General features: G+C 35.4%; 2 protein-coding genes across 2 annotated transcripts; both read left to right on the top strand.

The window, feature by feature from the left end:
• The first annotated feature begins 18,891 nt into the window (after positions 1-18,891).
• LOC115980844 (loganic acid O-methyltransferase-like) lies at positions 18,892-25,276 on the top strand. The gene is made up of 3 exons (XM_031103054.1): positions 18,892-19,017; positions 22,882-23,541; positions 24,938-25,276. Exons 1-3 carry the CDS (start codon positions 18,892-18,894, stop codon positions 25,274-25,276), a joined length of 1,125 nt encoding a protein of 374 aa, XP_030958914.1.
• A 4,314-nt stretch (positions 25,277-29,590) lies between these two features.
• LOC115980843 (loganic acid O-methyltransferase-like) lies at positions 29,591-42,713 on the top strand. Its single transcript, XM_031103053.1, has 3 exons — positions 29,591-29,629; positions 29,736-30,380; positions 42,375-42,713. The coding sequence occupies exons 1-3, from the start codon at positions 29,591-29,593 to the stop codon at positions 42,711-42,713; spliced, it is 1,023 nt and encodes a 340-aa protein (XP_030958913.1).
• The last annotated feature ends 29,376 nt before the right edge of the window (positions 42,714-72,089 follow it).

Here is a 72,089-nt window from a genome sequence, read left to right as displayed (position 1 = left end):
GTACAAGAATTATATTTATTGTAGAAAGAAAAGAAAATAGATAGAACAATAAATAAAAAAATAAAAAAAAATAAAAAAAAAGATCGAAGAGGGAAAGAGTGGAGTGGAGAGAAGATTGGAGCATCGAGGCAAGAAAGAAACTTTGATAGATGTTTTTAAACAACCTCTAATTCAGCCTTAGGAACAAAATATAAGTAAAAACAGAGTCAAATAAATAGAGAGAAAAAAGCAACAAGTTAGAAACTTGATAGATGTTTCCAAACAACTTGTAATATATAATCTCACCCATCAGCTGAGAAATACACGGTTTGGTTGCTGATTTGCTGAGAAAAAGTAGTGAAACAGAAAGAAAGCATTGTATCTTTGGATTTTAAAAATTCAAATACCAAAAAAACTACACTCAAATTAACAATTTAATAACGAACAAAAAAACCCATAAGCTAGACCAAAATTCATTTTCTTCTATTTCTGATTGGTTAGGATTTATATGCTCAAGGGTCAAAGATGATTTTTTTTTTTTTTTTTTTGAGTGAAACTTATTTTATTGAAAAGTAGACATTTGAGGCTTCATAATGAACACAAATTCGATGAAATTTGGATTTGAAACAAATGAAATATAACAATTATTTGAAGTTGGCATGATTGTGTTGAATCATAGAATTTCGATAGAGAATTTCGCTGTAATTTGGAGTTCGAATTTTGATGAAAGAAGGGCTTTCACTATGTGTTTGTCAAATTTTGTGTTCCTATATAAATCATTTGTCGCATAACTTTTAGAGACAAGAAGAGAGGTTATATCAAAAATAAAAACAAACATACACACACACACATATATATATATATATATATATATATATATATATATATATATATATATATATATAGAAAATAAGGCCACAATTTGTCCCGTTCAGTGACAAAACCTTTTGACTTCTCCTTGTGCTTTATAGAAAAATTATTATTTGTTGTTGCTTATTTTATGATCTCAAAGAAAGTGTTTGATTGTGTGAAATTACAAAACTCTATTCCAATAAGTTTACTACAGAAAAAACCTTCAAGGAGGTGCCTTGGATGCTCTAGAGGTTCTGGTTCGTGTGGAGTAAATTAATCGCAATTGAAAGATTCCAAATATTTTGGAATTACTGCGGTGGAGAGACAAGCGAGTCATTTGCAGAGATTGCATATAGGGTTTAAGTTACAAAGATTTTGTGAAAGTCCAAACTATTTGTAAATATTTCTTTATAGTAGATTTTATATGGGACTATCTCATAAAGTTTCTATCGGCTAGCCAAATATTTCCTCAAGTCAAATAGAAAGTTATTTTGTATTATAAAACAGATAAAAGTTAGAATATCTATTGTAACTTGAACTCAATTTTATATATTATTAAACATATAAATTTTTGGGTTGAAAAATTCATAATTTAAAATAGTTGCAGGAAGCACAACAGGTATTTATTGTTCTCACCTACATACTCAGCAAGTAGGTTATCTGGAAACTTCGTTAACACAATGCATTTTGATGGTGCCAAAAATCGTTAGTAAGTCACACAGTCTTCACGTGCTCAAGAGAACACCTACGTAACACAAAAAAAGAAGACCTTAAGAGAGTATCGGTGTGATACCGGCCAAATACCCTCCGAAGGTCAAGTTAGAGAACTTTCACAACTCTTGAGTACCAGAGCTGGGGTCAAAGAAAAGCTGATGGGAAGGATGACTGTCCTTCTAAGAAAGAATTAGTCACCCTTGGGGAGAAATAGCCCAAGAAGTCGTTGCCACCCAAGCCGAGCCATGGAATTGGCAAAGGCTTAATCACGGCATCGGGCCCCGTTAGCCAGGGAACCCTTCATCTTCTTACGTACAATGGATAAGCCGTCAAGATGGTTGAATCAATCATTAGGAACACGGACGTGGATCCTTGTGTTGAGTAGGAGGCGGAGGACCTGGGAGCGTTGGGTTTTTTTGACCTCTCCAGGGTATGTCTTCTATACAATTTTACTTTATTGTTTATTCGTCAGCTGACGGTTGTGTTCCATTTCTAGGCATTGGTGTGTATGAAGGCGGTCCAAGATAGGTGCGTTGTTGAGGAGGATGTAATCAGTCGTCTTAGGAAGCACAATGAAACCTTCACCAATGAGCAGGATCAATACAAAGATGTCCTTCGTACTCTTAATGAGGAGGTGATAGAGTTGAATGAGAAGTTGAAGGAGGAGACCCGTCATCGGGAAAAGCAGTAAGAGGTGAAGGCAACCTTGGAGAAGAAGTTGACGGCTCTCTACGGGCAAATAGAAACAGTCAGGGCTGACTCCGTTACAGAATTCAAGGCTTCACAACCTTTCATTGACGCCTATGCCGTCTATAATGGTGACGGGTTTGAGGATTGCCTGAAGTAGGTCAAGTTTGTTTATCCACACTTGGATCTATCCAAGGTCACCATGGATGATCCCCTACCGTCAATCCCTGCTGGTGACACCATCTTTGAGGAGACCGATGACTCCACCGAGTCAAAGCGGGATCCAAAAAATTATGGTGTTGTTCTTACTCAACTTGTTGTAGAGAAGCCCATCACTTCTTTAATCCTGTCCACTGAAGCTCCTTAAAATGCTTAAAACCCTACTCAGGACGCCCAGGATCCTCCTTCCAAAGACGACGGGAACCTTCCAGTTCAGGACGTCCAGGACCCTTTAGTTTAGCTTTTTATTTTTTAATGATAATTTGTTTTGTATTTCGTCTAATTTTCAGAAAATATTAAGTGCCCTTTTGTTTTTGGGCCTTGCTTGTAAATACTTTATTTATGTTACATTGTTATTATTTTATATTCATCACTATTAGCATATTTTTTCCATATGTTCTTTATTCTGAGATATGCATATGTTTTCTGGTTTTGTGTACATGTGTTGGATGTGCTTGTCTCCCAAATGACTTTGTGGATATCTAGGGTGAACCCGTCTGCTTTTGTGGACTTGTTCACCTTTAGGCATGACAGTGAACTAGTTCTATTTGAGGACCTAATAATAAATTCGTCCACTTGTGGGCTTCATAATAACCTTGTCCACTTGTGGATTTTATAAATTCCCCCACTTGTGGACTTGATAGTTTTAAGGCATCCCTATAAGATGAACTTGTCCACTTTTTGGACTTAATAATGAACCCATCCACTTGTGGACTTAAATAATGAACTCGTCCACTTTTAGACTTAATAATGAACTCATTCACTTTGTTGACTTAATAAAAAACCCGTCCACTTATGGATTTGAATAATGAACTCGTCCACTTGTGGGCTTAAATAATTTCAAGGCATCCTTGTGGATGAACTCGTCTACTTGCGGACTTAAATAATTTCAAGGCATCTTTATGGGATGAACTCATCTACTTTGTGGGCTTTGTAATAAACTCGTCCACTTATGGACTTAATAATGAACTCGTCCACTTGTGGACTTAAATAATTTCAAGGCATCCTTATGGGATGAACTCTTCCAGTTTGTGGACTTAACAATGAACTCATCCACTTGCGGACTTAATAATGAATGTGTCCACTTGTGAACTTAGTTATAAAAGTAGTTTTGTAGAGACACAGGTCATATCTAAATAACTCCTCTTATTATGATAAATGTGTGCATAAGTAAAAAAATTGATCTTAAAAGGGATAAAAACTTGCCCTTTGGGGCTTAGAAAGTACTGTAGGTAAATTTAACTAAAAGAAAATAGACTAGAAATGAGGAATGTCATTCTTCATGCTGTCATTTATTGGTAGTATTTCTTGAGATGCTCGGCATTCGATGGGTGGTGTAACTTCTGCTTGTCTAATGTCTCCAAGTTATAGGTGCCTTTCCTCTGCCATGACATGACTCTGTAAGGTCCTTCCCAGTTAGGTCCGAGTTTTCCATGGGAGGGATCTCTTGTGGCACCCGTTACCTTCCTTAGGACGAGATCCTCAACTTAGAAGTCCCTGTGTCTGACTTTGGAGTTGTAATGTTTGGTCATGAGGTCCTGGTATCATGCTAGTCTTTGTTCAGCTGCCTCCCTGACTTCGTCCACTAAATCAAGCTGTAGACGCATGGCCTCGCCATTTTATTTTTCATCATAGTTGTCCACCCTGTAGCTTGTGAGTCTAACCTCAGCTAGGATAATTGCCTTGCTTCCGTATGCTAGTCGAAACGACATCTCTCCTATAGGTGTTTTGGCTGTTGTCCTATATGCCCATAGTATGCTTGGCAACTCTTTTGGCCATATACCCTTTTCCCCCTCGAGTCGAGTCTTGATGATTTTAAGTAAGGATGTTCATGACCTCAACTTGTCCATTGGCTTGAGGGTGGGCGGGGGAGGAGTAGCGGTTTTTGATTCCTAATTGTGAGCAAAAATCCTTGAAAGAGTTGTTATCGAATTGCTTCTCGTTATCTGAGACCAAGACTCTAGGGATCCTGTATCTACAGACGATGTTACTCTAGACAAAGCCTCGCACGTTCTTCTCTGTGATGGTGGCTAAGGCTTTAGCTTCTACCCATTTGGTGAAGTAGTCTATGCCGACTATTAGGAGCTTCAGCTGTCTTGTTACTATTGGGAATGGGTCCATGATGTCTAATCCCCATTGAGCGAAAGGCCATGGCATCGTCATTGGGGTGAGATCTTCTGTCAGCTGTCAGATAATGTTGCCGAACCTTTGACATTTGTCGCAGGCTTTGATATATGTCTGGGCATCTTTCTACATAATAGGCCAGTAGTATCCTACTCAAATCAGTTTATGTACTAACAACCGTGATCCTGAGTGGTTCTCGTAGATCCTTTCATGGACTTCTCTCATTACATATTCCGCTTCTTCGGGGCTTAAGCACCTTAGGAATGGGTGAGATAAGTCTCTTTTGTATAAGATATCCTTTATCAAAACAAATCATGCTGCTTGGACCTTCAGCTTCCTTGTGGCCTCCTTACTATCATGTAGTGTGTCGTTTTTCAAGTAAGATGTTAAAGATGTGGTCCAGTTGCTTTCAGAACTAATCTCCTGCACATCGACGAGATCTATTAATGGTGAAAACTAAATAAAGGAAAGTACCTTACCGGGGATGATCATGTGTTTTGCTGATGCGACCTTGGCAAGACGGTCGGCTTGCTCGTTCTCTTCTCTTGGAATTTGAACAATATTGGCCTGTAGGTTGTCCACCCTTTTCTTTACTTGCTCTAGGTACTTCTTCATCATCTCGCCCTTACATTCATAATCACCATTCACTTGGTTTGTGAGGACCTAGGAGTCGCAATAAATAACCACACTCATGGCCCCTATTGCTTTTGCGAGATCTAGTTCTGCTACTAGAGCTTCGTACTGAGCTTCATACTCCGCTTCATTATTGGTCGTAGGGAAGTTGAGACGCACCATGCATTCAATCTCGTCTCCTTTTGGAGAAAAAAGTACTATTCCTACTTCGCTAGCCTGTTTGTTGGATGATCCATCCATGTGGATACTCCATTGAGGATACTCTTCTACCCCCTGGCCTTCCATGTTAGTGAACTTCGCAATGAAGTTAGCGACCACCTGTCCCTTAATGGAAGTATGCGAGCATTACTGTACGGCAAATTCACTCAACTCTATTGCCTATATTGCCATTCGTTCGGCGACTTCAGGATTGCTCATTACTTGCCGTAGGGGCTTGTTAGTTAAGACGACCATTGTGTGGGCTGCTGTAACCAAAGTGAAGAAAAGCTTCTCCATCGGTGGGTACCTCTCCTCCGCACCACGGAGTGCTCGGCTGGTGTAGTACATGGGCTTTTGCACTTTGTCATCTTCTCCGATCAAGGTCGCACCAACAACAGCTTGGGATATAGCTAAGTAGAGGAACAGTTCTTCCCCTAGTTTGGAGGGACTCAACAACGGTGGGGAAGAAAGCTAGGCCTTCAGATCCTCGAATGCCTGTTGACACTCGCTCGTCCACTCAAAATATTTCTTCAGCGTGCGGAAGAAAGGTAAACACTTATCCGTTGACACGAACCTATTCAGTGCGGTTACCTTACCGTTGAGGCTTTGTACTTCTTTCACATTCTTTGGAGGTGCTATCTCTATTATGGCCCGGATCTTGTCTGGGTTGACTTCGATACCTCTCTAAGACACCATGAACCCTAGGAACTTCCTTGTTGTCACCCTGAATGCATACTTGCTCGGATTGAGTTTCATGTTGTAAAAGCGAAGGGTGTCAAAGGTCTCCCTAAGATCATCCAAATGATTTTCCTCCCATTGACTTTTTATTAGCATGTCCTCAATGTAGACTTGGACATTTCTTCCAATCTAGTGTGCGAACATCTTGTTCATGAGTCTCTGATATGTTGCGCCTGCATTTTTTAGGCCGAACGATATCACCTTGTATCAGAAGAGGCCTTTAGTGGTGACAAACGAAGTCTTCTCCTGATCCGCTTCGTCCATTTTGATCTAGTTGTAGCTAGAAAAAGTATCCATGAAACTCAGTAATTGGTGTTAAGCCGTAGAGTCTACTAAGACGTTAACCCGCGGGTGGGAGTAGCTATCCTTGGAGCATGCTTTGTTTAGGTTTGTAAAGTCCATGTATATCCTTCACTTCTCATCGGCTTTCTTGACCATCACCACGTTTGCCAGCTAGTCGGGGTAGTACACTTCTCTAATGAAGTCTGCCTCTTGTAACTTGCGGACTTCTTCTGCTATAACTTGGTCTCGTTCTTGGGTGAACACCTGCTTCTTCTAATGGATAGGTGGAAAGGTGGACGACACATTCAACCTATGCACTATGACTGAAGGGTCGATCTCGGGCATGTCTTCATGGCTTTAAGCAAATACATCCTGGTTCTTTTTGAGAAAAGTTATGAGTACTTGGCGGACCAACGGGCTGGCGACGGTGTCGACCCTAGTTGTTCGATCTGGTCTGGAGTTGTCGAGAAGTATCTCTTCAAGTCCTTCAACAGGTTCTGCCATCGTTCGCTGCTCTTCTATGTTCATTGTCTGTAGATGATCGTCCATCTTTAACATTGCTATATTCAGCCACTTGGTCTCCACGTACTTCTCCTACTTTGTACTTGGTGGGGAATTTGATCATCAGGTGGTAGGTTGAAGTTATGACCTTTCACGAATTGAAGGTAGGTCATCCTAGGATGGCATTGTATGTGGACGAGCAGTTGACAACAAGGAATATGACATCCTTAGTAATCTGTTGAGGATAATTACCAATTGTTACGGGTAACGTGACTACATAGAGAGGGAATACGTTTGTCCCTCCGAACCCAACGAGTGGGGCATTGGTTGGAACCGGCTGTTCTCTATCAATTCATGTTTGCTAGAATGCCGGTTAGTAAAGGATGTCAGCGGAGCTTTCATTGTCAACTAGGGCCCGATGTATGTTGTAGTCTCTTACCCTTATGCTAATGATGAGTGCATCATCATGCAGATGGTGGAGAAGTCAAGCATCTTCCTCTAAGAATTCAATGATGGAATTGTTGATCTGTGCCATCTTTGGTATGAAGCCCGTCAGCTGGACATTCTGGAATATCCTAAGGCAAGTCTACGGGCCTTTTTTGACGAGCTAGAAGCCGTTGTGCCTCCCACACTCGTTTTCCCGACGGGTAACCTACTCTTGTGGTGGGTCCATTCTTTCCTTGTTGACAAACCTCTGTAACTTCCCTTGTCTGATGAGAGCTTCTATTTGTTGCTTTAAGTTGTAGCAGTCAGATGTGTCATGGTCGTGATCACGGTGAAAGCGACAGTACTTGTCTCTAGACCTCTTATTGGGGTCTCCTTTCAACTTGCTGGGAAATGTCAGGGCTCCTTCATCTTTGATTTGCATCAAGACCTGGTTGATCGGGGCAGTCAGCAGGGTGAAACTTGTGAACCTCCCTATGGGGGGTTTGGAGCGCCTATCCTCCCGTCGGTCTTTGGTCCTTATTGTCTTTCGTCCCTTGTCCTGCCATGCCTTCTCCTATCTTTCCTTCCTCTTATGTTTCTCTTCTCAGGTTAGCAGCGCATCTTCCGCGTTTATGCACTTCGTTGTCCTGTAGAATACATCCGACATAGTCTTTAGGTCATTTTTGTATAAGGAAAATAGAAAGTTACCCTTCCATAACCCATTCGTGAATGTAGCCACGAGTATCTTGTTGTTAGCTTCATCAATCGAGAGGACCTCTTTGTTAAAGCAGGTTATGTAAGACCTCAGTATCTCATCCTCCTGTTGCTTAATCAGGCATGCAGTGGACTTCTTATGCCTATGTCCCCCGATAAAGTGTAAGGCAAACTGAGTGCTTAACTCCTTAAAGGTACTAATGGAGTTAGGCGTCAACTTGCTAAACCAAATCCTTGCGGGGCCTTTCAATGTAGTGGGGAAGGCTCTACATATGATCTTGTCCGCCACTCCTTGCAGGTGCATCAGGGTCTTGAAAGACTCCAGGTGATCTACAGCGACCTTGGATCCGTTGTAGGTCTCCACCTGTGGCATGCGGAACTTCGGTGGAAGGGGGAACGAAGTGATGAAGGTGGTGAATGGTGAATTGGTTCGATGGACCAACTCGTTGAGGTCGCTTGACACTCGTCCTCTAAAGGATTTCATCATGAAATCCATCCATTCCTTTATCATCTGCATCTTCGCGACCATGTGTGGTAGGGCTATTTTTGCGGCGGATGGATGGCTTGTGTCTCGTCGCTTTTGTCTGCTTGGGACGTTGTTGCCCTCTGGCCCTTCTTGGTCCCTTCTCTCAACGCTTGTATCTTCTTGGTCCTCCTCTGAGTGTTAAGCTTTGCGTTCTTTTGGCGCAGTTGCTCCTCTAGGTCATGGTTTTGCTTAGTGAGACGTTCTACGACTGTAGTGAGAGTCTGAACCTGTCTTTCGAGGGTAGTGGTACGTGGTTCGTCTACTTGATTATTGTTGGTGGTCGCCATCGAGCGAGTAAGTACTATGCAACTTTTTGTCTAGGAAGCGATTGTATGGCTTACAAATGAAAGCTTTCCCATAAACGATACCAACTGATGATGCCAAAAATCGTTAGTAAGTCACACAGTCCTCACGTGATCAAGACAACACTTGCACAATACAGAAAAAGAAGACCTTAAGAGAGTACCAATGTAGTACCAGCTGAATACCCTCTGAAGGTTAAGTTAGAGAACTTTTACAACTCTAGAGTGCTAAATCTAAGGTAAATTATGCATACTTTGGTTTGTGAGGGTTTTGGGGTTTTTATAGTAGCATAGGGTTGTCATTCGTTCCTTGGCATAAAAGGCTTTTCCTTGTAGGGAAGATCTTCATGAATGCGTATCTTGTGAGATCCTTTCCTTGTAGGATTTCTCTTGATTAGGGTTAATTGTGGGGTACAAGATGTTTCCTTATATACTCATATGTGGAGGCCAAGCAAGGCCATGTCAGACTCGTCAAAGGTTTATTTATCCCCTTCAGCTTCTTATCCTGTCAATGCATTCTGGTCGTCTCATTTAGGTGTCGTTGATCTCGAGGCGCAGTTGTTGGCCTTGAGGTGGAACCATCGGCTTTATGATATCGCCGTTTATGTCTATGAATGCATAAGTAAGGTCGACGTGTTCACTAGGGCCGTCAGCTTTGCCTTATGTGACCAAGCTTATCAAACTTTTAGAATTACCCTTATCACATTTCATCTTTAATTGCCAAACCAATGCATTTTCAGAATATGATCAAATTGAACTTAAAAATCATTTCCAAGAAATTAAATAACAAAAGAAAAGAGCTAGATATAAAGATATAAAGAAGTTCAATAAAAAACACGGGATATTTTCCAGGTGTATATGTTGAATGAGAACAACCTGATGAAAATAAGGTTACATGTTCAAAATCAAAGATGAGGGTCTTGTTTACCAAGGCTAAAATCAAATTCGGCTGGAGTCGGGGTTTTGGGTTGTGAAAGAGCTAAAACTACATAAAATATTGATTAACCACATCATTGGAGTGCAAAGAAGCTAGGTCGAAAGTCGAAACTATTATTGGTTTCTTCTCTTTATTTCTATGATTCTCAAAAGAAGAGTTGGACAAAAAGAATGAAAAATTGATATAAACAAACTATTGTTAGGGTACGATCACTAGACTTCAAGTCTTTGGACTAGTGGACTTGGCTAGCTTTAGGCTCGGTCTTCGTAGTTTTGCTATGATAAAATCTTGAAATATAATGATCGTACCAATAATTCTATCACAATATCTACTGTCCCTTTCTGTTGCTGCAAATATTCTTTTGGTTACTTCTATGATCCTACCTTAGAGTCTGCCCATTGACAGGTTGACAGGCCCAAGAGAGACTCATGTTTGGAAATGATCAGGGTGAGATAATTTTTGGATAATCTTATTCGTTTGTACGTATAACTCTTTAAAAAAAAAAAAAAAAAAAAAAAAAAAAAAAAAAAAAAACAAATAATTCCTAATACTTTGAGTGACAAAGCTTGGTCTGTGCATGTGTGAGCATTTTAGAATTTACAATTAGATAACATCTTGGAGAGAGCGAGAAAGGCCGGTGGGTGGTGACTGCTTCTTTAGTGGTCCATCATATCCTGGCTTGGTAAAGGTAGTCTCAGTCTGAAATATATAGGACAGTGGAGTTATAATGGGGCTGAACATTGGCCGGTGTGGTCGGCATAGGGAAAGATTTTTGGGCTGTGCTGACCTTGTTAGTGTTAGGATTTAGACCCCTGATCAAACAATGTTAAACTTAATTTTATGGTCAAGTGGTTAATTAAGTCAATTATGTAAGCTTTAGGTTAAACATAAATCATACATATCATGCATCGGAAAATATAAATAACATAAAATATCATGATTCAAGAAAACTAATGAAACAAATTAGTTTCAAAGTAAAAAACATGGGGGGACCAATCTCAAGAACAATCCACTATCAAATAAAATTTTATAGTCAAGAATATTAAATTATTAGTAAACTTAACGATGATTATCAAACCTAGTTCTAAAACCCTCAAACTTTTTTGATGTGAACCTGCCCCAACATGAACCTCCAATTCATGTTTTGCTCTTCAATGCAGTACTTGATATCTGAAGTTTGGGCTGCAACTTTGTTCCACTGCTACTTATGGAATAAGGATGATATCCAGTAGATACTTAAAAGAGTAGAAGGTACAAAACCTCTCAGATTTCAAAAGAGTGGCTCTTTAAGACTTGAAAAACGCATTTCAGGGTTTTCCTTATGTACCAAGTAAATCTAGACTAAAACTCTAAACGTTTAATGGTCTCTTAGGTAAGATTTAAATTTTGCAGAATCACATCTCAATTGGTTGAATCTTTCTCTCTATCGATCGAGCCAACTTGATTTTGAATTCCTGAACTTGCAGCTTATATGTTCTTGAATTCTGATTTGCATCACTTTGAACAATGTCTAATATAACTCATAGACACTAACATCTATATCTAGACAAGTTTACGTACATGGTTTGCCAACAAACAAATTATTTAGAACCTAAATATTTAGAATCTAACATTTAGTATTCTTTAAAGACAAACCACTACTGTGTCGTTGGATTGAAATTCCGGCTACGATCGTGGTAGTTTTTATTGGAATAGTCGTTGGTGCTCCAATCTCCGGTAGGAAAAGAGAAAAAAATTTACACAACCACACAAACAGAAAAACGATAGCGGATCTACAGCTGAAAAGAAGATCTCAACATTATGAACCCAAAGTTGCATATCTCATTAAGAGGAAGTAGATCTACTTCAAATCGGCTTTGATTTGGGTTGAGAAGAAGTAGATTTGGTTCAATCTACATGAGCACCGCACCGGCCCAGTGGTCCATGACAATACCTCAGAGTGAGAGATGGAATGGAACAAAATTGCTTCAATGGGTAACCCTTCAATTTTAAGTTACCTACGGTCGTTTCTATTCCTTGTTAGAATCAAAAACCTAGAAGTGCTTTTCGAATTGGCTTGCGTTGGCAAACCCTAGACTCCATCGACCATCGTTTCGCTCATCATTTGCAACCCCAACTAACGGTTTGATTGGCTTGGCATTAGTTGGCTACATTAGTGACGGGTGGTTGATGAACAACACTAAATTATATGGACATAGTGGTACAATTATAAATTCGTGCAAATGCTCGTTATTGTCTTTGTTTATTAGAAAATGTTAAAATTATTCTTAAGTTTACTAAAAAAAAATTCAATCATTAATGTGAAAACTAATGTGATTAGTATTTCTTGAACAATGTAATAAATAAATATCTTACTAAGTGTCTTGCAATGCAGTGTTAGTGTTTGGTTTCCTTTAGTAAAGTTTGAACCCTTCCTACTTGTAGCGATTGGATTATCAAAATAAATAAATAAATGATATCTTAGTTAATTTAATTTTTGGTGATGAAAAATCAGTTTGTAAGACTTATTAAATAACATTTGTCGTATCCACGGTTCTTGATCAAAGAATTCCCAAAACACTCTAGAACCTTAACATTAACAAGATCCTATTATTTTATTCGAAGAGAACATGCCATTTGTCTAATTTGATTGATTTTTTTTGGGTTGACAGATTTTACTACTTTACTTTGCTCAAAAGTTGTTGAATGATTGAAAGGCAGAAGTGAGAAGTGGAAGTCAAAAACTAATATAGTTTAGCTCGACTACAAGTTGTTGTACATTTTATTAGAGGAATTTTTTTAATTATAATTTTAGAGAAAATAGGATACTTATAGGGTAGGATATTAATTTGAATTTTTTATGGATTTTATTTACTTGTAAATCAAGTTTTATGAGACTTTAAATTGGACCCTTAATTATAAAATGAAAATCATAAACCCACTTTCAATAAAAAAAATTTAAGTCTTTTTTTTTTCTCTAAAATTTTTGGGTAAATTAAAGATATCAATCTTGCCGATTTAGGTGTTCAAGAGTTTAGTGGTGCACTAACTCTTCACTAATTCTTCTCTTTCTACTCTCTCTCTCTCTCTCTCTCTCTCTCTCTCTCTCTCTCCCCTTTTTATTTTTATTTTTTTATTTTTTATTTTTTTAATAAAAATGTTAATTCAATACTTGCAACAATAGGGAGAGATGATTTGAAATCTAGTCAATTTTATAAAGAAAAATACATAATGTCATTGAACAACAAGACTCTTAATAGTCATTTTTTATTTTTAGATATCCTAAATTATCATACAAAGGTTGTCACTCATGCAGGGTTAGGAATTTGGACCATGATTCATAATAATGCAAATGAAGGAAACAAACACATGGAAAAGAATATCCGGACACAATGCGCTCAATCACTATTTCGCGTTCACTAGGGTTGCTTTTGAGATGTATGATGAATTCACCCGAAAACATATATAAAGCAGAAAAAAACAATAGGCCACCATAGAAAAGAAAAAAAAAAAATTCCATGCCATACTTTTTGTTCATTGGGAGATTTAGAATTTAAGATCTATTTCTAGGATCACACAAGAATCACAAAAAGAATCTTTGTGATCATTTTGTAGAAATATTTAGATTTTGGTAGGACTATTCCCACTATCAAATTAACTGTATCCACCACTACTGATTGTTAGAGAAGAATTATTAGACAAAATTATTCTTTTTTATTGTTAATTGAGAGAGAAAGAAGTGAATAGTTTGTCTATTATTTTTAATGTTGTTATTATTCTTATTGTTTTTCTTTTGTCAGGCCATGGATAAAGCAAGGTCATCCGTGGAAATGAATAACCCTAACCTACACACTTCATTCTTAATTCTATTACCTTATGTTTTAGGGTACATTATGCCCAAAAAAAGAAAAAGAAAACAAAAGAGTATATTTTTCCTAAAAATTTCTTTAAAAAATCATTCGAAATTATTAAATTGACTTCCTACCAACTATTTTTATTGCAATATAAGCTATAAAAATTATTAAGTAACCATCATACTCATTATTAGAGGCTGACCTTTGATTTTGATTTTTAATTTTTGAAGTAGACCTTGAAATTTTGAATGGTTAACTTGAAAGCGATATATCACCCTCACCCAATTCCAAAAACATGATACATTAGTTCCATAAGGAGGGAAAATTTAGCAAATTCATGCCACATATAGTGTATAAATTCTACTTTAGCTTAATCTAAGTGTATATGTATGAGAAATTCTCTCATGGAGACTTGAATTTCGGTCCTTGCCCCCCATCTCAACCCACAAGAATTTCGTACTTGTGGAACAACTATCACGCTAAGGGTGCGCGATGGTTATGTAGTGTATATAATAGGTAGTTGCACTTCCAAACAAGTTTTCTATGACATGCAACACTAATATTAGAATGGAACTTATGAAACTTGGATGGTACTGACCAAAACGTTTCAAATACTTAAGTTAGAACTCAAAATGATAAGGATGCAAAGTATGGACAGGTGTAGGGATTTTTCTCATACGTTACTAAGGGTGATATTTGACATATAATTAGATGATGCATATGATTTTGTGTTTGATGGGAGATTATGGGAAATCTAGCTACAATTTATGTTTTTTTTTTCTTTAATTATTGGTTAAAGGAATTTATTTTGAACAATAATAGAACTATTATATTTTACTACATATGTCTTACAAACTGATATATTAATTTTAAAAACATAAAAACAAAAGTAATTAAGAAAGTTATTTATTATGTTGTTGATGAGGAGTCAATCATGTTCATTGCGGTGTAAGTTTGTATATATTTTAGAGTAAAATTGGTAGTAGTTTAATTTGGCATTATTTTTTTCTTATATTATTGATATAGTACAAATCTCATTGATTGCCATATCAATTTGTAAGCATTTTTAGTAAAATCAGTAACAGTTTTAGCACTTTAATTGTTGATATTTTGTTAATACTAAATAAATGATAGTTTTAACTTTTTCTTTCTATACTTTGTCCCCCCTTAACTTAAAATGCAAGTCTGTAATTTACCAAGCATGTTGGTCCATTTAGTGTTGAAACACAAAAACACAAGTGCTTACATTCACCACATTCACCTCAAAATCATATCTCAGCTTCAAGGACTTGGAAGATCTCTTTTTGGGCCTTTACCATCACTTCTTGTCAACAATATTCTTACTATTAGGTTCTAAAGATTTAGAATTAAATATTTAGAATCATTATTGTATTGTGTTGGCAAATCGAGATCAAAACATGTCTAGTCTAGGTGTTTAGACAATGCTTAAATAAGGGTGTTTCAAGTTTTGAAGTCTAGCTGTTTGCAGAAAAGAAAAGTGAGGTTGTGCCTTTCTCGACCGATTGAGAATTAGACTCGACCGATCGAAAATCACAGACATAGTTTTTCTGCAGATTTTTAAACAGGCCCAAGCCCACAAAAACATTTAGGGTTTCACTTAAATTTCTCCACATATAAAAGGGAAACCCTAGCCACGTTTTGAGAGAGTTGAAGAAGACTTGTGTGTTACTCTTTGTGAGATTTTAGAGGTTTTGTACTTTTGAACTACACAAGAATCTACCGGGGCCAAAACTACAATCAAGCGTTGGTAGAACTAGTTGCTGTATCAAGATCAACAAGTGAAGGTGATTTAAAACCTTTGAGTGGAGTCTCAAAGTCACAGGCAAGGCGGCTTGTGTTGATGTAAATCCAAGAAGAGAAGGAGTCCGTGGATTCAGAATTCGCACGTGGTCGTGTCAGTAAGTTACTATATGAAGTAGCATTTGATTTAGGGTTAAATTTTTTGTAAAAACTTTAGTTCTCTTATAGTGGATTTAGTTTACCTTAAGAATAGTTAGGTCAAATCCTCTATAGGATTTTACCTTGAAATAGTTAGTTTCATTGGTTTTCCTAGGTAATTATATCATGGTGTTATTTACTTTTCTGTATCTTTACATGATATGATTATTTTTGTGTTTAACCTAGATCTGAAAAATTAATCTAAATAATCACTTGATTAATAAATTAGGTTAAACAATCTATTAAAGGGGTCTAAACAAATTTGATCCATTTTGTCTTGATTTTTCATTTCAAAAGTAGAAAACTCATGACAATATGTATAGAAATAGAAAAAAAAAAAAAAAAAAAAAAAAAAAACCCCTCCGGTTGAGCTAATGGGAACGCAGGAATAGCCAAGGAAAGTCACGAAAACAAGGGTTTTGGGGAGCAAAGCAAGACTTCTGGGAAACTTCACGAGGAAGAGGTTAAAATATTACTAAAATTTCACAATGGATTGAGAGTGATAAACTAGCACTTATCCCAAAGGTTCACGTAAATAAACTCCGGTTTTGACATGAACAAGTTTGCTTAGCCTAATATAATTAAGTAGAATTTTAGGAATTAATTAACATGGAAAAGAACTCATTAATGTTATAAGAGAGATTAAATTGCAAACATGATCAGGACCAATCTTGTTTGCCCTTCAAAAGATCAATCTTCATTTAAAAAAGATAGTTTAATTATAAGAGTGATGTTTCATTTATTTATTTATAAAAAATTCAGTAGTTACAATAAGTGAAAAAAGAAGGAATTTGAACTCTAGTTCATTTAATAAAGGAGACCAATCAATATCACTAAAACTTCAGTAATGTAAAAATAATGTTACTATTACTAAAATTATTATATTTATCTTTAAAACACTAAAGACATTTAACTTTTAGTTGACCTCACAATATTGTACCACATAAACTTTTGAGATCTCACAATCTTGTACCTTATTATTTTAATACATATTTTTAATTGAATTTAAATTCTATTCTATATTTAAAATTTCCATTAAATCTTGGCATATGATGTTTCCTATAAATGTTAGAATATATATATATATATATATATAGATGAGTTTGTAGTGTATATTTGTATTAGAATCTCATTGTCACTCTCTTGTATGTGTGTGTTTTTATTTCTCAAAACCAAAAAAAAAAAAAAAAAGAATCATATTATGTTACTTTTCTTTGTATTATATGGTTACCGACTAGTTATAACACTTTTGCAATAAAATTAGTAGTAATTTTAGGAATTATCTTTAAATAAATAAAACTTTAATTTTATAAACTTATTAATGATAATATCAAAATTTAGTTACAAACTTGGTTGTACCTTAAAGCTCGCTTAAAATGATTGTATACAAATCATTTAAAAACAATTACACATGTTATCTTTCTATTATATATATATATATATATATATATATATATAAAACAGAAACTTTTGAAACTCCCACAATTTTTCACATCACCACTATTTTATTTTTCTTTTATTTTAGATTATTTTTATTTTAGATTTTATATCCTATATATTTATTATTTCTCTTTAACGTATAATTATCTTATCAAGTGTTACAATAGTTTAGTTTAAGTAAAACTCTATTAGATATATGTTTCAAGAGTTTGAAAATTCTACTTTAACTAAAATTCTATAACAAAAATTTCAACAAATATAAACCCATGAGGTTTTGCCTCTCTTTTTCTATAGATTAATATTCTAATTGGAGTGTGATTATAGAAAATTCATTTTACAACACCAATTAAGGTATATGCACTATTCTAAACGTATGAGGTATAATCTAATCTCTATTGTTGTGACACTTCCCAAACAAAACAATACTTTGGGAACTAAATACTCATAATTTAGTTTTATGGTTGAATTTTTGTGATAATTTCCAAATTTAGTTTGTATTCTTTGCATCACGCTTTATTAAAAATTAAATAAAAAAATTGAATTATTGGTTTCAGGATTTGGATTACTAACAACTTTAGTAAAGTTAAAGTTTAAAACAAAGTTGAATTATTAATTGGTAACTTTTAAATTATACAAATTGCTTTTCTTAATTTTAAAAAAAAAAAAAAAAACCTTGAATTGATAAGACAAATAAGCAATGGTTAGCACATTGCTTTACTATTTGAATTAGGGTGGTTTAAGAATTATATATTACGTTCTTTGTTTTATTTATTTATTTATTTTATGATATATATAATCCATTTTTCATTTTTACTCAATTAACGCTCTTTTGCATTTCAACTAGTATTTTTTTTTTTTTTTTCACATTTAGAAATTCCAAAATCTATTCTTTCCGAATTTCTCTCATTTGTGTGCATGACCAGGGTTTGTTTTATTTATTGGCTTAAAAGTGTTCAAAGGCTTTTTTCATTTATAATAATTAAGCAACCTTTACTTAATATTTAGAACATTTATTTGTCTTTACTCTCTAACAAAGTCATTTTATTCATCTGAAGGTTGAGACTATATATAACATTATTGGTGTTGGAGTTATCACTATTGGTTTTTTTTTTTTTTTTTTTCTCTTTTTTTTTTCTCCTCTTAAGTTGTAACTTTTAAGTGAAAATTTACAACTTTTGTTCGACTCTTCTGTACATCGCATGGTCAGCAACTATTTTATTCTAATTCTAAGCTATAATCAAATTTATAACTAAAATTTATTCTTAAAATAAAATACATATAAATAAAGAGCAAATAAAGGATCTAAGCTATGCAGCGAGAATCCGGTTCTCACTTGGGTCCCTAGTCTCCGTGAAGGAACAGCAAAAAGAAACAATACCTATTGGACTTCCTTCTAGTTTAATAACTAGATGGAATAAAATAATAATAATAATAATATATAATGAGAAAAAACGTATAAAGGGAAAAGAGGACAAGCAAATGTAAATATTAATTAAGCAGTTCTGGTGCGATAACTTGTGGCATAACTTGGTGGGTTCATATGGGGACCTTCCTACCAACCACAACTCGCCATATGGGCAAGTTGTGGCACAAATTATGCCACAAGATGTGGCATTAGACTTTTTTATATTAACCACAGTACGACCTCTCTCTTTAGGCTTTAGACTTGGACCCATGTCCTTTATAGATAATATTATATATATGCATGCGTCCTTTGTGGTGATACCACTATTAGTTTGCTCACTTCTGCTCTATAAAGTGCAAACCAGTCCCCTCAAAACCTTGCTACATTCAGACGCACACACATATACAATAACAAAATATCAAATGGCAGAACCAGTGCTTGATTCAGTCCATGTAAACGGGGAATATGTCACAAAAATGGTGTCTGATTCACTACCCGCTAATGGTGGTCATGGCAAATACAGCTACTCTAAAAATTCTTACTATCAGGTATGTGCAACCCTACTTTTGTATCCAATAAAGGGTAAAAATTATATATAAAAGAAACTTACCCGTATATATATGAGTACAAATCCCATGGATGGATTTTCACTCTCTTTATTCATCAAGAAGGAAAAAAAAAGAAAAAAAGAAAAAAGAAGAAGAAGAAGAAGAATTCTTGATCTCTTAAAGATGTCCAAAATGTTCTCTTTCTCTCTCGATCTTTCTTTTTTTGTTCTTCTAAGATAAAACTATGTCCATATTGTATTTATTCTCATAATCCTAGTGAGTGGTGATCTATTTATCATATGAATGTTGAGAGATTTACAAGTTTGATATAATCTTTAATCTTGTTTATTGTATTTATTTATTTGTTATTGTAATGTTTATTTTGTTGACTACATGAAGATAGCTTTAGAAAGCCTAGAAACTCTAAGATCAGGCCAAGTTCCATACAGCTTGAGTCCTGTGGGTAGTCCCATTCATGAGCCATTCATAGCAATGTCCATTTGGGTAAAGAGAATCTAGCTTGGAACAAGGGAATACCGAATATTTTCTAACAGGACAAGTGAATATCATCTTTTCCATTTTGCACTAAGGGGATCTATTTAGGGTTTTATTTGTAAACATTTTATCTAGTTTTTTTTGTTGAAAGAATGCTAAAGTATACTTGTATTTTGAAATTTTTTTTAAAAGTGAGAAAATACAGGAAAAAAAAGAGGTTTTAAAAAGCTGTACATAAAACCTAAAAGCTAAAAATTAAAGTTTAAAGATCTTACCTATAAGAGAATATATTTACTATTATATGGTCACTCTAGCTTAAAATGATTAATTTGGTCAAATTATTCATAGCCACTCTTTTTTTAAATTTATTTCAGGGAACCTCTTCTTGGCCGACCCTAACCCTATTCTATGGTAAACAAGAGCCCATTAGTCTTTATTATATTGGCATTATATATTGATTACAAGATTTGAATCTAAAGCCTATACCAACTCTACTTCACTCTTTTTGCTATTTGAAGTCATAGGCCTAATTTTTAATTTTCTAGGTTTGAAAGTGAAATTTAATATTTTTAATAATTTCTCTTTTAAAAAAGTAGAATAAGACAAATAAAAAATACAAGTGTGTAATTTAATAAAAATAAAAATAGTCCATTCAAAATATTTTTATTTTTAATTTCTAACATATTCGCTTCTAATTAATTTTAACATTTCCTTAATTGTCTTCTTCATGTGCACTGCTTTCTTTCTTGATATGATTTTAATCTTTGTGATATCCCCATTGCTTCCATGATAGCATCTTTTTCTCCTTCTACCTCTCTTTTCTTAAAAGAAATATTGCCCAAAAGAAAAATTAAAAATTAAAAAATATTGGAAAATAACTAAATGATTCAATTTGGCCAATATTAAACTATGACCAAAGAAACTCGGATTTATACATATGTAAGTATTAAACATTAGAAGCCTCAGTTTTTTTTTTGCTGAACAAAAAGTCTCAGCTAATTTGACAATCTAGTATGCGATAGACACATGCACGTCTATTGAGTTAACAGTGGGGATCCACCATGCATATGCTGAGTTATGTTGGACAAAAAGAAAGGCGAGAATACAACATTCTTCATAATGTTTTCTTCCATTTGCTAAGGCAATAGGTTATGATTGGAACGTTAGTTCTACATGGATTAATTATTGCCACCATTTTTATTATATATTAATCATAATATATCATTTCAATAATTCTGAATTTTTTTTTCTAAATTTCTAAAATCTCAATTATTATGCATCAATCATTTTTATTATATATCAACCATTTACATATTTTTTCTTTAAAGTTTAGAGGTCTCAATTATTATGCATCAATCCTTTTATTACGTATCACTTGACTAGACTTATTGATTGACAAAATTAAGTAAATGGATTCGAAGTAGAATAATATGTTTTGAGATCCAGGTTTGTGCATTCATTGCAAATCAACCCAACCAACCCAATTCAATCCAAAGGCAATAGATTGGTTTCCTACAGGTTGGTGAGTTGGTTTGGGTTCAGATTATTTTAAGAGGTTGGATTGCGTTGGTTGAAGTTTGATACTTTTTTCTAAATTGATAAACACGAACCGCCTAGCCTTTTGCACATGTATATTACAGGATAAAATACTATTTTGATTTCTAAACTAAAAAAAAAAAAAAAAATAGTCCCTAAATTTTAACAAGTTCTTTTTTCGTCCCTAAATAATAAAAAAGTTTGTCTTTCATCTATAAATTATTAAAAATGTTTCATTTTTGTCCTTAAACTTTAAAATAAAATTTTTAAAAAATTCTCATCCCTAAACAATTGAAAAAAATTTCTTTTTATTCCTATTTTTGTCTCTAAACTATTGAAAAAAAAATTATTTACAAAATTTAGGAATAAAAAAAGAACTCTTCAAAATTTAGGAATGAAAAAAAAAAAAATTGGTAAAGTTTAGAGACCAAAATAGTATTTTACCATATATTAAATATATGAAATATTAATTACATATGTATTGCTTTATTGTTGCTCTCATTATACTATATACACCACAATCCACCCAATAATTTCTTACCCACACATCCAGCCTAACCCTAATAATAAGATGTCTCATTCTCATCTCACTTTTTTCCCCCTATCAATCTTATATATATATATATATATATATATATATATATATAGATAGATAGATAGATAGATAGATAGATAGATAGATAGATGCCTTGTTTTGTTAGTTTGACATATTACATATTTGGATGACTAATTATTTATTAATGATGCTTATGTGATTTTATTTTGTAAAATAATGGTTCATATAAACAGCTTAATTTTGATATTAAAGATAAATAGGCCAAGAAGCCTGTTTAAAAAGGTCAAATAAATCACTTGTGGCTTGGTTTAGTTCGGTTAATTTTGTAATAATGTATACCTTTGGATATTGGTTTCCCAATCCAACAATGTTAGTTTAGATTGAGAATGCCCCTAAACTAAACCAACTCAATCTATATGGCCCCTATTTATATTTTTTTACAAGTTTTTATTTATTTATTTTTTATGGTCACATCAAATTCTTACAACATTTTCATAAGAAATTAAGGTGTCAGTTCACTATAAATCAAAATAAAATAAAATAAAATAAATTACAAGTGAAATTACTACTCAAAATAAGGTTGTTGTAGAAATGTTATGAAATTTTATTGTGCTCATAAACTCTTTATTTGCCTGCCATATTATATTAAGGATTTATTGGGCCTCAATGCTAATTGATCAACACCAATAATGGGACTTATTTGAACTCTGCCAATGGTTTTTTTTTTTTTTTTTTTTTTTTTGGGGGGGGGGGGGGGAAATTCTGATGTTAGTCATGTTTATAAAAATTTAAACTAAATGATTGTGACTTGTGAGTGTTCTCTCTTTATATTTCCTCTCCCCAGTACTCTTAGACAAACACACATAAATCTTGGAGTTTATTTTTACGAAAGTAAACTCTCTAAATCACACACATACCCACATAAATGGAATTCTAAATCTAACTTATGGAATTGAGGTCATAATATTATTATACAAGGTCACCATTTAATCCAAAAACCTAAGTATATGAGTTAGGGCTAGTAATATTATATTAGTTCATCAACTTTTTATTTTTCTTTTCATATTGTGCAATAATAGCATTCATTACTGAATCAAGACCAACAATTTGATTCTAGCTCAAAAAAAAAAAAAAAAAAAAAAAAAAAAAAAAAAAAAGACCAACAATTTGATTAATCTGATCCTTGGTTGTATGTTTCTACCGATTATAGATACTTGTTTGATTTGGTCAATGATGCGGGAAAAACTTAGAAATAACTTATTTTAACTATTTTGCAGAGATCATTAGCAAATACTGAAAAGAACAAAATTGATGAGGAAATTTCTCAGAAGCTTGATATATCAAAATTTAGTTCTACTTCCAACATAATTCGTATTGCAGATTTGGGATGTGCAGCTGGACCTAATACATTTGTTTCTGTGCAAAATCTAATTGAAGCTATAGTTGAGAAGTACCACTTCCTATGCCCTACTTCTCCATTGCCTGAATTCCAAGTGTTTTTTAATGACCAAGACACGAATGACTTCAACAGTCTCTTCATTACTCTCCCACCAGATAGGAAATACTTCGCTGCCGGAGTGGCAGGTTCCTTTCATGACCGATTGTTCCCCGAGTCCTCTCTTCATGTTGTGCATACCTGTTATTCACTCCATTGGCTCTCTATGCTGCCTAAAGAGTTGAATGACAAGAACTCTCCCGCATGGAACAAGGGGAGAATTCACTACACTAGTGCCCCTGAAGAAGTATATAAGGCATATTCAACTCAATTTGCTAAGGACTTTGAGAATTTTTTGAATGCTAGAGAAAAAGAGCTTGTGCCCGGAGGGATTATGGTAATATTAATGTCTGGTATTTCTAAAGGGTTTCCTTATTCTGAGATCCCAACTGGTATGATGTACGATTTGCTTGCATCTAGCCTCATGGATATGGCAAGAGAGGTTAGTTAGTGTCTGCTTGGTTTTCTTTTATCTTTTTTAGCTTATTTTATTTTATTTTTTATATATATATATATATATATATATTAAAATTCATTTTTCCTATGTGCACCTATATTTTAATTAGTTTTCAATCAATAAGTGTTTGAACATCCATGTGTGAGTAACATGGTTGGTTAAGTAGTGAAATTCCATGTTGGATACTAATGAGAAGGGATCAAATGATATCTCTATATTTTATATTAAACACTCAATTAGAGCTCCCAAGGTATTCCCTAACAATAAGTAAATAAATTTTCAGCAACAAGTTATATCCAAATATAACTTAGTCATTGTATGTTCTTACTCCTATTTGTAGAACATTCATTTTACTCAATGGTAATCAGGCAGGAAGTTATTTCTAAAGAAAATATTTGGTAATATTTTCAGAACTTTACCAACTCATATGAGAGAATTATGAATATTTATATTCTCTTACATAAATGATGCTACAATTAGTTTAGCCCTCAAAACCATCTTTTTAAAAAGATAATACTAATTATTATAAAATAAGACAGCTAACAAAAATCAATAGTTTTTCTGGCAATAAAATAATATTAGTGTAAAGAGAAATAGATGAAATCATTTGGTTGTTTCTTTAAAATCAATTGTTGTTACATTTGCATAATAAACTGTTTTGGGTACTATGGGAACTATAATTTGACTCCCTATAACTATTCTAAAAATAGACTCATGGGATGTGATGTCGAATACTATAAAAGATTTAAATGTGTCTTTTTCATTATGAATAATTGGTTTTGTGGTGGAATAAGATAGCTTCACAGTCCGACAAATGGTATTAGAATTAAGGTCATGGGTTCAAGTTGAGGGAGTGTCATTATGAGGGAGAGATTGTTGGAAGAACTACAATTTGACTCCCTACAACCACTTTAAAAACAAGCCTACAGGAAGTGATGTTAAATGTCATAAAAGATTTAAGTGTGGCTTCCTCATCACCAGTTGAATTTGAGGTGGAATGAAACAACTCACGATCCAACAAGATAGACCAAAAGCATAAAACTAAATAGGCAGTTTATTTTTGCTTCATTAGCGGAGTGTGTTTTCATATCATATGCTATTGCAACAATTAAGTTTAATTAAGCTAGAACCCTTTTAAATCAGTAGTAATATGCATATAGCTTTCGCTAAAACGTAACAGGTATATATTATATGCTTATACTATAGGTTATAGTACAAAAACCTTAAATTTCTCAACTCTTATAATATATTTTTCTTCCCTTTTTTTTCGAAAATAGCTATGAGCCTATGAGCTATCTTTGGAGTTATCTCTTATAATTCTACATGTGTGGGAAATACCAATCTTTCATCAAATTATTGGGGTGGCACAAACATTTTGCAGGGTCTTATTACTGAAGATCGCGTGGATTCTTTCAACTTGCCTTTTTATGCTGCCTCCCCGGATGAGATGGCAGAGCTGGTAGAGCAAAACGGGTATTTTGGCATAGAGAGGATGGAGTTAACGAACCCAGTTCCATCATTGGAAGGTCCGATTGATATCCGAGCATGGATTATGCATTTAAGGGCTGCGACGGAAGGAGTTTTCATCAAACACTTCGGAAGGGAGGCTATAGATGAAATATTCGAACGACTGATCAAAAAACTTTCAAACTATTCTGAGCTATTGAATTCGAGAACCAACGTCAAAGTTCAATTATTCGCTGTGTTGAAGCGTAAATGATGTAATTTGTATTAATCATGTGAGACTTATTTCATTCTGAAATAATTCAATTTGTATTAATCTTAAGACTCATTTCTTGCTGAAATGGTTATGTACTTATCTTTTGTGAGATAAGGTTTGCAAAGTTAATAAATTTGAAAATTTCATGGGTTGAAAATAATGGCCTGCAACATATCTAGCCATATTCTTTTATAGGGCTAAGTAAAACGTATGCATTGTGAAATGGGCACTACCCTGAATCTAGTGGATATTTTTCAAATGGTATGGAAAGCAAAGTGACCTTTTGTATAAAACCTGTAAGGGTTTAGGTGGTATGGACAGCAACAGAGAATTCTTACATTTATCTCGACATTTATAAAAGGGCAGCATTAAGGACAAACCTTGGTGACCCCAAGCAAGAGTTGTGTTTTATATGCTTGTACCACTACTAAAATTGCTTATATTTATCTCAAGATGGAAGATATTGCCATTTCAAAATTGGCTTCATCTTGTTAGAATGGAAGAAACTAGCATTGGATTTGGTTTTGTGCTCCATGATCTTATTGCATTAATGCATGTAAAACTATTTCATTTATATTCATCCCAAAAAAAAAAAAAAAAAAAAAAAAACACTTTCATTTTTTCTTCTGAAGAATTGTCTAATCTTCTGTCAAAGTCAAATTTGATGAATTTATTTGCCCAAAGAAAGAGGATTACCTATGTAAGATTAATTATACAAAACTTTTTCTTGATAATGAAGACAGTGGATTCATAAATTTATCAAAGTTTACAAGAATTAGTATAGACTAGAACGTTCCCTGTTTAAACTATTATTGTTCCTGTACGAAACAAGGACCACAATCAAGTATATATAAAACCTAGAGCTCTCTCAACGTCAATCGATATAATAAAGTAATAATGAACACTCTCATATGGTGTTGCTTTCCTTAAAAGTTCCAGAGTATATAAACCCTAGTTGGACGTTCATTCAGTCCATGTCTAATAATATACTATAGCATTATAGCCTTGGGTTGATTCTCTTTCTCTCTCTGTTTTTATTATTTTTCACCTTCAATTTTTGACAAAATAAACCCTCAATGTATAGTCACCACCACTGCCACCATTAGTGACAATGGTTTTTTTTTTTCTTCTAGAAAATGAGAGTGATTTATATAATCCACTTGGAGTCTTCAGCCATACATGATAAAAATAAAAATAAAAATTAAAGCCACTGTCCACTTGGATGATTTGTAGAAATGATACTTGGATCATAATTAGATCTAATTGAGTACCCAATTAAAACCCAATAAACATTAATGTTAATTGGGTTAATACCCATTTAACCCAATTAATAACTGGGTGGGTTTGGGTCTCATTTAAGTGGGTGGGTTTTGATAGGCAAATGGGTTTGGGTTGATTTTGTCATTCCTAATGGTGGCTAATGAGCTAATATCAGAAGAATAAATAAGAAAAATATAAATATTTTTTATTGGAAAAGTCTGTCATTGGATTTTGGGACATGCATTTATTTTTTTGTTTTTGTTTTTTTCTTTTTTTAGGACACATACATAGTTGAGAATGTAATGATAATCAACTACTATTTGAAGAATAATTGACAAAAAAAAAAAAAAGGATTTTCTTATTATTGTAGTTTCCTTGATTTCTCAAATAATCAAGTCGCAACTTCAAATTCTAAAACTCTTTTGTTCTAGGGTATAAAACATCATTAGTTGAGTATTCACCTTGAGACTCGTTGATTCCTTGCATTCTCCGGTCATGGTTTAACATTTTAATTAAAATTTTCTTTTAATTAATTTATTATTTAATTTGTGTATGTACAATTTTCTTAAACCTATTTTTTGAAGGTACAAATATACTTTCAATAAATCAGTAAATAAATTTTTGATGAAAAAAGCTTTCAAAGCAAGGTTGTCAAAGTTGTAATTCTACGTAGGACTGTGGAAAGTAGATGAGATCATGGATTATAAGTTCAGATCATGGATTGTAATATCCTACATATTTTGGGAGGGGGAAAAAAGAAGAAGAAGCAAAAGACACTTTAATAGTGACTTTATATGTTAAATAATCATATAAATTATACATTCATCTATATATATATATATATATATTTGCATCAATATAATGTAGTTTGTATATCATATATTACTACGTTTATACTAATAAAATAAATATACTTAAGTTTCAACATAATATATCCTAAAATATTAATAAATATTTAATTTGCATCCAAGTACAACAAGTTGTTACCAATGGTTTTTGTTAGGTTCTAAACATTTAGATTTCTAAATTTATATACGTTGGCAAACCGAGATCAAAATATGTCTAGATTAGGTGTTAAACATTGTTCATGATGGTTTAAGTCAAAATTCAAGAACATGCAAGCTGCAAAAAAAAGAGTTCAGTTTCTATGAAGCTCGAGCGATCAAAAATCCGACTTAACTGATCAAAAATCAAGCTTAACTGATCAAAAATTGTAGACAACAGATTTTAAATCAGACCCAAAGCCCACAAAAACGTTTAGGGTTTGAGTGAAATACTACTAGGTATAAAAGGAAAACCCAAACTATGTCTTACAAGTCCTTGGAAATCTTGTGAGTTACTCCTATGAAATTTGAGAGGTTTCTTTACATTCTAACTCAACAAGCATCTATCAGAATAAGAGATCTACAATCAAGAACTAGTGTAAACAAATTGCTGCATAAAGATCTATTACCAATGGTGATCTAAAACCTTTGAGTGAGATCTCAAAGTTACAAACGTGAGAGTTTGTGTTAAGCAAATTCAAGATAGAAGAGTCTGTGGAGTCGAGCTGCACGTAATCGTGTTAATAAATTCTACAAGGTAGCTTTAGATTTAGGGTTTAAACCTATTGTAAACTTTCATTCTATCGTAGTGGATTTGTTTACCTTGAGGATAGTTAGGTTGAATCTTTCCTAAATTTTTTACCTTGAAATAGTTGATTTCATTAGTTTTCTTGGGTCATTATATTACTGTCTTCTTTAATTTTTCGCACTAATAATATGTTTGCATGTGTTTAACTTAGATTTCATAATTAATATGAGTAACTACTTGGCTAATTAATTAGGTTAAACAAATATGATTTCTAAGGTTCTAAACAGAACAAACAGTTTTGATTTTGAATGACCAAATTGAAAACTTCAATATGCTTCAAAAAAGAGAAAAAAAAAAATAAAATAAAACTTCAATTAGGAAAATATCACTGTACCATTAAAAAAAATGGTTTAGTTTTCAGATGAAAAATCAAAATATTAGAAAACATTGAATAGTCAAACTTGTAATAGTACTAGGCAGATCATTAAAAAACAAAAACGAAAAACAAAAACAAACTCAAAACTTGACACTCCAATGTCCATTATCTAATTAAAAAGCTACCCAACATTCCCCATCTTCAAAATTATTTTTCAACTTTCTCTTCTATTACTTTAACTTTCTCTCTCTCTTATTCTTGTAATTTGTTTCTATTTCTTCGTCTCAACTCACAACTCCGAGTCTCATATATGCAAATCGATGAAATATAAAACATCAATGGATACACAAAATAAAGATCTGCGCAATCTCAAAACATTTGCCTTTTTGATCCTTATCTCTCTCTTGCAAACATGAAGGTATCAATGAGTATGGTGGCAATGCCACTATTTGTGAAACTGATTTGGTTTTTTAGATGGATAGTGACAGTGATTTATATGATCCACTTCGAGTCTTCGAGCATGGAGGCAGCACGTACATGATAAAAAATTAACACTACCGCCCAGTCATTTTGTTGCTTTAGAACTTTTTAGTCCACTTTTGAAGACCATTGCACTATTACTGTCACTTGGAATGGAGAAATAATTTATACTACATGCACAATTAGAAAACTTAATTCGTACAACTATACACTTCAACATGCGAAAGACTCATTTAGTCATTTTGTTGCTTTAGAACTTTGTTAGTTCACTTTTGAAACCATTGCATTATTATTGGCACTTGGAATGAAGAAACAATTTATACATATGCTACATGCATAGTATTAGAAAACTTAGATCGTACAACCATACACTTCAACATGTGAACACCCATAATCAATGCACATGCATAATGCTCTTGGACTACCAAACAAATTGTAATCCTCACTCCTCAGCGTGGGAAGTGCGTTGTTACAGCACGCCTTACATACAATAGTAATACTTTGTGGGCATGATTTGTATTATAGGTATCACCTATACATTCTTCCTTGGTTCTATATAATACCAGTCACTCAAGTATAGATACACAGAGGGAGAGAAATAGAAAGAGATACCAGATTCACATAGGATGAACGCTCGAGACTACGCCAAAAACCCCTACCTGCAGGTACTTTGGGACCCCTATTTGTGTATTTTTTTTTTTTTCATTTTGTTGGAACTTTTAGCCTTATTGGTGTTAGTGAAGATATTGATTTAGTAACCTAATTTTGCAGAGACAGTGCACAAATCTCCTAAAGGAAAAAGTTGATGAGGAGATTGTTGAGAAGTTTGACGTGAAAAGCCTTTCTTCTGCTTCAGACGCCATTTGCGTTGCGGACTTGGGATGTGCAGCTGGACCAAATACCTTCATAGCCATGAATAATGTAATAAAAGTTATGGAACAAAAATACCAAATACAATGCCCTGATTCTCAAATGCCTAGATTCCAAGTTTTCTTTAATGATCTCGCCTTGAACGATTTCAATATCCTCTTCACCTCTTTGCCACAAGATAGACAATATTTTGTAGCTGGAGTTCCAGGATCATTCTATGAGCAATTGTTCCCAGACTCTTCTATTCATTTTGTGCATACTTCTTATGCAATGCATTGGCTTTCTAAGTTGCCAAAGGAGCTACAAGCTTGGAACAAAGGGAGGATTCACTATACCAATGCCCCCCATGAAGTTGTTAATGCTTATTCTATTCAATTTGCCATGGACGTGGAAAACTTTTTAAAAGCTAGAGCTAAAGAACTTGTGGCCGCAGGGATGATGATTATAATCATGCCTGCATGTCAAAATGGGATGCCCTATTCTAGTCTCCCTGCCGGTGTCATGTTTGATGTTATGGCGTCCAGTCTCATGGAAATGGTGGAAGAGGTAAGTGATCAGCAAGCAATAACAATAAAAGGCACATTTGGTATTATTAGGTTAAATGGAACAAGATTCTTTTCTATTTCACTTGAAACGGAGATAGCTCATATATTGGTTAAGATTTTATTTCTTAGATCTAATAGCATACAAAGTGTAATCTTATTTAAAATTGTAAAAATACGTGTAGGATAAATGTTAGAAATTGGGCTGGTTTTGAACCAACTCAATAAACCATGGCCCATGGATCGTCCACATGGGTTATTTGATAAGTAAGTTTAAATTTAAACTAACTGATATTGATATGAGCTATCAATATTAGTAGGGGAGTAATTTAAACTTAACAGATGAGATCTTTTAAGGATCATATACATCTGATATTAAATAAATCTCTACTAGTATTTAAAATACTCATACATCAGTCAAATTAATAAGAGATACAGTGAGTGAACATACGTATAGTTTTTGAGTGCTTTCTCAAAATAAGCCATCTCTTTGGGACACCACAACTGTTCCCTAGAATTTGGAGCGTGGAAATTAGGAGAGACTCTAGTAGCCTCTCTTGTGACTTGGAGGTGTTCCCCAAAGGAGATCGTGAGGAGTTCGTAAAGCAAGCAAAGAACAAGATCAGACAATTTGGTGATCTGTTCCACCAAAGGTATGTGTCTATGTAACCTCTAGTAAAGTATATAACTATTCAACATCGGTATCAGAGCCATTTTATGCTGTTTTCACTCTTGAATAATACCATGATCTCTGATATAAGTAATCCTATATGCATGCTAAAATTAAAAGTTTAAGTAATTTTTAATTTTCAGATCTATAATTTTTAGAAGTATGTTATGGCATGTAGAGAGAAATAAAAAGCTGTAATTTTTTGAATGTTTATATGTAATCCAAAAAATTGTTGTGATGAATATAAAAGAAAATACGTTTTTCACTCATTTAAAATTGTCTTGTAGTAGTTTACCATGCGTGTACCACTGTGCTTAGTGCTTGACTGGTTATCCATATATTAAAGCGATGAGCCCCACATTGGTGACTTGGTTTATTAGTTACACACAAATTCTTATACTTGTTGTTTCCTTCAACAAGGAAACTGTGCAATCATCAATCAATTTGTCTATCGAGGGATCGGATAAATATTATATTGATACAGTTATCAACAAAGACCAGGAGAGTGAGTGGCACTTGACTGGTTTCTATGGAGAACCTGAGATAGCAAGAAGAAGTACGGCATGGGAAAAACTCCGGAATTTGAGTTCGAGAAGGGAGAGACCTTGGTTGTGTTGTGGTGATTTTAATGAAATTACCAGACAGGATGAGAAGTTGGGTGGTGTACCTCAACCCCATAATCAGATGCAATTGTTCAGAGATGTGATTGATGAATGTGGCTTTTCGGATTTGGGTTTTGAGGGCCCAAAATATACTTGGAGTAGGCATTTCGAAAATGGAAGTTCAATTTGGGAAAGATTAGATAGGTGCTTGGCTACAAGTAGCTGGTTTTTAAAATTCCCAGGTTCAAAGGTTTATCACTTGAGGTGTGATTCATCTAATCATATTCCTCTCCTTATTGTTTTATCGAGGTTGGATATTCCTAAGCAAAAAAAAATCTTTCGCTTTGAGGAGATGTGGTTGTTAGATAGGGGGTGTGAAGAAGTGGTCTTTTTAGCATGGAATAATGGTGATACTCTTGGGTTTGAAGGTGGTGTTTTGGAAAAAATTGATAAATGTGGGAAAGACTTGACTTGGTGGAATAAAAATGTGTTTGGTAATGTACGAAGAGAGTGGGAGCGTATGAAGAAGCTTCTAGTAGAAGCCGAATCTGTAGCCATGGTTAGTGGTAATAACTTTCGGGTTGGGCAGCTTAAAAAGGAGATTGAGGTGTTGTTGGATAGGGAGTCTACTATGTGGGCTCAACAGTCAAGATTATTATGGGCAAGGAATGGGGATAGGAATACTAAGTGTTTCCATAGCCGTGCAACAAGAAGATTTAGAAGAAATAAGGTGGAGGGAATTAGAGATGAGGAGGGCAATTGGCGGGATCAGCAACACGATATTGCTATAGTGCTGGTAGATTATTTCAAGGATCTATTTTCTTCATGTGAGGCGAATGGGTTACAGGATGTGGATGTGTTGTCATGTATTCCTACTATCATTGATGATGAGATGAATGGTATGCTAAGCCAAGAATTCAATGAGCAAGAAGTTGTTGCTGCTTTACAACAAATGGCTCCCCTCAAAGCTCCTAGACCGGATGGAATGCCACCACTTTTTTACCAGCATTTTTGGGGCACAGTTAGCCAAGATGTCATTTCTTCCATTTTGTCATGTTTGAATTTAGGTATCTTACCTACCCCTTTGAACCATACTTTTATAGCTCTCATTCCAAAAAGTCATAATCCCGAGTATGCTCACCAATTTCGCCCCAATAGCCTTTGCAATGTTCTTTACAAGATTTATTCCAAAGTCTTAGCAAACCGTTTGAAAAAATTAATCCCACACATTGTCACAGAACATCAATCGGCCTTCATAAAAGATAGATAAATTTCTAATAATATCCTTGTGGCTTTTAAGACCCTACATAGTTTACAAAATTATAAGTCTAGAACTCATGGTTTTATGGCAATTAAACTGGATATGAGTGAGGCTTATGATCGTGTAGATTGGAATTTTCTTGAACAACTCATGAGAAAATTGGGGTTTAATGAAAGGTGGATACATTTGATTATGGGGTGTGTGAAAACAGTTTCCTAGTAAATGGTGAACCATGTGGTTTGATACAACCTACCCATGGGATTAGACAGGGTGACCCACTTTCACCTTTCCTATTCTTGCTTTGTATGGAAGGTTTGAATGGGCTTATTAAGAAAGCGGAAAATAATGGTGATTTACATGGTTTTTCACTTTGTAGGAGAGGATCAAAACTAACCCATTTGCTATTCGCAGATGATAGTCTTCTCTTTTGTAGGGCAACTATGGAAGAATGTGGGAAGGTGTTGGAAATTCTGAATATGTATGAGATGGCCTCGGGGCAAAAGGTTAATAGGAGCAAGACATCCTTATTCTTTAGCAAAAGCACTCCAGCTGATTTGAAGCATGAGATTAAGGTGGCTTTGGGGGTTCCTGAAATTGTGCAATATGAGAAGTACTTAGGTCTCCTTTCCTTTGTGGGCAGAAGGAAAAAAGCGAGTTTTAACTACAATAAGGAGAGGGTGTGGAGGAAATTGCAAGGATGGGAAGGAAAATTGCTATCTCAAGCGGGGAGGGAAGTGTTGTTGAAGGCGGTTATTCAAGCTATTCCCACTTACACTATGGGATGTTTTAAATTACCCATTGGATTGTGCAATGAAATTGAAGTCTTAATCAAGAAATTTTGGTGGGGACAACAAGGTGACCAAAGAAAAGTTTATTGGCTGAAGTGGGAAGAAATGACAAAGTCTAAGATGGTGGGTGGAATGGGGTTTAGAGATCTAGCCATGTTCAATGATTCTTTGCTAGCAAAACAGGCTTGGCGACTTTTGCACAACAAAACCTCTCTTTTCTATAAGGTTTTCAAGGCCCTTTTTTTCCCCAATTCCACAATCATGGAAGCTTTGGATTCAAGAATCGGGTCTTATGCATGGAAGAGTATTTTGATAGTAAGGGATATTATCCAAAGGGGGTCAAGGTGGAGAGTTGGAAATGGAGAAAAAATAAACATATGGCAGCACCGGTGGTTACCAAGAAAACATCCACCACACCTACCCATATGCCCCATCAAGGACTTTGAACATTCCATGGTGAGCTGCCTAATTGATCCCAATACCAGACAGTGGCAGACAGATATGGTGGACGGCCTTTTTGTGGAGGAAGATGGTGAGATGATTAAGAAGATTCCACTAAGTCAATTGGCCACAGAGGATGTGCTATACTGGCCTTTCACGAGTAATGGTATCTATAGCTGTAAATCGGGCTATAGGTTCCTCAAAGAAGAAGCAGAGCAGTCAGAAACAATCCGAGTTCCTCCACTCAGAGATAAGCACCTATGGAAGGCAATTTGGTCTATGCACGTGGCTCAAAAGGTGAAGAATTTTGTTTGGCGGGCATGCCGTAATGCTTTGCCGACAAAGAAGGAGCTGGTGAAGAGAACCATTATTGCTGATCCAATCTGTGAACGATGCTGAGTTGCTGTTAAGGACCCATTGCATGCTTTGTGGTCTTGTTCAGAGGTTGACATCGTGTGGGCTGATCATACCTTGTGGGATTTTCGTTGTTCTATGGATTTTGACAACTTCAAACAGTTGGTGTTGTGGATGATTGAAGAAGGGAAGCAGCTGGAACTCTTTGCATACATGGCCTGGACAGTATGGAACCAACACAACCAAGTCAGAGTGAGAGTCCCTGCCATTGCGCCTCACCAAATTCTTGAGGTCTCACGAACCATGTTGAATGATTTCCATTCCAAGCTACTAGACTCCAAGACTCATTTACACCATCGCAATCAAGGTACGCAGAAACGTTGGGTGCCTCCTCCAGCGAATTTAGTTAAAATAAATTTCGACGATGCGGTTTTTTCAAAGGAAAATTATTCAGGACTTGGGACGGTGATCAGGGATGAGAAGGGGCTGTTTTTAGGCTCGTGTACGAAGCATTTGCCCCAGGCTTACAGTGCAGTGGAGGTCGAAGCAATGGCGGCAACAACAACTTTAGCTTTCGCAAATGATTTGGGTGTGACACAGGTTATTTTGGAGGGGGACTCACTGGCTGTTATAAAAGCTTTGAGGGAGGGAGAACAACTTTTATCCCCTACTGGTCTGTTACTTGAGGATGTGAGAATGTTGTTCCAAAGTTTTCAAAAATTGCTTTATTCTCATTCAAAAAGAGAAGGAATTCTGTAGCTCATAGTCTGGCTAGATATGCGAGTAGCATACTAGATTTTTTAGTGTGGATGGAGGATGTTCCACCACACATTCAGTCTCTTGTACAAGCTGATTTGGCTTCTTTACGTTAATAAAGTTCGTAGTATTCACTCTCCAAAAAAAAAAAAAAAGGAAACTGTGCAATGAAATAAGCCACATGTTGAGTGGCTATGTGGGTCTAATACTATTGTTTACAAATGCTATATGGATTTGTTTACAATAGTTTACAAATGATAACTTTGCAAGATGGATTTTGTAGTTATTGCTTATGTAGCAATAACTTATAAGTTATAACAATATTGAAAATTATATGAAAATCAAATGTTATAACATGCACAATGGGTTTTCTTATTATATTATAAACGTTCTTGTTTATTAGATCTCTTTTTTCTAGTATGACATATATTTAATACATGTAATTGTGATGGCAATTTTATTTTAACTAAAATGTTAAAATAAAATTGTGAAAATATGAGAAAATTGTGAAATTAGTTTTCTAATTTTCTGTATAATTATGCATGGAATTTATTTAATTTTTGAATTAATTTATGATGTCTTTTTAACATATTGTGATATGATTGAATTGATATTATATGAATGCATTGATGAATATGTGTCCAAAGGGTTTATGAGACTCTTTGACTCATCTCTATAGCCAGAGATTGTATTGGTAATTTATGCAACATGTATATTTTTATCTATTGTTATTATGGATGGATAAGACAAATTTTCAAATTATTGGGTAACATGGCATCCCCAATTTTTTTAATTACAAATAGAATCTTTGTAGTAGGGTACTTAAATATGTAATTTTTTGGGCCAATGTTTTTGGCAATTTATTTTTGGGCCATTGTTTTTGGCTATGTAATTTAATTTTGGAGGCCATGTAAGGGGATGTGTTTCACGGTTACCTATAAATTTCAAATTTTGTCTTAGCATGTTGTATGAAATTACCAATAGGGCTTATAGTGGAGCCCATGCACAATGTGTTGTGCACAAAGATGTATGGACACATGTTATATATATGATTTAATATGTGGATGGTGTGATGTTTTATTCTTCACAAAATTTTATTTAAAATCAATTAGATGTGCTATTCCAATTTACATAGTGAGAGATGATTATGAGCTTAGTGAAGTAGAAAGGAATATCATGGTCTAGTTGGATTTTTGGAAATAAAAATTAAAATTTATGTGCTAATATCAACTTGTGTAATGAATGTAGTGAACATGGCCACTAAGAATGTAGTTGATGATCTAACTAAGGGAGAGAAACTAGATGGAACCAACTATGATATGTGGCATAGAAAAATTCAATATCTGCTTAATGAACAAAAGGTCCTTGAAACCCTAACCAATGTGATGATGTGACCTGAAAATGGGAATACTACCCAACATCGCCGTGACTTAGAGGCCTATGAGTCTTGGGTTAAGAAAGATCATTGTGCACGCTTCACTATGCTAAGTAGTATGCACAATGATCTTATTGGGGAGTTTGAGGACTACCCAAATGCCCAAGAGATGTGGAACTAGCTTCAGATTGCCTATGGAGGGACTTTAGCAACTAGGTTGCATGCTCTTACTTTGAAGCTTGAGCAATATGTTGTGGATTCAAAGCATAGCATGGCTGAACATCTAAGGACAAATTCTGCATTGATCCGTGACCTAAAGGTTGCTGGCAATAATCTCTCTGATGAACAACAGGTCACAGCGGCGATACGTTCACTGCCTGAACCTACTTGGGGGCAAATGAAGCTTGTTTTGACACATAGTGAGAATATCAAGACTTTTACTGATATTTCTCGTCATCTCAAGCTTGAGGTAGAGTGCATGGGGTAGCACCAAAACACCCTCCTTATCGCCTAATCTGGGTAGCGGAAGGCATTCAGACCTAAACGCAAAGGACAAGGGAGGAATGCCAAAGGAGCTGGTAACCTTGAACCTAAAGAATGCAAGATAACAAAGCGCCAAAAGGGAAAGCATGCTAAGAAGGACAACGCAAAGATCAAGTGCTACAACTGTGGTAAGAAGGGTCACTTAGCTTGTGAGTGCATTAAGCCAAAGAAGGTATCCATTCTTAACTACTCTACTATTACTTATGTTTGTACACATGTTTTTGTTGCTCATACTATTCCTGGTCGGATTGTAGATTTAGGAGCAACCAAACATATAGCTAGAGATAGAGTTGGGTGTGTGGATTACAAAAAGATACCAACAGGCACACAGTGCGTTATTTTGGGTAATGAAGCTTAAGAAGAAGTCATAGGAGTTGGAACCTACCAGCTCAAATTGTGTCTAGGATGTACGTTACTTCTTTATGATGTGCTTCATGCACGTGGTGTCCAATGTAATCTATTTTCAGTACTTACTATGCTTAGAATTGGATTTAGTTCCCATTTCGATGGTCTTCAGTTGGATTTTTATTTAAATAAAACCTTGTATGGACATGGTTATTTATCTAATGATTTCTTTATGTTGGATTTAGATCATTCCTCTTTTTCTTTTATTGCTCATAATGATGATGTTTCTGATTTTGTAATGTGGCATGCTAGACTTGGACTCATAGGAAAAGAGAGATTGGCTGGACTAGCTAGAGAAGGCCTATTAAGGTCTATTACTAATGTAAGCCTACCTATGTGTGAATCTTGTCTAGCTGGAAAGGCCTGTAGGAAGCCTTTTGGTAAGGCTCCAAGGGTAACTCATCCTTTGGAATTAGTCCATTTAGACATATGTGGACCTATGAATGTTAAGGCACGCCATGGCGCCTCTTATTTTCTCACATTTATAGATGACTATTCACATTTCAGTTATGTCTACCTGATCTACCATCACTTTGAAGCATTAGATTGCTTTAAGCGCTTTGTGGCAGAGGTTAAGAATCAAAAAGAAAGAAACCTAAAGGTTTTTCAAACTGATAGGGGTTGGGAATATTTGTCTAAACAGTTTCAGGAACTATGTGAGGAAAAAGGGATATGCAGGCAATTGACGATTCCTAGTACTCCACAACAAAATGGTGTTGCAGAGAGAAGGAATCGTACTTTATTAGAGATGGTTAGATCAATAATGGTGCAAGCTAACCTTCCAATTTCATTTTAGGGAGATGCATTGTTGACTGTTGCCTACATCCTTAATCGTGTGCCTTCTAAGTTAGTTCCCACAAAACCATATGAGTTATGGACTGGTGCAAAACCCAATTTGGAGAACTTGCGGCCTTGGGGTTGTGCAGGTTTTGTTCACAGTACTTCCCATAAGTATGGGAAATTGGGCCCTAGAGCAAGTAAGAAAATCTTTATAAGATATTCAGAAAGCTCAAAGGGGTATGTAATGTATGGTGAACATTCTAATTGTGGAATGACTGAGATAGAGTCTTGTGATGTCAACTTCATTGAAGATGATTTTCCACGCATTAGTGAAGTAAAACAAGATCTTCAGCTTTATGAGCTGCAAGAAATCACAACTTCATCTTGAAATCGCCAAAGATAGTGGGAGTGATTTGGCTTCTAGTGGGAGTAAACCGTTAGATAGTGACACACAAGGATCCAAGGTACGTAGAAGTGAACATGGAACTATTCCCCGTCGTCATTTTGAGATTAAGGGGGAATCTTTTATATGTGATTCACTGAACCTTGATGCGCCTGTTTCCTATGAGGAAGCATTAGCTTCACCTGCTTCACATAAGTGGATAGTTGCTATGAGGGATGAGATGGATTCTATGGCAAAGAATCAAGTTTGGGAGTTGGTTGACCTTCCGCCTGGGCGCAAGACCATTGGAAACAAGTGGGTTTTAAAAATAAAGCGCAAGGCAAATGGATCAATTGACAAAAGTAGGGTTCGTCTCGTGGCAAAAGGCTACACCCAAAGAGAAGGGATATACTATGAAGAGACTTTCTCCCCAGTAGTGATATCTGTCTCTATTCGCCTTATTCTAGCTATTGTTGCACATTTGGATTTGGAATTCTTCCAAATGGATGTAGAGACTGCATTTCTCAATGGAGAAATAAATGAGGACATCTATATGGATCAACCTATTGGCTTTGAGGTCTAGGAATAAGGGCGCAAAGTGTGCCACCTTAAGCGTTCCATTTATGGCCTAAAGCAAGCGTCTAGACAATAGTATTTCAAATTTCATAAGGCTATTATTTTGATTGGTTTCAAAATGATGAAAGAAGACCATTGTGTGTATGTCAAACGATCAGGAAAGAGTTTACTTATCTTGTCTTTGTATGTGGACAACATTTTGTTGGCTGGAAATGATATGGAGATGATTGTCACCACCAAAAGGTGTTTGTCCTCTATTTTTGAAATGAAGGACATGGGAGAGGCTAATTATGTGCTTGGAGTTAAGATTTTCAAGGATTGCTTAAAGAAGCTTCTTGGTTTGTCTCAAGAAACTTATATAAAGATGATCTTAGAGCTATACCGCATGCATAATTCCAAACCCATAGACACTCCAATTGAGTTAGGACATACATTAAGCCTTGAAGATTGCCCTAAATTAGAAAAGGAAAAGAGAGAAATGGCAAGAGTTCCCTACACAAGTGCAGTTGGAAGTCTGATGTATGCTATGTTGTGTACTCAACCAAACATCTGTTTTGCAATTGGTATGGTTAGTCATTATCAAAGTAATCCAAGATCTGTTCATTGGCAAGCAATTAAGAGGATTTTTCAATACCTTCGTGGGACATCGGATCTCATTCTTTGCTATTAGGGTGAAGATTTGATATTGAGAGGTTATTTTGATGCTGACTAGGCCAGTGATAGAGATAAGTGCAAGTCCACTACAGGTTATGCATTTCTACCTAGTGGTGCAGCTATCTATTGGTGCAGTAAGAAACAGTCTTGCATTTCTTTATCCACAATGGAGTCTGAGTATGTTGTTTGTTCAGAAACAGCACAAGAAGCTGTTTGGTTAAAGAGATTTTTCCAAAACCTAAGGGTGACATCTCTTGCAGATAAAGCTGTAAAGATTTATTGTGATAGTATGACAGCCTTGGCTCATGCTAAAGTTCCTAAGTATCATAGCAAAAGCAAACATATACAGACTCGTTATAACTACATTCGTCTTGCTATTACACAAGGAGAGGTGATCCTCCAACATATCTCCACTAGCAGGATGGTGGCTGATCCACTTACTAAAGCCATTGCTAGAGATGCCTTTTAGGCTCATGTTAAGAGTTTGGGACTTTGTAGGATTTGATATGTTTTTGGATACCTTATGGACATTTATGTTTATTCATACTTTATGCAATAATGATGTTATTCATTTTGATTCATCTTGTGATGTAATTGATATTACATATTGAGCACACATTATTTGAGAATATGTCACCAGGCTTAGATCTGTCTACTCACATAGACGATCACCCTAGCGCTTAAGTAGCGAGCATGATGAGACATAGTGATCACTTTGTTTTTCTGTAAATCAAGTAAGTGATCATCTTGACACTTAGAGAGGCATGCAAGATAATATAATGAATGTCACCTTAGCTAGGCTAAGATGAGACTTATGGGAGTTGCACTTGAAGTGTATCCACAACTTCATGAAGCCTAAATAAAGCCAAATGTGAGATCTTGGATAGGAACTTGATGTGTAGCTATGCTAAGAAACTTAGGTCGGTTGCCTTTGTGGCAATTGGACTAAGATTTGTAAGGTGTTTGAGTGTGACAAGCCCAGTTGAGTGGGAGCTCCACCGTAGCATACAAATTATATTGTATGTGCTATAGCCAACATATTAAGGGAGTGATTGGATAGATCCCTACTCCGTCACTATGTGAGCCCTAGTCTACCATTATATGGTCCATTCTGTGCCCTTTTTTCGACCTAGAACTATGTCATGAAGTGAATGTTTGAGGTCGCTACCTTAGCATGTCATCTCAAGGCCATGATATATACGGTCTCGCGAAGCATGTCTAGGAAAGTGATCAAGTGTGAATGAATTGACATGAGTGTCTAGGGAAAATTATTTAGAACACACCATTTATTTTATGGCTCATAGCTCGGGCGATTATGAGGATTTTCATTTTCAACATAATCATGAGCATATTATATGGTACAGGATCAAGTGTTGCTTTAAGTTTTGAGCTCGTGAGGGATTAAAGAAACTTGATTGGGTGTGATCAAATAATCTAGGGCATAGACAAGATAATATGAGTGATGTACTATGTTAGTTTAGATAGTGACTTAATATAGTACTCCTACCTTACACCTTCTCGTCAGGTCACACACTCCATTTTTCTGTATAAAGAGAGCATTGGACAAGAGATTGAGAGGAGCCAGTTCTGACTGTAGTACCCAGTGTGGACGAGTGGGAGATGTTAGAAATTGGGCTAGTTTTGACCCAACCCATAAACCATGGCCCATGGATCTCCACATTGGTTATCTAATAAGTAAATTTAAATTTAAACTTAACAGATGAGATCTTTTAGGGATCACATATATCTGATAGTAAGTGAATCTCTACTAGTATTTAAAATACTCCTACATCAATCAAATTAATAAGAGATACAATGAGTGAACATACGTATAGTTTTTTAGTGCTCTCTCAAAATAAGCCATCTCTCTGGGACACCATCTACTGTTCCCTAGAAGTTGGAGTGTGGAAATTAGGAGAGACTCTAGTAGCCTCTCCTGTGACTTGGAGATTTTCCACAAAGGAGATCGTGAGGAGTTCATAAAGTAAGCAAAGAACAAGATTTGGTAATTTGATAATCTGTTCCACCAAAGGTATGTGTCTATATGACCTCTAGTAAAGTATATAACTATTCAACAGATTATATACGCCTTGCATAGAGGCCTGCTACTAACAAATTGATAAATGAGATCATCCAAACTAGTAATAATATGATCATACCCTATCCGTAGGGAAAGGATGCCTAAAGGGTTCTCTTAAAAATCAATGCAATTTAGGAGGACACGATGAAAGGACGTCAATATCAAATCCTGGATTTTTTTTTTCATTTAGAGCAAGTATGTCTCTTTGCATAGCTTGGTATTCAAAATAGAATAAGCTCACTCTATCCTAATACAATAACTACATTTCATAAATATAAGAACACATTATATTGGTGGGGCAAAGAATAGTGACAATCTTTAACCATTTTAGGGATTGATTAGCGAAACTCAAGTGGACTCCTTGAACTACCCTTGGTATGCTGCTTCCTCTAAGGAGATGGTAGAGCTGATAGAAGGAAATGGGAGTTTTAGCATTGAGAGAATGGAACTAACAGTTGCATCAACATTCATTAGAGGCCGAATCAACATAAAAGAATGGACAACACACTCAAAAGTCACAATGGAGGGACATCTCTTGGAACACCTTGAAATTGAGGTTATTGATGAAATGTTTAATCGTGTAATTATCAAACTTTTAAAGTGTTACAAGCATCTAGAATCAACACTTAAGAATGCACTTCAACTACTTCTTGTTCTAAAGTGTAAGTAATGTAATTCAAAGTCAAATTTAGATTTCTAGCCCAAAATAATATATAGTAAGGGTTTGTTTGGATAGAACTTATTTTGCTGAAACCAAAAACTGAAAACTGAAAACTGAAAACACTGTAGCAAAATAATTTTTAAATGTGTAAATAGTGCCGTGAGACCCATTTTTAATGAAAAAATTGATAAAAAAATGAAATTTGTGAGTCCGTGAACAGTAGACGGATGCACTGTTCACGGAAGACTGGTCAAAAATTGCGGCTACTGTTCATGTACAGTACATGAACAGTAGCCGCTTGTTGGGGGAAAATGAGTGCAAAAAAAAAAAAAAAAAAAAAAAAAAAAAAAAAGGGAAAACGCAGAAACTAAACGCAGCAAACGCAACGTCGTATCCAAACTTAGCCTAAATCTCCATTCTTCCTAATTAATGTTGAAATTGCACACTAGCTCAAGGTCCTACAATGGTGGAATGAGAATCACATAGAGAAGAGAGAAAGTAGGAGATGAGATATTGTGAATGATTGTATTGTATTGATAAATATCAGGCTCTGCCCTTTATATAGTGAGAGTAGAGTAGCAAGAAACCAAAACATCAATCTAACCTGATAATTTTTAGACCCCTTAAACAATTGATTAAACCTAGGTAATTAGCCAAGTTGTTACTTAGTCCAATTAAACAAGTCTAGGTTATCACAATATAAAAGATCAAATCATGCAAAGTAGCGGAAAATAAATAAGACAATGATATGATCACCCAGGAAACCAAACCGGTAAAAACCTATGGAGGATTTGACCTAGCTATCCTCAAGGTAAACTTGAATCCACTATCTTGAAAGAATCGAAGTTCATACAATAAGACTTACAAGCCCCCACGCTCGACTTCTTATTGCTACCAATCAGTAGAACTTACTGACACGACCACATGCAAGCTCCGAATCCACGGACTTCTTCTTTCTTGGATTCACCACCAACTACAAGCACACCCGCTTGTGTTTTCTTTAAACTTCAATGGCAACAACTGAATTGATCATCAAGGCGTACATAAATCTTCTCCTTGAAAACCCTAAGTTTGTGTAAAGAAAAGCTCCTCTAGATCTCACAAGAGATTTACACAAACTGCAAATATGAGCAACACTAAAACGTGGCTAGGGTTTGCCTTTTATACTTAGGACAAATAAGAAACTCTAAAAACGTTTTAAAACAACTAGGGCTGAGTTGGACAAATCTGCAGAAAAGCATTCTGTCCGAGCTTCGATCGGTTGAGCCTGTCGTTCGACCAATCGAGCCAGGTCGAAAGGCACAATGCATCCTGCTTTAACTCGATTCCAACTTTACATTGACACACAACTTTGAGCTAGCTTTAAACACTTCTAAACACATTGTTTTGATCATGGTTTGCCAACAATACACATTAGAGTTCTAAATACATAAAATCTTAAACTTTAGAACCTAACAAACTCGCCCTTTGGCAATTCGTGACAAAACACAACTTAGAAGCTCAAAGCTTACAAAACAAAAAACCCTTTACAAAATAATGCTCATAAACCAAATTCAATCCTAACTACTATCCATCAGTTACAAGTGTAGACAGCAGCTCAATTGAATCAACCTGTATATTTCTTGAAACACTAAACAAAATGCATAACCGCATGTGTGGAAACAATACAAGTAAACAAAATAAATTCTTGATTTCAAACAACACACAAATAAAGACATATATCAATGAATAACTCATAAATAAAAATCAGCAAGTAGTTTGAAACAAGAAACAAATAAAGTACCAAAACAAATAAAGTACCAACAAAACATAAAAACTCCCCTTAACAAGAATATCCCATCAAAAAACAAGGTAAGAGCTAAAAATACAAAAGTACAAAGTGAAGCACCTAGATACAATCTAAAACTACACAAGCTCCAACCAAAAACAAATAAACTCCCCCTGAAAACAAAAACCCTACAAAGTACTCCCCCTTTTTGTGACAGAATGCCAAAGGGCAAACAAGCTATCCATCATCAAAAGGGAGGTGGTCTAAACTGCGCCAACTCCGCATGCAATGCACGGATCTTATCAAGCACGTCCACCAAAATCTGTGCTTCAGCCGCCTGAACGGTCAAGACATGATCCAACGTGCGACGGATGTTTGAATCATCCGAAGCAGTTGGTGGAGGAACATCAGTATCAGCAGCAACACCTGAAGTCTTAGCAGCAGCAGTACCTGTAGAAGAGGGAGGAGGAGGAACACCACTAGATGACGTACCTCTAGGACGAGAAGGAGCAATTCTCAACTGAGCAGCCCTCTAACGAAGAAAGGTGACACCTATGGGAGCAATCACATGAACAAGCGCACCAGATGGAAAACCATCTAAACCTAAGTAGAGCAAAATCCTATGAATGAAAATAGGATGAATCAGTGCATGTCCTATGACAGAACTCCTATGAACCTCGTTCAAAGAACGAAGAAACAAGTGAGGAAAACTGATAGAGGCTTCAGAAACAAAGGCATACAAAAACACACATCGCTCTAAAGGGATGGTGTGAAAGTGAGAGATAGGCCACAGGGAATGACACGCAATCCGAAAGAAGAGATAGGCCGTCTCGGTAAGCTCAGCGGACGTGATCCGAGGATCAGAACCCCACTAGATAGATGACCCAGTGATGTAAGACATGACAACGTCTAATGAGGGTGATTCATCATAGGGATAGTCAGCATCCCGAACAACCGGCACCCCAAGAGTATCAGCCACTACCCGAGAGGTAATGGTGAACTCTACACCTCGTATCCAACTCCTAACTAGGGTGTTGGAATCATAGATGTGGCAAGAGAGGTTCGAGTAGAACTCTCTAATCAGGACGGTCGGGGGTGGATGACCTATCTCTAAGAGAGGAAACCAACTTCTAGACTCAAAATTGGCCCTAATGTCAAGATCAAGCGCATCTAACACAACAGCTCGCTCAGACCATATCTTACGCTTACAGTTCAAAGTGTCATAGGCTTCTCTACACTTATCATTCTTAAACAGCACAACCCTAGTGGGAGACCCAGAGGAAGTGGAAGTGGTCCTATGGGCTCTAGTTTTCCTAGGCATGGTGCTAAGATAAGGACCAAAACATAGAGCGAAAGAATAAAAACACAAAACCAAAACCAAGGGCAGACTGCAAGTTAGCACAAAAATAGAATATAGAATAAAAATCTTTATGATGCATGAACAAGTTTAAATGTCATGATGCATGTTCTAATGCAGTGAATTAAGTCCAAAAGGTTCAAATTACAAAATTGGCTTGAACATTAAGAGTTTTAACACAAAAACCCCAATATTTGGAAAACCACATGATCAATTTGAAAAATATTGACGAATTGATCATTACACATGATATAATAACAAAAATAATGACCAAATACATCAATTTGATAAGCCAATTTGACAAAAACCCCAATTCGGATCAAATTCAAAACCCTAGAATTTTCAATTTTTCAAAAACCACAAAATTGATCAAATTAAACTATAGGGAACATCATTATAGCATCATAGCAAAAAACCCCATTGATCAATTTCACAAGAATAGGTTCGAATCGTCAAAAACGCCAATATGTTGAAAGTGTCGAAAATACCCATGATAATGCATGAAAAATGCATAAAATCAAGAATAAACTTGAAAAAGAAGGGCAAAAGGGACTTACCGGCCTCCAAGGACAAAAACCTTGCAAAAATCTTGAAGGAAAACGAAAAAAAATGGATGGTGGAGCCTAGAGCCAACACGGAGAGAGAGAAAAGAAAAGAACTATTTGAAAAGTAACTTTGAAAAAGTCCAAATCTGTCTTTTAAAAAACCTGATTCACGAGTTTCGATCGGTCGAAAATCAGCCTCGATCGATCGAAACAGACAGAGACTCCCTCTCTCAAATTTTAAAAAATTTCGATCGGTCAAAAAACAGATTGGACAGATCGAATTAGGCAGAGGCTCACCATATTTTTGAGGAAAAATACAATTTTTGAAAAACAAGATGATTTAACTCAAAGCATTGAAATTTAAGAACAAAAAATGCATGAGTATGAGATGATATGATTTTCAAATCAAGGATATTAAGCCCAAAATTCCCAAAAACAAAATTTCTTGCATTCTCCACAAATTTTCAAGCAACAAATTAAGTTTGCACATAATTCAAAGTATTTGCAATAACTTGGTTGGTCAGACCATAAACACACACAATAACATGTACAATGTTTAGGCAAGAGTAACTCGTGTAGTGTGTGCAACTAGCAAAAACTTGAGATACATGTGAGGTGATATGTGAATAGCAATCAATCACAAAGTCTACAAAATTCATCACAAAGAATTTAAAAGAGACTATCACCTAAAGAGTTACATCATATAACTCCCACATCTCCTAGATCATAAGCTTGCAATCATGTAAATTTCTTGTATTTATGCCTCATAATATACATTCCAATTTTAAGTTATGTGAGTTTGGCATCAAGCCTAATAGTACACACCAATTTTGATTTTAAGAATTAAGCAATTTAACCTGAGACTTCACCTTATGTTCTTTTTGTACATGTGCTATACTTTCTCGAGCACAAAATCTTATGATATGCACTAAGGTATTCATGATTGGCTAGTGAACAGTGGTGAGATGGTTATTTATGCCTTTCTCTAAAAGTTCAAGTCCAACATTTAAAAACATGTGACTTCAAGATTAAGACATAGTAATAAAAACCCGTAAACATTTTTCTCACACAACATGCACTACAAATCTTCAACTAGTAGAGTGCAATAAATAAGCTCATCAAAGCTAAACAAGGTACAAAAGACATGTTATGTGAAAATAAATTGACCAACTTTGTTTTCAAAAACCAAGAAGAATAGTGCAAAACAAAATGTGCTTCCTTTTTCTTCCTTTTTTTTTATTTTTTTTATTTTTTTATTTTAATAAAAATAAAAAACACCTAGAATGAAGTGCATGAATGTTATGTTATGCAAATCCTAGAAACAAAAAAAAAAAAACAAAAAAAAAAAAAACAAAACAAAACCAAAGAACAATGGTCACAAAGGGTAGAGTAAATAAAGCACAAGGACCATGTCAGAAAGACTCAGTTAGGTCGAGTCTTTTGCATCCAAAACCTTTTAGATGCACCACAAGCACTGGAGTTCTTATTCTCTTGAGAATGATTACCAACTCCAGGATTGGAATAAAGGTTTAAAGCCTTTACCAAATCACCAATAAGTACCATAGGATTAAGTGCTTGAGGCACAAGTACTTTTGGTTTGTTTGCTCTCTTAGCAACTTGCAGTTTGTAGCAATTTGAACGGATGTGTCTAGACTTTCCACAAAAGTGACAAACCCATGCAGGTTTATCATGTGTCTTGTCCTTAGATAGGGTTGGCTTCTTAAACTTAGATTCTTTCAGATCAACCCTAATCTTCCTAGATGATGAACCTTCTAAGGGTTTAGCAACCTCACTCACAGAGGGTTTGACAGTTTCATTCACTATCTCACTCACTAAAGGTTCAGAAGAAGAAGATGAAGGAACAAACTTAATGGAATGGGGAGTGGACACAGAGATGCTATCAACATAACCTAATCCAGTTTTGTCAGAAGACGACTTTTGAACACTCAACATTTGATCAAGTTTAGAACTAGTAGATCTAGCAACAGATAAATCAAGTTCCAAAGATTTAACTTTATCAAGCAAAAGCATGTTTTCAGTTTTCACATTGTTCAAAAGATCATTAGCATCAAACAATTTAACAAGCAAATTTTTTCTTTTCAAGCTCAAGAGATTCAATTTTCTTCAGGCTAAGTTCAACATTCATAGCATCCTTTGAAGCAACTTTGCAAAGTTTTTTATAGGCCTCTTGAAGATCTGCATCTTCAGAGAGTTCCCCATCAGAAGGTTTCTCTTCAACAGATATGCTCTCATCGACTACAGCAGTAGCAGTGAAAGTAATGAAGTTATTCTCATCACAATCAAACTCATGATCAGAAACTTCACCATCACTAAGGGTTACAGCCATAGTCTTACCCTTAGACTTCAAATAGGTTGGACATTCAGATTTCATGTGTCCATACCCTTGACATTCAAAACACTGAGAGCCCAAGGAATTATTGGAAGATTGACCTACTCTTTCTCTAGGCTTATCATTATTGTTAACCTTAGTGGGATTATGCTTCCTAAAATTTCTGGGTTCAACAGTGTATGTGCCTCTTACCTTTCTATTGCTATTCCTGAGAAAGTTTCTAAAGTTCTTGGCAAGATAGGCAATCTCTGTAGCAGAGAGCTCATCATCAAATCCACCACCTTCAACATCATCAACTGACTTAAGAGTCATTGATTTGGATTTGGTAGTTTTGGGTAGATCCAACTCATAGGATTGAAGAGATCCTACAAATTCATCAACAGGGATGGAGTCCACATCCTTACTTTCAGTAATGGCAATCACCTTGGGTCTAAAGTCTTCAGTCAAAGATCTAAGAATCTTCCTAACAATTTTAGGTTGATTATAGATTTCACCCAAGTTAAAAGCAGAATTAACAATATCATTCAATTTAGCATAGAATTCATCAAAAGATTCATCATCAGACATCTTAATGCTTTCAATTTTAGAAGTCAATTGCTGCAATTTGTTTATTTTGACAGCCTTTGTGCCTTCATGCACAGTCTAGAGGATATTCCAAGCAATATGAGTGATCTCAACATTCGAGATTCTCTTAAATTCCTCCATAGAAACAGCATTAAAAATCACATTCATAGCCTTACTATTAAACGAAGCTGCTTCTTTTTGAGAAGTTTCCCACTCACTAACAGGAGTAGTGGGCTTCTCCCATCCGTATTCAACGGAGTTCCACACCCTCTCATCAATGGATTTCAGGAATGCTTTCATCCTTACTTTCCAGTAAACATAATTATTCCCATCAAAGTGAGGAGGAATAACTAGAGAGTGTCTGTGTTCCATGACAACAGGTGTCAAGGATCAGCTCAGTGATCAAAGGATCAACAACAAAAGAGCTACCCGCTCTGATACTACTTGATGGTTTTTAGACCCCTTAAACAATTGATTAAACCTAGATAATTAGCCAAGTTGTTACTTAGTCCAATTAAACAAGTCTAGATTATCACAATATAAAAGATCAAATCATGCAAAGCAGCGGAAAATAAATAAGAAAATGATATGATCACCTAGGAAACCAAACCGGTAAAAACCTGGGGAGGATTTGACCTAACTATCCTCAAGGTAAACTTGAATCCACTATCTTGAAAGAATCGAAGTTCATACAATAAGACTTACAAGCCCCCACGCTCGACTTCTTATTGCTACCAACCAGTAGAACTTATTGACACGACCACGTGCAAGTTCCGAATCCACGGACTCCTTCTTTCTTGGATTCACCACCAGCTACAAGCACACCCGCTTGTGTTTTCTTTAAGCTTCAATGGCAGCAACTGAATTGATCATCAAGGCGTAGATAAATCTTCTCCTTGAAAACCCTAAATTTGTGTAAAGGAAAGCTCCTCTAGATCTCATAAGAGATTTACAACAAACCACAAATATGAGCAACACTAAAACGTGGCTAGGGTTTGCCTTTTATACTTAGGACAAATAAGAAATCCTAAAAACGTTTTAAAACAACTAGGGCTAAGTTGGACGAATCTGCAGAAAAGCATTCTGCTCGAGCTTTGATCGGTCGAGCCTGTTGTTCAATCGATCGAGCCAGGCCGAAAGGCACAATGCTTCTTGTTTTAACTCGATTCCAACTTTACATTGACACACAACTTTGAGCTAGCTTTAAATACTTCTAAACACATTGTTTTGATCATGGTTTACCATCAATACACATTAGAGTTCTATATACATAAAATCCTAAACTTTAGAGCCTAACATAACCAATACAGAAAGGACAAGTGTCAAAACAGAAAAACAGACTAACTAATCATCTCTACTGCATAAACGACAAGTCTTTTTTATGCACTACTACTCTATGCTACACGTAGCTTAATAGTCTATATACAAACTACAATGTACAAGAACAAGACACTGTATATGTTTACTAAGTTCATCTTGGACAAAAGGTAATAAAATTGTTTATGTCCAAGAGCCTTAGTGAAGAAATTAGCTATCTGGTGTCTAGTGGGAACATGAAATGTCTTAATCACTCCATCTTGGATTTTCTCTCGGATGAATTGACAATCAATCTCAATATGCTTTGTCCTTTCGTGAAACATTGGATTTGCAGCAATAGATAAAGCTACCTTGCTATCACAGTAAAGAGAAATAGCTTGTTTGTGTTCTAACCTAAAGGTCTTAAGCAAAGCTAGGAGCTAAACAATCTCAATTGTCACTGTGGCCATAGCTCTATACTCAGACTCTGCAGAGTATCTTGATACTACTTGTTGCTTCTTACACTTCCAGGAAATTAAGGAATCACCAAGGAAGACACAAAAGCCTGATATGGTTCTTCTGGTGTCTAGATATGCTGTCCAATCAGCATCACAATAAGACTTGAGTCTCAATTTTGAATTTGCAGAAAGAAATAGCCCTTGCCCTAGTGTTTTCTTTAGATATTTGAGAACTCTATAAGTTGCTTGTAAGTGAGGCACTTTAGGTGAACTCATGAATTGAATTAGCTTGTGTATTAAGTAACATATATCTAGTCTGGTGAGGGTCAAATAGAGCAACTTGCCTATCAATCTTCTGTACAAAGAAGGCTCTAGAACATCCTCACCCATTGTGCTACAAAACTTTGTAGATTGTTTCATAGGAATATTAGCAGGTTTACTAGCTAACAGGCCTATATCAGAAAGGAGCTCCAAAGTAAACTTCCTTTGACACAAGGAAATACCCTTTTCAGTCCTAGCAACCTCAAGACCTAGGAAATATTTCAAAGTACCAAGGTCCTTGAGTTTGAACTTATTGTCTAGGAACTATTTGAAAGTGTTCACAGCATCCACATCATTGCTAGCAATTAGGATATCATCCACATACACTAGCAAAATGATGATTGATCCTTTGTTAACTCTGGTGAAAACAGAATAGTCTGATTTGGACTGGATGAAGCCATGAGCAATAATTGTGGAAGATAACTTGGCAAACCATTGCCTACTGGCTTGCTTTAGGCCATAGAAAGATTTTGTGAGTCTACACACCTCCCCCTTGTTGCCAAATCCAGGAGGAGGAACCATATACACCTCCTCATCCAAATCCCCATTGAGAAAGACATTGTTGACATCCAATTGAGAGAGATGCTAACCATAAATAGTAGCAAGAGCCAACAAGGTCCTAACAGTCACAAACTTCACCACAGGAGAAAAAGTTTCATAAAAATCAATGCCCTCAATCTAAGCAAAGCCCTTAGCCACCATTCTGGCCTCATATCTCTCAACATACCCATCTACCTTGAGTTTAACCTTGTACACCCATTTAAACCCAATTAGAACTTTACCAGGAGGAAGTTTGGTCATAACCCAAGCGTGACTGGCTTGAAGAGCATCAATTTCAACTTTCATAGCAGCTTGCCACAAAGGATCAATCAAGGCTTGAGCATAGGAAGTAGGCACTTGGACTTTCAGAGGGATTGGAATCATGTGACTAAGTGAGAGAAGTTGAGGCCAACACATGAGCAGATGCAAGGTTGCAATGATAATCATGAAGGTATGTAGGCGGTTTATGAGACCTAATAGACCTCTAACAATTGGAACCTCAAGTAAGGAAGCAGGTTTAGGAGGTGGATCAGGTATAGGATCAATAGGTGCCATATCGATATGCACAAGGTCTAGAAACTCATCAGGTGGTACAGCAGTGTCAACAAAAGTGAAAGAAGGTGAAAATTCTGTAGAAATATAAGGAATATAAAATTTGACTGTATCAGGAACTAAAGGTTGACATGAAAACATGGAAGAGAAGTGGAGACAGATTTGGACAACCAATGTTTGAAAGGAAAAATAGATTCCTTAAAGATGACATCTCTAGATAAAAGAAGAGTTTTAGTAGCCAAATCATACAGCTTATATCCTTTGGTGCCAAAAGGATAACCCAGGAAGATACAAGCTTTGGCCCTAGGATCAAATTTGGTTCTATTTCTACTTAAAGTGGAAGCATAGCATAAGCAACCAAGGGATTTAAGATGAATATAAGAAGGAGGGTGTCCTAAGAGCTTCTCATAAGGAGTAAGATTATGTAAAAGAGGACTATGAAGCCTATTGATGAGATAAGTGGCAGTAAGCACACAATCTCCCCAAAATTTCAAAGGCAAATATGCTTGGAACCTTAAAGCTCTAGCAACATTCAAAAGGTGCTGGTGTTTCCTTTCAACTACATCATTTTCTTGTGGGGTTTCAACACAAGACAATTGTTGAATAATACATTTTGAAGCATAAAAGGAGGGAATGGCAAATTCAAGTCCATTATCAATTCTAAAAAACTTGATAGGAACTTTGAACTGAGTAAGAACCATATTAAAGAAAGATTGAATCAATGAAGAAGCATCAGATTTATGTTTCATTAAAAAAAAAAAAAAAAAAAAAAAAAACCCAAGTGCATCTGCTATAGTCATCAACCAAGGTAAGAAAGTATTTTGAACCATTCAAAGAAGGTATAGAGTATGGTCCCCAAATATTAGCATGAACTAAATCAAAACAAGATAAAGAAATGCTTGTAGAATGTGGAAAAGGTAATTTTTGTTGCTTAGCTAGAGGACAAACATTACAGTCAAAAGGCTTATTAATATTGCAAGAATTGATCTCGAGTACAATGCTTTTCAACAAAGTTAATCTTTGTGAAGAGGGGTGGCCTAATCTGTAATGCCATAGACTAAAAGTACTGTGTAAAGAAGCAGTATTACAAGAATTGACACTTTTGTCATGATATAAGATGACAACTTGGATAAAACCACAGAAACGGACTTTGGTAAGGTGACTTGAGAAGTACACTACAATGTGTAAAGGCCTCCTTGCTTTTTACCCAAGTCAATCATCTTCCAAAGTTGTAAGTCCTAGATAAAACAATAATGGGAAAGAAAAATACAGCAATAGGTAGGATTTTGGGTTAGTTTGCTTATAGAAATAAGATTGAAAGAGAAGGTAGGAATACAAAGTACATTAACTAAGATTAAAGTGGCAGAAATATGTACAATGCCTATATGAGTCACCTTAGCCATATCACCATTAGGTAATCTAATAAAAATCTGAACAGAAGAAGTAATGGACTTAAAGAAATGAAAGGAATGGCCCATATGGTCATTAGCTCCATTGTCAAGAATCCAATCAATGGAGCTAATGTGTGAAGTGTTGACAGTTGAAGAAAAAACAAAATATTCTAGAGATGGATAGGACCATATACCTCATAGCTCTTGACCTTGAAAACCAAGTGACGGCTGAGTAATGATATTGGCAACTTAATGAGTGTCTATAGTTACTTCTGGTGGGCCTGAGTACTAAAGTGGCATTGGGAATTTAGCAAACCAACCAACTATTGATATTTAGCTTCTGTGAGTGTGACAGGCTCACTTGAACCATTCTCAGCAGCAATAACATTATTTGTAAAGGATTGACCTTTGTTTTTGAACTTGTAGCCAAGGGAGTAACCATGTAGCTTATAGAACTTGGCAACTACATGTCCCATAGCACCACAATGAGTGCATTGAGGCCTTCTAGACTTTGGCTTGGTGAAATTCTTGGCATTGTCATTCTTAGCCTCCATTGCTACCAATGCTACTACTGTGTCAGTCAAGACCTTCTTCCTAGCACCAACCTTCCTTTGCTTCTCATCTTGAAGTAAAAGAGAGAAGACCTTACTCAAATAGGGTATAGGATCCATAAGCAAAATCTAACCTGTGACTACTACATAAGTATCAATTAGTCCCACCAAGAAAGACAGGGTACAATCCTCCACTTGGTGACCACAAGTACAGGTTCTATAGTTAGAAAATTCATCCCAAAGTCCCTTAAATTTGGTGTAGTATACATTAATACTCAAATCCTCCTGAGTCAAAGAACTAACTTCCTTCCTTAACTCAAAAAATCTAGGCCTATTGCCCTGTGAATACCTATATTATAAGTCAAGCCAAACCTCCCTTGCTATCTTGAAGTACACCACACTAGGTTGTAGATCCTTAGAGATAGAGTTGAACAACTAAGCCAAAACTATGCTATTACTTGCACCAAGTTGTGTAATAAGGATGGTCAACTGACTAAGGTTTTGGAATTGACCTATCAATGAAGCCTAACTTGGTTTTCACATCCAAAGAAATAAGGACTGCTCTACTGCAAGTACTATAATTCTCCTTAGTTAGATGTTGAACAACAAGGGACATGCCAAGATTATCACTATTAGACAAGAAATAAGGACTAGATGCATTTTCCCAAGGCTGGACAGTTGGGACAGAAGCACTAGAAGCACTATCAACCATACTTAGTGCAATTATCCAACAGAAGAAATAGTTGATCAAGATTCACAATCCCAAAAATAGGAATGAATAGAGAAGTAAACAAGAATTGATTTTCTAGAAATCAAGATTCTTCAAAACAAGAAATCAACTCTGAAACTTGTTGATTAATCAAATCAAGATTCAATTCAAGATCTTGATGAACGAGAAAGCAACTACAGAAACCACAAATTGGTAATTGAAAAACCCTAAATCAAGAATTTCAATTTACCAATGTACAAAAGGAAATCAAGATTTCAATATGCTATTGTGTACAGAAAGAAATCAAGACTTAGAAAGAGAACTTAGTGCAAGAATCGAGAGAAATACAATCAAGAAAATTTCTACTTGATTCAAAGAAAAAGGCACTAAGAAGAACGAGATGAAATTGAACTAGAAAGCTTAGAGAATACCATATTTGAAGAAACTCTGAATTAGTTCAACTCTGATGCCATGTTGAAATTACACACTAGCTCAATGCCCTACAATGGTGGAACGAGAATCACACAGAGAAGAGAGAAAGTAGGAGCTGAGATATTGTGAATGATTGTATTGTATTGATAAATATCAAGCTCTTCCCTTTATATAGTGAGAGCAGAGTAGTGGGCAACCATAATAGAACTAACAAACTATCAATCTAACCAATACAGAAAGGACAAGTGTCAAAATAGAAAAACAGAATAACTAATCATCTCTACTGCATAAACGACAAGTCGTTTTTATGCACTGCTACTCTATGCTACACATAGCTTAACAGTCTATATACAAACTACAATGTACAAGATACAAAACTACTATGTACAAGATCAAGACATTGCTTAACAATTAATATGTCTATATGCATTCATTGTAGGACTAGTGGAAGTGAGGCATGGGACAATGGGGATTAAAGATAATTTTTTTTTTAATAATTGTATTGTTGTATTGAATTCTTAATAGTCATGTAAAAGACACAACAAAAACTATTCTTAAAGAATTACAAAGATCAATAAGTTGTCAAAGTTGAGTTGAATTGCAAATAATAAATTTAAGTATTCTAAGCAATAATAATTAAATTTCACTGAACAACAATAACTAATAACTTTATTATACTAAGGAGTAATTCATAGGTATTCTCGAAACACGGAGAATTGTGCTCCTTCCTCTCACATTCATGGTGAGGTCTACTCATTAAATTCATTGTGAGGTCTACCATGAATGTTGGGGGGAGCACCATTTCTTTGTGCTATAAGAGTACCTAAAACTTTTCCTATACTGAGAGACAATAGATGATTTTCCAAATTTTATTTTAGTAACAATAATTAATATCTTCTTTATACTAAGAAACAATATATCCAATGAATTTATAGTTTATCATTTTTTCTCTTCATAGTACTATGGATAAATTTTTTATAAGAAAATCACGTATCGTAAGATTCATCTTCTACCTAATATTCATCTTCTAAGACAATTCATGTTGACTTGAAAAATCTTCCTATAGATCATGGACTGCAAGAAAATGTCCCATCTTATCATTCTAATGTTTATGATGATTATTTACAAAAAGGTTTTTATCAACCTTTTCAATACAAATTTGAATGAGCTCCTTAAAAAATATTCTTGGAGCTGTCATTGTTACGATTATTTAGAAAGTAAGGTCTCCTTATTGCAAACTCAATTATGACTAACATGTTATGTATAACCTGTTTTGGATATGCATACAAGTTTTTTTGCCACATTGTATCCAGGGGCTTGATAAAAATTTTATATTTAAAATTTTGTTTTTTTGTTTTTTTTTGTTTTAACAACCCTAAAATGAAATTTTGAATACTTTAAAAAAAAAAAGCTCATCAACAAACCAATTCAACACCAACCTTTATTTTGACATTGAAAAAAAAAAAAAAAAAAAAAAAAAACCAATTTCATCTAAAATCTAGAAAAAAAGAGCAAACCCAACAATTACAATTATTAATTTGTTATCTTCAATCTTGGAAAAGGAAAAATTATTTGGATAGTGAAGTGTAAAGATTAAAAAACAATTAAGTGTGAGGTAGTAGAAGTGGGGCATGGTGTTGGGAAATTGCCTTAAATTCCAATTGTGACTTAGAAAGTCAGTTAGGTTTCCTAGTTGAAGAAGAAAAAATTAATTTGGATTTCCTTGGTGTGGAATGAAAGACTATTCCTTAGTATGGAAGGAAAGTCTATTTTTTATTAAAGAAGTAATATATTCTTTGTTCTAAAGGGAATAGGAAAAGAGTCTTATAAATAGACAATGCTACCAAGAATTTGATGGTTTTAGCCCAAGAGTACTCCCTATAGTGAGAAGGAAAATAGAGCATGAAACCAAGAGAGAGAGAGAGAGAGAAAACAAAAAAAAAAAAAAAAAAAAAAAGGATTTTCGCTTGGGAGGTAACGCAAGGAGAGAGATAACAAGATTTAGGTTTGGTCAACAAAGTTTTTGTAAAGCACACAAATCAAGGAGAATTTGTAAAGTTTTGTTTGAAGTTGCAAAGTACCAAAGAAAGAGGTGCCGCATAGATAAATATAGCCAAGGAGGGCTACGTGGAGAAGAAAAAGAATAAGAGAAGAAAGCTAGAGAATAGAGCAAAGTGTTGCCACATTCGAGAAAATAGCTAAGAAGAGTTACATGGAAAAGAGAAAGAAAAAGAGAAGAAAGGTAGAGAGGAGAGAGTAAAGTGTTGCCGTCTTTGAGATAAATAATTAGTGTGTAAGAGAGCAAAGAAAAACAAGAAGGGTTTCCTTTAGCTGTGAGACACAAAGAGAGTGTGTCTGAAAACAAAGAAAAATAATAAGATTTTTCTTTAGCTATGAGACATACACAAGAAGATTTATTATCATATTTGGTGAATCTCAAGTTAGGCATAAACTTGAGAATTATTGTAATGAATTTGATAATAGTGAAATTATTTGAAATTTGTCTCGTGATTTTTCCTTCAAAGGAAAAAGGGTTTCCACGTAAATATTTGTGTTATTGTGTGTGATTATTATTTTGGATTACTAATTTTGGTCATAATATTATTTAGGGCCCAACCGTGGAACAATAGGAAGTGAAGAGAAATTTTTTTATTATTGATTGCATTATTGTGTCGAAAAAGCTGAGGTAAGTCCCTAATATATTGAAGACAATTTATTTCTCGATTTGGTCCCCAAATTGATTTTGCTCCTAAGTCAGTCCCTAACTTTTTAAAATCAATTTTAAAATGATCTCTACCGTCAACCCAGTTACAGAAAAAGCTGAGGTGGCAAACGGCGTGTCCTACTTGCTAACATGGCACTAACGTGGATATTAAAATATTATTAAAAAAACTTATTTAGCATTTTTGAAATGCCACGTCAGATTTAAATTAATAAAAAATTAAAACAAATATCTAGGTAATAAATTTTAAAATAAATAAATAAATAAACATTAATTTAATTTAATTAAGGGAAAAAAAAAGCTTTTTCAATTTAAAAAATTGAGTTCCTATCCAAAAATAAATAAATAAATAAATCTAATTTTTTTTTTTTTATAATCTTAAATCTAATTTTTGGGATAATTGGGAAAAGTAACAACCACAAATTCACCGAAAACTGCCATAAATCCAAATCACCCACCACAAATCCAAAATAACAAACCCATTCTTACCCACACAAACCCATCGGAGAAAACAATAAACTCATCCCTACCCACACAAACACATTGAAGCAAACCACCTCCACCCAAATCCTCTCCCACAACCGCTAATCACTGCTACTCTATGCTACAATGACCTACCATCACGCCACAACCATCGGGCCACCAACACGCCACAACCTAGTAGAAACCTCAACCACAAAACCCATAACACACCTAACCCACAACCCGCAACCCATATGCCACCAAGACCCATGGCCATGCCACCACCGTAACCCAATCGATTGATGATTCCGTTGAAGTAAGATGACCCAAACAAAACGCCTACATTGATGGAGCTTCGATCAATCACGGATCCAGATGAAACCCATATTTAAACTAAAAAAGCTTTTTTTTTTCTTAATTTAATTAAATTAATGTTTGGAGCTGCCGAGTTTTTGGCTTTCCTAGAGAATCCGAATCCTGGAGAAACCAAGTTTTTGGGTTTTTTGGAGTTTTTGAGTTTTTGGGTTTCTTGAAGCAATCGAGCTTTTGGGTTTGGAGCCACTGAGTTTTTGGGTTTCCTGGAGAATCCAAAAATAGCTCTCTCAATGGAGGCAGCGGAGTCAGTTAGGGTGGCGAGTGTGCTGTGTTGTGCTGGAGATCTGGGTTTGGGGTTTGGTTGAGATCTGGGTTTAGGGTTTGGTTCTTTACTCTGGAGATTGATTATGGGGAAGAACACAAAGAACAAGAACATGTTTAGAAAAAATATTGAAAGGAATTAAAAAAAAAAGACAAAAAAGACATTCAATTAGTATATTTTGTTTTAATGTATTTATTAAATTAATGTTTATTTATTTATTTATTTTAAAATTTATGACCTGGATTTTTGTTATAATTTTTTATTAATTTAAATTTGATGTGGCATTTCAAAAATGCTAAATAAGTTTTTTAATAATATTTTAGTATCCACATTAGCGCCATGCCAGCAAGTAGGACACGCCATGTGCCACCTCAGCTTTTTTTGTAACTAGGTTGATTGTAGGGACCATTTTAAAAATGATTTTAAAAAGTCAGGGATTGACCTAGGAGCAAAATCAATTTAGGGACCAAATCGAGAAATTGCCTAAAATGTAGGGACCAAAAGTGTATTTACTCCTAGATGATTTTTAAGATTTAAACTTAACAAGAATAATTAATATCTTCATTATATTAAGAAAAAACATAGCCAATGAGCTTAGGGCACATTTGGTAGACTATAATGGTGATTGCATAGGAATAGGAATAGGTATTACAAGGAATACAAAATATTGTAATATAATACTTATTACTATTTATTTATTTGGTCCAACGGAATGAAAGCATTTTAAATCAAATTGTCTAAAATACCCTTATTTTAAAATTACAAATACACTTTTGATAAGGATTTGTTTAACAAACCCAATCTTGAACGAAGGACCTCCAACAAATCTAATATCTCTTCTTCTTTTCCTTTTCTTTTTCTTTTTTCCTATAAATAAAATTGCTTTCATTTCATTGCATAGAAATTAAGAAGTAGCTACATCGGTGATCAATTGGTCCATCAAAAATTCTTGTGGGTCTTCAATCAAGTATCATACACTTGTAAAATTTGACCAATAAATGACAATCTTACTTGAACAATGGTAAAATACTCAATCTTTTCAAAGTCCTCAATCTTGATTCAATATTTGGTTTTGCTCTTAACCCTATATTGGGTAATTTGGTAGAAATATTTCCCTCCAAGACTTTCAAATATCTAACTAGGCTTAAACTTATTCTCAGGGTTACCTCTCTTTCATGGTGATATTCTACCGAAACCTCCACTAATTCCAAATCTTTAATAAGATTCCACTTTCGTTTAGAAGGACCTTGAGAATTAAGTGCATTTGAATCCATATCTAAAAAGAAAAATCATAATGCAGCTAAAATATTAGCAAATAAAATGGGAAGTTGATAAATAAATCATAAATAATATGCAGAAGCTTAGACACAATTTTAACGATTGAACAAAATGATAATTTAAAGAAAGATTAAATATGAATGGGCATAATTGAGATGATTTTACTTTTTCCCAATCTTAGTTTTTCCTAATCTTGAACACTAATAATATGTTCACTACACAAAAGTATTATTGGACTCAATTGAATAATTTATTATTTTATTTTTGTGAAAAAAAAAAATCAAAGGAATTAAAGTAAATCTAGGTTTGAGTGAAACACAAACTAGGATTATTAAGGATGAAGATCAGTACTGAATGACAAGTAGTGTTAGGAGTTTTTGTCATCTATGACATGTCTATAGGGTGTTGCTGGTTGTTTATGTGTTAACAACTTACAATGCTACAAATCGTGTATAGTTAGTATTTGCACATAACTAACGTGCTAATAGGTGATTAATTAGTTAGGTTAGTCTAATTAAAGAATGAAAATCCAAAGAAACCATGTTTAAAGGTATTCTCAGTAGGAAGAAAATTATGGACTAATGATATTCTCCAACAACGTTGGTATCGTCTTCCACATGTAGGGAATTTAACCCGAATTCCCAACTTGTAGAAACAAAAAATAGAGAAAACACACGCCAAAGAAAAACAATCACACGCCCAAGACAATATTTATGTGGTTCGACAATTTGTCTACGTCCACAGAGTTGCAGGGATTTCACTATTATCAGGGAAGAAGAAATACAAGGTGTGGCTACAGTTTTTCCTCACTCTCAGAAACACGGCAACAACACCCACAATGAAACCCTAATTACAAAATTGCGCTTTTCTACACAAAAACAGGCCAAAAATCTCCCATTAAAAACCACGCAATATTATTCGGGTTGGGTCGGGTCGTTGAACTGAATCAAACAAAACTAGGCTCCACAAAGCCTAACAAATCTCCCACTTGGAGACTAGTTCAATCACCAACATCAAACCGCAATCCTCCAAAAAAACAATCCCTCATCCCTACAACTCATCCTCTTGTCCTCAAGCTAGAAGACCAACTGAAGTTGCACACAACTTCAACTTCTCAATAATGACACCCTTAGTCAACATGTCTGCCGGGTTCTTAGATCCACAAATCTTCTCAAGTATTACCAGCTTATCTTCAATAAGATAACGGATAAAGTGGTATTTTTGTCTGTATATGCTTCGACTTTGAATGAAAAGCCGAATCTTTGGCAAAAAAGATTGCACTTTGACTGTCACTGTGTAGAATGCCCATCTCTTGCTTCTTACCCAATTCATCTAAGAAACCATGTAGCCAAATCATCTCCTTTCCAGCTTCAGTTGTTGTAACATACTCAGCTTCTGTAGTAAACAAAATGACAATCTTTTGTAGATTTGAAGCTCATGATATAGTTGTACCACCCAGAGTAAAAACAAACCCAGTAGTACTCTTTCTACTATCAATATCACCAGCAAAATCAGCATCTACATAACCCTACAGTTTTAAACTTGCACCTGTGAAGCAAAGATATGTATCTGATGAACCCTTCAGATATCTCAGAATCCACTTCACTGCCTCTCAATGCTGCTTTTCAGGCCTACTCATGAATCTACTAACAACTCCTATTGCATGTGCAATGTCTGGCCTTGTACACACCATAGCATACATCAAGCTGCCAATAATTAAGGCATAGGACACTTTACTTACATGATCCTTTTCTTCTTCTGTCTTCGGTGACTATTCTTTACTTAGTTTGAAATGACTACCCAAGGGTGTGCTCATTGGTTTAGCTTCATTCATGTTGAAATTGTTGAGAACTTTCTTCACATACTCTGACTATGAAAGTTTCAATGTACCATTAGCTTTATCTCTAATGATTCTCATACCAAGGATTTGCTTTGCAGCTCCCAAATCCTTCATTGCAAACTGTTTGGACAATTGTTTCTTCAGATTATTAATCTCCTCAATGCTAGACCTTGCAATAAGCATATCATCCACATACAACAGTAATATGGTGTAAGAATTGTCAAAAGACTTAACATAGCAACAGTGATCAGCTTCACATCTCTTGAACCCAATTCTATGCATAAAATTGTTAAATTTCTTGTACCACTGTCTAGGAGTTTGTTTTAGGCCACACAAGCTTTTTCTCAGTTTGCAGACTAGATTCTCTTGTCCCTGAACAATGAACCCTTCTAGCTGAATCATGTAAAGGTCTTCCTCCAAGTCACCATGAAGGAATGTTGTCTTTATATCTAACTACTCAAGATGTAAGTTTTCTATAGCCACCATTCCCAGTACCAGTCTGATTGTTGACATATTCACAACTGGAAAATATCTCTATGCAGTCAATGTCCTCCTTCTGCTAGAACCCTTTAACAACTAATCTGGCCTTGTAACGTTTGCTACCATCATGCTCATTCTTTATTTTGTATACCCAATTGTTATGCAAATCCTTCTTTCTTACTGGCAATTCAGTCAGTTCCTATGTCTGGTTCCCCAACAAGGAATTCATCTCATCTTTCATGGCTAACTCCTACTTACTTGAATTCTCATCTTGCAAGGCTTCATCATAACACTCTGGCTCACCACCATCAGTCAACAGGAGATAATTTAAAACAGGTGAATAACGCTGTGGAGGTCTAATGTTCCTAGAAGATCTACGAACTTTAGCTACAGGTGTACTCAGATCTACCTATGAATTTATATTCTCCTTATCTTCTTCATCCCTTTTCTAGACAGTACTTTTAGTCAATCCATCTAAGTTGACAAACTTAGATTTCTTTTTATCTATCTCTGTAACATCTGACACTACAGTTGACCTGTCCTTATACATAATATATTCATTAAATATCACATTTCTACTTCTGATGATTTTCCTATTTTGTTCATCCCAAAACCTATAGCCAAATTTCTCATCACCATAGCCAATGAAAAAACATACTTTAAACTTTGCATCAAGTTTACTACGAGTATCAAAATCAATATGAACATAAGAAACACAACCAAAGACCTTTAAATGTGAAAACTTTACCACTTTACCGCTCCAAACCTCCTCAAGAAGTCTGAACTCCATGGGAATTGATGGTCCTTGGTTTATCAGGTAAGCTGCAGTGCTAACAGCATTAACCTATAAAGTTTTTGGTAGTCCAGCATACAACCTCATACTCCTAGCATGCTCGTTGGGAGTTCTGTTCATGCGCTTATCCACACCATTCTATTGTGGTGTCCCAAGAATGGTCTTCTCCATCCTAATTCTCTGTGCAGCACAATACTCATTAAACCCTCCATCTATGTACTCTCCTCCATTATCTGATCTCAAATATTTTACTTTCAAACTTGTTTCTGTCTCAACTATGGCCTTCCACTTCTTAAAAGTTTCAAATACATCAAATTTATTTTTCAGAAAATAAACACATACCTTTCTACTTGTGTCATCAATAAAAGTGATGTAGTACCTTGAACCTCCAAGAAATGCAACCAGAGAAGGCCCCCACAAATCAGTGTGTACTAATTCCAATTTTTTAGCCTTCAATGTCCTGCCAGTTTTCATGAAACTCACATTTTTCTGCTTTCCTAAGATGCAACTTTCACACATGTCAAAATCAATAGACTTCAATTCTGGTAGTTTTCCTTTTGACAGCAACATCTTCATCTCTTTTTCACTCATGTGACTAAGTCTACAGTGCCATAGGCTTGTATCAGTATTTGCATCAGCAACTGCAATTGTGTCTCTTAGACTTGAGGTCATATATAAAGTACCGGTCTTCTTTCCACGAGCCAATACCCTAACTCCCTTTGTAACCTTTCAAGTACCACCAACAAATAGTATTGCATGTCCTTCATCATCAAGTTGTCCAACAGAAATCAGATTCCTCCTTAGGCCAGGAATATGTTGAACCTCCAATAACCAAATGGATCAAAGGCTGAACCATCATCCAAATACACCTTACCAAAATCACCTGCAACATAATTTTGTATGATTTCTCGATGTGGAGTGGTATGAAACGAAGATTCTAAGTCCAAAACCCAATCATCAAGTGGACTGTCTATTATAAGAAGTAATGCATCTTGTACTTCTTCTGTTACAGCATTAGTGGAGTCATCTTCATTCTTCTTCTTAGAACTTTTGCATTGCCTCCTAAAGTGACCTGTTTTCCCACAGTTCCAGCATTGTACTTGTTGGCTTGATTTAGATTTACTTCTGTTCCGATTAGAATTTCTGGATTTTGATCTGTCTCGATTTGAATTTCTGTCATTACCTCTGCCTCTTGTCTTAAGGTTTAGGGCAGAACTAGATCCTGAGGTTTCGCCTGCATCTCTTCTGCGAATCTCCTCAGCCATAATTAAGTCTCGTATATCATTGTACTTGAGTTTTTCCTTTCCTGTAGAATTGTTTACTATCATCCTCATTGCCTCCCAACTGTTTGTCAAAGAAGCCAAGACAATTAGAGCACGAATCTCATCATCAAAATCAATTTCTACAGACGACAATTGATTTGTGATAGTATTAAATTCGTTCAAATGTTGTGCTACTGATGCATTCGCTGCCATCTTCAAATTGAAAAATTTCTTCATCAGATGCACCTTGTTGTTTGCAAATGACTTTTCATACATACCGGACAAAGCCTTCATCAAATCTGCTGTGGTCTTCTCCTTTACAACATTGTGTGCAACAAACCTAGACAGAGTTAACCTAATAACTCCCAGAACTTGTCTGTCAAGAAGCGCCCATTCCTCAGCCTTCATAGTCTCAGGTTTTGTCCCCAAAAGAGGCAGATGCAATTTCCTCCCATAAAAATAATCTTCAATCTGCATCCTCCAATACGCGAAGTCTGTGCCATCAAACTTTTCTATTCTAGATGCCTTTCCTGCTTCCTCTGCCATTGCTCCCACTCAAACCTAACCCTAGGCTCTGATACCAATTGTGGGGAATTTAACCCAAATTCCCAACCTGTGAGAAACAAAAAATAGAAAAAACACATGCCAAAGAAAAACAATCACACACACAAGACAAATATTTACTTGGTACGGCAATTTGCCTACGTCCACGGAATTGCAAGGATTTCACTATTATCAAGGAAAAAGAAATACAAGGTGCGGCTACAGTTTTTCCTCACTCTCAAAAGCACGGCAACAACACCCACAATGAAACCCTAATTACAAAATTGCGCTTTTCCACACAAAAATGGGCCAAAAATCTCCCATTAAAAACCATGCAATATTATTCGGGTCGAGTCAGGTCGTTGAACCGGATCAAACAAAACTAGGCTCCACAAAGCCTAACACCACATACATATGATATTTCTCTGGAAATTATTATTCAAGTCTTGAAATCCCTCCCTAAAATTACCTTCATTTAGAGCAAATAAGCTCTTAGTAGTTTGTAATTTATTTAAGTTTATGTGACAGGATTAGTACTTGCAAATATGGCAAATTTGAAAATTTTGAGGGTAGCAAAAATAATAAGAACACCAACAAGCTTTAGAAATCACAAAAAACAAGAGAGAGAGAGAGAGAGAGAGAGAGAGAGAGAGAGAGAGAGAGAGAGAGAGAGAGAGAGAGAGAGAGGTAGTACCTATGGAAATCATAGAGCTTTAGTAGGAGGAGAAAAAAAAATTGCAAAGAAGAGGGAGTAGCAACTGAGGGGGAAAGAAACGCAATGCCTTTGGAAATGGCCAAATAAGAGATCTCTACTAGTAACGGGAGATAAAAAATTTCAAAGAGGAGCAAGAGAAAAAAAAATTGCAAAGAAGAGGGAGTAGCAACTGAGGGGGAAAGAAACGCAATGCCTTTGGAAATGGCCAAATAAGAGATCTCTACTAGTAACGGGAGATAAAAAATTTCAAAGAGGAGCAAGACAAAACATTTTCAAGTGGAGGGAGATGAAAATTTTGGAGAATGTTAGGTTCTAAGACTTTAGGAACTAAATGTATTAAAACTTCATTATGTAATATGTTGGCAAACCTTGATCAAAATATAGAGTCCAGGTTTAAGCTTACTCAAAGTGTGTCTATTTGTAAAAGTTAGGATCGAGTGATTGCAGGATTTATTGGTCCAAATCTACAAGGCTCGATCAATTTAAAATTAGACTCGATTGATCGAACCTCGTGTAGATTATTTTTTCTACAAAATTTCCACCTCAGCCCAAGCCCCGTTTGACATGTAGGGTTTTATGTTTTACTCCAAGTATAAAAAGAAAAACCCTAGCTACGTTTTAGAAGTCTTTGATGTACTGTGTGTTGAATCTCTTTGAGATCTAGAGGTGTTTTACCTTTATACACACTTAGGGTTATCAAGATTAAGATTCATGTCAAGAACTTGGTGATCGCTTCAGTTGCTGCATAAAGGATTTAAAAAAGATCTAAAACCTTTGAGTGGAGTCTCAAAATCACAAGTGGGGGTACTTGTAGTTGCAATGGATCCAGGAAAGAAGTAGTCCGTGGACTCGGATCTATCACATGGTGTGGTAGTAAGTTTTCTACTCGAGATAGCAATAGGATGTTAATGGTCTAAGTCTTATTGTACAAACTTCAATTCTTTTATAGTGGATTTGTTTTACCTTGAGGATAGCTAAGTTAAATCCTCCCCAGGTTTTTTACCGATTTGATTTTCCTAGGTTATCATATCATGTGTTTTTTTATATTTTCGCATTATTTACATGATATGATTTGAATGTGTTAACCTAGATCTAAATAATTTATCTAAGTAATCACTTGGCTAAATAATTAGGTTAAACAACTTGTGTTTTAGGGGGCCTAAAAACTTATAGAGAAGAAGCAGGTAAGATACGGCTAAGGTTTTGGGGAATTTTTTTAACGTAGCATGTTACGATAGGGGAAGGAATAGGGATTCAGGACTTTTAATAAATAATGGTTATTCCTCATTTTAAAGAATAATTATTCATAAGAAATAATTATTTCTTGTAATAAAAACATAACCTAACAATTGTGTTGCTAGACCATAGGAGAAGTTATAACATTACAGTTTCTAGTGTAGTCTATCAAACGTACCCTTATAGTTTATCATTTATTTCCTTGCTAGTTTTATGGATAAATTTATGATATGAAATCATGTGTATCACAATATTTATCTCCTCCCCAACATTCATCGTCTAAGAGAACTCATGTTGAATTGAAAAATCTTTTATCAGTTTGGATTACGAGAAAAAATCTAATTTTATTATCCTAATGATTAAGATGAAATAAGAAAATATTATTTTCTAAAAGGTCATAATCAACCTCTTCAACACAAATTTAAATAACTCCCCTAAAAAAAAGTTTTTGGAGCCACCACTAGTCGCCAAATTTAAAAAGGGCTTTAAAACCACTACTGTGGATCAAGAGCCAGAAAATGAAGAAACGATAGATCTATAAAATAAAATGATCGAATTTGAGTCTAATCATCAGCTCAGGCATTTACATCTAACTAAACTGGCAGAATATTATACACCACTCAAAGAAGCAAATAATTCGTACTAAAGTTATATTTTGCACACATGATTATGAGATTAAAGGAAAAGTTAAGCTATAGAGACCGTCAATTTTTCGGAGGGGACAGCAGATGCAAATTTCTCAACTCAAACGCAATCCACGAGTAGAGAAGAAAATTTGGGCTAACTTATTCTATTTTACCCCTTTTCCATCTCTTTTGTGTGTGTTTATTTCTCAAAAAAATAAAAATAAAAAATAATTGTCCCGCATTACTTTAAAAAGTGTGTTATGTGTAGTATAACTTACCCCACCATTTCTTAAAAGTTATCATGATTTTTGAGTGAAGTTGTAATATGCCTTTGTATTAGAACCCATTTTCCTCTCTCTTATATGTGTGTATTTGTTTCTCAAATATATATATATATATATATATATATTCTATTCTATAAAAGTCAATAAAAACATTTATTATATTTTCAATTTCTAGAAGACAGCTTATAGTTTCTTTTCTTTTTAGTTTTTACTAGACTTTCCCGGCTTATCGGTTGAAACTTGAACTTGTAAGCCCACAAATTTCTATAAAGTCTTGTGCCGTATTATTCTAGTATCAGATAAAGATTAAAGGACATTTCCGATTTTATTTGATATTGAGAATGCAAATTCTTCTGTACCCAATAAAATTTGTAGACTTGGACCTATGTACCCCACAATTCGTTATTGGTGTAAGAAAAATCCCAACAATTTAATAAGTATTACGAATTTACTACATTGGTCTTAAAATTTGATGTGTTATTAATTAAAAATATTGCAATTCAAGATTTAGATATAAGGTAGTTGGGTTTCAAAAAAAAAAGATATAAGGTAGTTGAAAGTTGAAATCCACCAATCACATTTATTGTCACATTATTTTGTAAGTTTCATGTAATAAAGTTTATAGTACCGTTCGGATTTTTCAAGATGAAAAGGCTCTCATTGGTTGGCATAGAGAGAGTGTAGAAAATGAGCAACAATACAGAGGCCTGAATCTTATCCAATGAACGGCAGATGAGAGCAGTAATGCATAAGTTGGCTAGGCATGTTGCATACAAATCCTATCCAATGAACGGCGGATGTGTAAGTTGGCTAGGCATGTTGCATACACTAAAAAATAATCTTACTAATAGTTACACCAAAAACTCCTACTTCCAGGTATCTTCAATTTTTTATTTCCTATTTGTCCTATTTCTTCCTGTCTTCTTATCTTAGTTGGCTAGGGATGTTGCATACAAATGTTTATATCATTTGGTAATGAATTTTGACAAGCCAAATATTGGTTTGTGTTGAGGTTGTTAATTTTTTTTTTTTTTTTTTGGGTACTTATTTTCTATACTCAAATCTTGTACTCATTTTTTGTTTCTATCTATTTTTTTGTTTGGTATCATTTTCTACTTTGTCTTCCCCTTCACTTTTTTTTTTATGACAAGCACCAACAAATAGATAGAGAGGGTGTTTTTTTTATGTGACAAGTCAGTGATAGTGAGACCCATATATTTTATTTATTATTTTTTTTTCGAAAATGCCATTGTATTCATTTTCAAAAAAATGAAAACACCAAAAAGTTGTATTCAGTTTTTGTGTTCAAATCCTATTTTTTGGATACTAAAAATCTAAAAATGAAAAATAAATACAAATACTGTAGGGTTACGTTTTTTGGCCTTGGCCCAAGATGTATGAGACCTTAGACCAGTGAGCCCGATACAATGAATTTGTAAAAAGTGGGCCAAAGAGCTAGGCTTTAGTGTATGGACAACGATTATCACGGTGTTCTTCACGATCAAGCTGAGGTGGACTGAGTTTTCCAGAAAGGATTGGTCCTCGGCATGAAATGAGGGGCTTTTCCTGGTGTCTCTGGTTTGTTGTTGGGGGGGTCTTCGCCCCGCTTTTTCTGTTTTCCTCCACCCCCTTTTTATAGTAGTTTCCTTCCACCTGAATGGGGTCCCTTGGGTAGGTACCTGTCCCATCAACCCATCCTTCCAATTGTTGGGAGTGGTTGTAAAGGAAGAAGAGTATGGCTGTGTCAGGCACAAGGCACGGAATGCTATAACGGCAGCCTTTCTCTCAAACACTTCCGTTTCCTCCGTTGTCTTTTCCTGCTTTAGCACTTTTCCTATTCCGTGGAACGGTCGGAGGTGTCACTACTAGTGGCAGGTTTCCTCCTTTATCCTCAGCTACATCCATGCTGAGAAGGATTCTCCCCATGGCTGAGGAGGGGTTTTTCTTTGGGCTGGGCCCTAGGCCCAATGTAGACATTGACATGGGCCTCCAGGTCTTTTACCCCCCCTACAATAGCCCCTCAAAATCCTGCTGTCCGGCGCCTCGGACGGAGAGGAGGGTTTTGGTGACATCGGGCCTCTGTCACAGCTTGCCAAGTCTTGTCCTCCATTAATGCTAGAACCTTTTTGCTTGCCTGGGGCACGTTCCTGGCTGTGAGACATTCTTTTAGTCTACCCAAATCGCACTCCTGTCGTTTCGGTGCACGAGGCGCGCTTTAATTAGGATCTCTTCACGAGGTGACATAAATCCAACGGCCGAAGACTACTTTGGAAATTAAGCGAGATTTATCTCGCTTGCAATTCCTTCTTGGAGATTTGGGCGAATTGATTGCCACCAAGTTTGCCCCCTACATAAGACGCATAGTGGGAGATCATTCCCCTTTGTTCGCAAACTCTTGAGTTTTTTAGGTTTCTAACTCTCCAAATGCTCCCAAAGTCCCCATTGTGAGAGTGACTGAGATATAGGGATTGAAATGGTCAAGGTTAGGGTGAGGGTGAAGGAACTAAAACCTCTCCAGAAGCCTCGGGTGTCTCCAAGGTTTAGAATGGCCCAGTCAGGGCAAGGGAGACAAAGCTAAAGATATTTCTCCCCCTCGACTGGACAAGAAAGAAGTCTCTCTTCCTTCAGCCAAAATCCGAAGCAAGTGTAGGTCGCATTAGATTTTAGGTGCAACAAACTTTGGGCTTTCATCCGGCGCCGTGTGTCATGCATGTGAGGGTTTGGGTTTCCCATCTCCGGTACCATCCATACTTGTTTGATTGTTGCTAGAGCAATACTTGCTCGATTGCTACTAGTGCAAGTATTGAGATTTCGCGTTCCTGCTTCTTCTTCTCTTCCACCGCTGGTACCATCTAGACTTGCTTGGTTGTTGCTAGAGCAAGGTCGTGGATCGGGCACCTCCGCTTCTTCTTCTCTTCCACCGTCGGTGCCGTCCGTACTTGCTCGATTGCTGCTGGAGCTAGATTGAGGATTTATCATTCCCGTGTACTCTTTTTATTTTTATTTTTATTTTTTTTAATTGTTAGCTTCTTATATAGGCTTGTCTAAGTCTTTTTATGTACACTATACTTTTTCATTTATCTAATAAAAAGGTAATTTTATTTCATTTTGCATATCCTTTCTTTTCTGCAATAATTGTTTTATGAATGGATGTGTTGGTGTCTTTTCTTTCGAATAGTACTTAAAACTGATGCCATTGATGGTAAAGAGTCGTTACTCTGAACTTATCAAAACTAACGGGTATAGCAACGCCGACTTTAAGTAGGTCAATTATGTGCTACGAACAGAGTGACCGCCCGAGGACATGTAACCTAAAGTAAGCTGTTTAAGGGGATCACCGGGTAATAGGTTTCTTTTCCACATTTCCGATGATATTTATAGCTTTAACTTGCTTTAGGCATCTGGTCCGAGGACCGAGGCATGATTGAACTTAGCTTGAAAGCTTAGAAAGGTACCATCGCGTGTTAGTTTCCACAAAGCCTGAGGTCCGACAATCACGCAAGACCTTCGTCCCATCTGGGACTTAGATTTTTTTTTTTTTTTTTTTTTTTTTTCGGAGTAGCTAGTTTCCACATAAGTTTGAGTTCGAGGACCATGCAAGACCTTGATTCTGTCTAGTACTTAGATCCTCTTTGGGAGTAGCTAGTTTCCCCACAGGTTTGAGTCCGAGGAC

The sequence above is a fragment of the Quercus lobata genome, chromosome 3 (genome assembly GCF_001633185.2).
Source record: "Quercus lobata isolate SW786 chromosome 3, ValleyOak3.0 Primary Assembly, whole genome shotgun sequence".
Lineage (NCBI taxonomy): Eukaryota > Viridiplantae > Streptophyta > Magnoliopsida > Fagales > Fagaceae > Quercus > Quercus lobata.
This window is presented reverse-complemented; position numbering and strand designations above follow the sequence as displayed.

Coding starts and splice junctions, on each gene's coding strand:
- LOC115980844 (XM_031103054.1), top strand. CDS start 18,892: ATGGCAGAACCAGTGCTTGATTCAGTCCATGTAAACGGGGAATATGTC. Junction 19,018..22,881: donor CTAAAAATTCTTACTATCAG/GTATGTGCAACC, acceptor ACTATTTTGCAG/AGATCATTAGCAAATACTGA. Junction 23,542..24,937: donor TCATGGATATGGCAAGAGAG/GTTAGTTAGTGT, acceptor AACATTTTGCAG/GGTCTTATTACTGAAGATCG.
- LOC115980843 (XM_031103053.1), top strand. CDS start 29,591: ATGAACGCTCGAGACTACGCCAAAAACCCCTACCTGCAG. Junction 29,630..29,735: donor CCAAAAACCCCTACCTGCAG/GTACTTTGGGAC, acceptor CTAATTTTGCAG/AGACAGTGCACAAATCTCCT. Junction 30,381..42,374: donor TCATGGAAATGGTGGAAGAG/GTAAGTGATCAG, acceptor TAACCATTTTAG/GGATTGATTAGCGAAACTCA.